Raw genomic sequence first — 71,568 nt, forward strand, 5'->3', positions numbered from 1 at the left:
ATATTGAGTGTACACATAAAATTCTATTGAATTTTATATGTGTGTTTATCTGTATATATGTGTACATACATGTGTATATTTATTTTCACACACACACACATATATACATATATGAAAATTATCTAGAAGTCTACCTAATAGGGATTTCAAAGTGGTGGTTCCTGAAACTTAAGTCTGTATTTAAGATATTTATAAGGGGCTGAGTATGGTGGTGCATGCCTTTAATCCCAGCACTTGGGAGGCAGAAGCAAGTGGATCTCTGTGAGTTTCTGGGCCAGCTTGGTCTACATAACACATTCATGCCAGCTTATATTCATAAGACTCTGTCTTAAAAGAAAAATCTTTTTAACTTGTCAGGTGAAGGTGGCACACACCTTCAATTCTAACACTCAGGAAGCAGAGGCAGAGGCAAGAGGATCTCTCTGAGTTCAAGGCCAGCCTGTTCTACATAGCAAGTTCCCAGCTAGCTGGGGCTGCACTATTTCAAAACAAAACAAAACACATCTTTGATTTGTGCCTGCCATTACACTACCTACATAATCTGGATTACATGCTGCACTAGTAACTTGCACTAGACAATGGAGGGACTCATGATGATAACAGCACATTAGCCTGAAGCTATATATCTGTCAACAGCCCTGGTTAGAGCAAACATATATGATATTTCCAATGTCACAGCTCACTTATTTACAATAATTTTCCCATGAACTGATTAACCCTCTGCACATATGCGTGTTAATATGTGTGAAAACACGTGTGGGTGCCTGTTCAGGTGAATGCACATAATATGTGAGTAGGTGTGCATGTATGTGCTGTGAAGGCTAAGGGGACAGTTCTATTCTTCGGTGCCCTCTACCTTGTGTTTTGAGGCAGACTCTCTCACTGGCCTGGAGATCACCAATTTGGCTAGGCTGACAGGCAGTGAGCCCAGGGATATGCCCTGCCTCTGCTCTCCAGTGCTGGGATCACAAGTATGTTGACACCATGCCCAGGTTTTTCGTATGGGTTCCAGGGCTTGAACTCAGTCTCTCATGCCTGCATGAAAGCACTGTACTGACTGAGCCACTTCCCCAGTCCCTGCTATTAAGTTTAACACCCATTTTACATTCACATTAACAGTCTGGCCCCATGGGCATTTAGTTCATGACTCCCGGACGTATGTGGGTGTTAACAGCTCTCTGTGGGTCATGGGTCATTTTAAATTTTTCTTTTTCCTGGTCTGTCTTTTCTAATTTTGATAAAATAAACAGACATGACTTTTGTAATAGGGGGGAAAAGACGCCGTTTTAATTAAAAAGTAATAACCATGTGGCCTGTGACCTCGTGGGCTGTTTGGACCATGCTCCCACAGCCCCCACTGAGCCTGGCTCTTCTGGGCCTCTGCTCTTCCTGCCTCAAATGTGCAGCCAAGTGAGTAGCAGGGTCCCTGCCCTGCCTCATCCTGTCCTATGAGTGGAGCCAGGGATAGACACTTCTGAGGAACAGGGCCCTCCTGGAAGGGTTCTGAAGCCCAGCTGGGGTCTGAAGATTTTCAAATGTCAAGATCAAATGTGGGGACTCTCTGCCTGCCAATGCCAATGGCTGTTCTCTGTCCAGAGCTGTTGATAGATATATGGCTTCACACTAATGTGCTGTTATCACAAGGATTCCACCCTTGGCTACTGCAACTCACCAGAACATCTGGCTTGAATTTTTCCTTATTATGACCAAAAAATAAATAAATAAAAAAATAAGAACTGAAATCCCAGTCACCCCTTTAACACCCTGTCTCCCTTTCTCCTTTCTTCTTCTCCCTTTCCTTCTTTTTTTCTCCTCTGCCCTAACCCTCTTGCCTTTTTTCTAGCACTTCAGAAACTTCAAGCAACTTTGAGGGAGGACTTTAGACATTATCTATCCAAACTCTTCTTGTTCCCACTTTATAGATGGTGACACTGAGGTCCAGGAAGAGCCCTAGCTCGCATATCACCATTCTTACTAAGCTGCTAGGGTGACGTGTGGTAAGCAGCTCAGTCCCCTTAGGTTCCTGATCTACAGGACAGAATGGTGCTGCCATGCTCTGCCAGTCACTTTTCTAATGCTGTGATGAGCATTATGTGTGAGGCAACTTATTGAAGGGTTTGCTTGGGGATTACAGTTGTAGGGGGATAGGAGTCCATCTCCGTCATGGTGTGGAGGGGATGAGGACAGAGGACAGCAGCAGACAGACAAGCAAAAAGCTGAGCGGCAGCTGAGAGCTCACATCCCAGTCCACAAACAGGAATCAGAGTGTACACTGGGGATGGTGGCAGATTTTTGAAGCTTCAAAGTCTGTTCTATGCCATTCAACAGGCCACACCTGATACTTTCCAAACAGTTCCTTCAACTGGGAACCAAGCAGTCAAATATGCGAGCTTCTGGAGGCATTCTCATCCAAACCACACCATGTGTGCCTTGGATTAGTATCCTCCTAAAAGTCCCTGTGTGGAAGGCATGGTCCCCAGAATGGTACTGGTGCTGCCACTGGAGGTAGGCTAGTTGGGGTCTTTAGATCGATGAGGGTGTACACTGCTCTCTTATTCTTTCTTCTGCTTCCTGGCTCCAAGCATATGCAGTTTGCTTTGACAATACTGCCCCCATGATGTCCACAAAGCTAGACTGCAATCCCCCAAAGCATGAGCAGAAGCATACCTTCATTTTTATAAGTTCATTAGCCTAGACACTTCATTTTAGTGGTAGAAACTGACTAACCCAGGCTCCTTACAACCACACCACCTCCCTCGAGATGGCTAGGAAAAACAGTGGTCAGGAGAGGTACCAGACAGACAGACATTAGGACTTGACATTATTGCACAAGGATTCTTAGTTCGCTGGTAGATCTGTTAAATCTTCCCAGAACTCAAGTCCTCTTACTTCTAATCATAGTTTATTATGCATTTGGGAGGAATATCTGGGGGCACAATAGTGGCTTCTAACATCCTTTGTGCTGCATCAAGTGCTCTTTGAATACTTCGTGAGGCTCTCCTGGGGGTGGGGGACGAACCCTGTTATGCAATCCTAATTAGTCTTTATAATAAAAATCTGGAGTCAGATATTAGGGGGTAAAAGCCGAGAGATCAGAGAAGCAGAGCATCCAGCCACTAGAGAGACCTTTTACCTCTACTGAATCTTCAGACCGAAGGGGCAATCCTGTCTCTATAAATCCCCAGACCAAATGGGCGATTCTGTCTCTAGGAATCCTCAGACTGAACACTCTGAGCTCCTGCCTCCTCCTGCCTTATATTCCTCTCTCTGCCCAGCCATATCACTCCTGTCTCTGCCTCCCTACTGCAGGGAATGAAGGTGTGTGCCACCACTGCCTGACCTCTGTGGCTAACTAGTGTGGCTAGCTCTGCATTCTGATCTCCAGGCAAACTTTATTAAATCATAAACAAAGTATCACCACAACATCCCAGGGCTCTGGCCTCTCCAACATCTTGGGTCTCCTCTACAACTGAAGGCCTCGCCTTCCCAGCTTCCTATAATTCTCTCTCAAGGCCTCCTTTTGGGGATTCCAACCTTGACACAAATTGCCTGACACACATTGCCTAGCCACATAGTGACTCTCTGAAGCTATGGAGGGAGACACAATGACCCTCTGAATCTTGCATCTCTCATGCCCGTGAAAACATTACCATTGTCAGCATGTGAAGAACCTGGCCACCCTTGCACCACAGTTGCAGCAACCTCTGTGTGCTGACCCTAGGGGAAACACTCTCCAAGAAGTTGCTCTCTGGAACAGTGGACCCCTTGGGAATTCTGAGGTTCTCTCCTTTCAGATCAGTTTGAATTTTCACATGTTGGAGACTTTGATGGGCAGGGTCTTGCCCTTGGCTGCTTTCTTACTGTCCCAGTGCAGAACACTCTAACAATTATATCCTTTCTTATTGTGTGCCTTGGCTGTAAAGTTAAACTTGGTTGAGTTCTTTGTATGGGCAAACTGTACTTTTAAAATATGTTTCTGACATACTTTTTGCTCTTCTTCATTGTAGGCTGGGATAAATGCAGCAATAGTAGCCGTGTCTCAGCCTGAACCTTCTGTTATCTTGAAATTGCCTCCATCTATGAGATTATCTTGTTGTTTCTTAATTCAGGCCCACTTAAGCTCCCAAGACAAGGGTTGAATGCAGCCAGGCTCGTTGTCAGCATATAATTTGAATAGCCTCAAGTCCTGTTTGTGATAGAGTCCACTTCCCCTCTGAAACCTAGTGAACTGAGCCACCCACTAGTTTCCCAAACTCCCACCAGAATGGCCTCTTAAGCTCTGCTTACAGCATTTAAAGGTGTTTTTTTTTTTTTTCCCTAGCCAAGAGTTCCAAATTCTTCCACATTCCTCTTGAAAATCAGACCTAAAGGTCACATGGTCAGGGTTGCCATAGCAATTGCCTCACTTAGTACCAATTCTCTGTATTAATTACTTTTCCTATTGTAATAAAAACACCTGAACAAAAGCAACTTAAGGGTGAAAGGGTTTATTCTGGCCTGTTCTATCATTGTGGGGAAGACATTTGTCAGTTTTTGTTGTTGCTGTTGTTTTTTGAGACAGGGTTTTTCTGTGTAACAGCCCTGGCTGTCCTGGAACTCGCTTTGTAGACTAGGTTGGCCTCAAACTCACTGAGATCCAGCTGTCTCTGCCTCCCAAGTACTGGGATTAAAGGTGTGACCACCACTGTCTAGTGACATTTGTCATTCTTCACTTTTTAATATATCCATCCTAGTGTGTGTGAAGTGACACCTGATTGTGGTTCTGATTAATATTACCCTAATTATTAATGATGTTAAGCATTTTTCAAGTGTATATTACACATTTCTGTATTTTCTTTGGAAAATATCTATGAAAATTCTGTTCCCATTTTGAATTGGTTTACTAAATTTTTTGTTGAGTTGTAAAAGTCCTGTATATATTCTATACATTATACCTTTATCAAAAATGCAATGGTAAAATATTTTCTCTGTGTGTGCTGTCTGTTCATTTCTTGGTGGCATCCTTTGAATATAAAATGTTTAAAGTTGTTTTTTCTTGGTTGCATGTGTTTGGTATCTGTTGCATAGTTATGAGCTGTACTCAACAGCATAATACTGAGAGTTTTATTGTGTTAGCTCTTAAATCAAAGATTTGGCTCCTGTGTGTGCATTTGTGTGTGTGTGTGTGTGTGTGTGTGTGTGTGTGTGTGTGTGTGTGTGTATTGAGCTAGAGAGAGACCCACCCTCAAACTTTTTTTTCTGGTTTTTCCAGCACTCTTTATTGAAAAGACTATTCTTTCTCTACTGAATTATGTTTATACCTTTATCAAAACTCAACTGCTCATAAAAGTACAAACTCTCAGCTATATTCCAATTATCTCTATGTCTACCCTTAAACCAGTACCATGTAGTCCTCTGAAAGCTTTGTAGTAGATTTTAAAATAATTAAGAATCTTCCAGTGCTATCTCTTAAAGATTATTTTAGCCATTCTAAGTCTTTTACATTTTCATATGAATTTTATGACTGCTTGGCCATGCTACCCCTGTTATTTTCATATGAATTTTAGTATGTAATTTTTTATCAGTATGCAATTTTTCAGCTGGAATTTTGACAGAAATTATATTGAATCTCTAGCCCAAGTATACAAATGCATGTACTCAGATCTTAATTCCTTTAGATGATATTTTGTGCTTTTCAGTGTATGTGTCTTATTTCCTTGAGTTTATTTATTCTAATTGTGTTCTTTTTAATTTGGATTGCTCATTGTTGATACAAAGAAATATAATTGATTTTCATATTGATCTTGTATCTTACACCTTGCTGAACTCTTAATTCTTTAATTTTTAAAAAGATTGATTTTTTCATATATATAAGTGTCTGCTTGCATCTGTATGTGCACCATGTACATCCTGGTGCCTGTGGGAGCCAGAAGAGGGGTTCAGATCCCCTAGAAGTGGGATTACAGGTCACTGGAAGCCACCTTGGTGATTCTGGGAACTGAACCCAAGTCCTCTGCAAGAGCAACAAGTGCTTTTAACCCCTGAGCCAACTCTCCAGTCTCTAAACTCTTAAAACCATCTCTCTCTCTCTCTCTCTCTCTCTCTCTCTCTCTCTCTCTCTCTCTCCCTCTCTCCTTTCTCCCTTCTCTCTTTCTCTCTTCTGTGTGTCCCTTTCCATCTCTCTGTCTGTCTCTCTGTGTGTATCTCTCCTGTGGTGTCTGTGTGTGTGTGTGTGTGTGTGTGTGATCCTTGGAATTTTCTACAAGACCATGCTATCTACAAATAGAAATGCTTTTATTTATTTATTTCCAATCTGGGTGCCTTTTATTTCTTTTATGCAGTTATTGGTGTACAAATTATATACAATTGTGTACAACAGTCTTTACAGATTGTATGCGGCCAGCCCAGACTTACAATCAGTTCTTTATATAATAATCTTGGTTATATGTATTTATACCGTGTACCTTTAGTGAAACCTTTATCTTTTGATATGGAGTTGAGTTAGTCTTGTGTCCTTTCATTTAATCAAAGAATTCTCTTTGGAATATTTGCTTGGTTTTTGTCTGCTTGTTTGTTTTGGCACTAGGGAATGAATCTCATAGTCTTCCGCAGGCTACACAAGTTCTCTACCACAGAACCACATTGCAGCCCTGATTGGTTTGGTTTGGTTTGGTTTGGTTTGTGACATGGTCTCACCATGTAGCTCAGGCTGGCCTTGAACTTGTGATCCTCCTGCCTCAGCACCTCAAGTGTTGGGACTGTAGCCACAAACTAACACACCACACACTGACATAGGTGTTAGTTGTTTGTTTTGGTGCTTGGCTTTGAATCAGGGCTATGGACTAAACCTGGGCAAGCATTCTACTACTAAGGTGTCTCCAACTCTCTGTTGCTAACCACATATTCTCTCCAGGCTTTTGTTTATTTAGAAGTGTCTTCATTTTTTATTTTCTAAAAATACCATGTTTTTTTTACATTGTATTTATTTATTTTGTGTCCATGTTTATGAGGCAGTATGTACATACCATGGCACATGTATTGAGGTCAGAGGACAGATAGTGACAGTTGTTTCTTTTTTTCCTTCATGTGAGTCCCAGAGATGGAACTCAGGTCATCAGCCTTGGTGGCAAGTGCTTTTACCTGATGAGCTGTGTTTCTTGCCCTGGATACAGACTTATTGATTGGCACTCTTTGTCAATGGTTTGGGGATGTCATCGGCTGCCTTCAAGCCTTCATGATTTCAGGAGGGAACTTGGTTGTTGAGCTTGTTAGACTCCTAATAGCAAATAAACCACATCTTTCTTTTTATTTTCAAGATGTATGCCCTGCTTTAACTTTCACCAATTTGACTGTGATGTGTCCAGATAGGGATCGCTGAATTTGTGCTATTTACAATTGTTTATTTTTATTTTTTGCATAGATTTTTTTCTTCAAATATTCTTTCTCTCCTAGGAAGGGCATGTTTGATTATGTCCTGCAGATCTTTGCAGTTCTGTTCAGTTTTCATTGTTGTTTTCTCTCTGGTGCTCAGACATGGAATCTCATTTGGCCTAAGTTCCCTAATTTTCCTTTTTGCCTACTCCAGTTTGCTGTTGCCTCTTTCTAGAGAACCTTTTATTTTAATTATACTTTTCAACTCCTAAAATTCCACCTCCGTCTGTTTAAAGTAACTTGCAACCCTTTATTATTATTGCCTCTTAATGAGTCCTCATTCCACTTTCCCTTGGTCTTTGTAAGTGGTTTCCTTAGTTCTCTGACTATATTTTAAATATATTACTTTAACTCTTTGTCTGGGTAAGTCCAGCATCAAGGCTCCCCCATAGACACTCTCTATTGAGTGCTCCCACCCCCACCCCTTTGTGTTTCCTGTGGTTTATTGTTTCTTTGCATGGCTCATCATTTTTTTTTTGTTGTTGAAATCTGAAATTTCTATGTAACATAATGTAGATACCCTAGGTGTTGGCTGCTTTCCCCTCCCCTGGACGTGTTGTTTGTCTTGGTGACTTCTCAGGACCTATTCTGGAAGATCTACATCCTTCTGTGTGTATGGTACTGAAATTTCTACTCACTTACTTCAATGGTTGGTCAATGACTGGGCAGAGATTTCCTTAATACTCAGAACTTGTAAATGGTCCTGTTTGTGCAGAGGGGTTCTTTGTGTATGTAGAGACTTGCTCTAGAAACTCAGCCAGGCAATTGTTACCTGCTGGGCTGTCATCCAAAGCTTATTCAGAGAGGCCTTGCAGAGCTCTTCCGGAGCCTGTGCATGAGCGTGGGCACCACACAGCCCTGCAAGCCTGTAGTCTTGTAGACTCTCAGTAACTGGTCAGAGCTTTCCAAAGTCACTATGAATTGTCTCCTTCTCTAGTTATTCAATTTAAGTTTTTTGGTTAGCCTATTGTTTCCCCCAAATTTTATCTGCCACCAAAGTCATCCCAAAATTGCACAATTGGCTTGTAAATGCATGACAAATATTCCCCATTCCCCAGAGAAAAGACATGACAAGGCCTTCTGTGCTGGGTAAGTTGGGAGTCAGGTAAAAATAAAAACAGCCTTGCGAAGCGGGGTCTTCCAGAGACTCACCAGAAAGATGCCTAACTACAATTCCTAGGCCTTGAAGGAACTTTCATCTCATCTGCCCCTTCTGGTGGCTTTCAGGATGGGTTTTTCCTCTTGGAGGTGGTCTGTTGGTTCCCAAAGCTACTGTAACATTGGAAATGGGTCAACAACCCCACAAAGGCCACTGCTTCAACTCACACTTAGCCTTCATTCTTTGTGTATGAGTGTGTGTGTGTGTGTGTGTGTGTGTGTGTGTGTGTGTGTGTGTGTTGGCGCGTGTACCTGCGCATGCATGTGGAGGCCAGTGATCAACATTAGGTATTGTTTTCCATCACTCTTATTTTTTGAGACAGGGTATCTAGATGAACCTGGAGCTCACAGATTGTCTATAGACTGACTAGCCACAAAGGCCAAAGGATCTTCCTGTCTCTGCCTTCCAAGCTCTGGGATTAGAGGTATATGCACTGTGCCCAGCTTTTCACATGGGGGCTAGAGATCCAAACTCAGGTCTTCATGTTTTCAGAACGGGCATTTTTTAAAATCAAATGAGCTATTTCCCTAGCCCCTTAATCTTCTTTCTTGAATAAATAATCCCTCAATTGCTGCAAGCCTTGGATTAACCACAAAAGTTCTGAAAAAAAGTTGGTTCTGACCTTGCTTGCTTTCCAGTTTTCTTGTTGGTTTTCTAGGGGAGAGATGCTTAGTCTTTGCCCATGTTTCCATCCTCTGAATACTGACTTAATGTCATTGTCACCATAGCCTTCTGCCAGCTCCCAGCACTGTCGGGTAAGGGCCAATCCTCACCATAGCCTCCTCTCCAGATCCTGCACCAACAGGTAAGGAGTCCCTGAATCTTTAGTCCAGCAGCCCAAACATTTACAGTTCCCTTAGCTCCTGGTATTGACATGTAAACAGTTACTAGACTCTCGGCTTCCTGATCATCATTCCACTCAACCAATTCTGGATACACAAGTCTCGACACAGAAACAAAACCTGAAAACCCAAGACCACCCTCTCCCTAGCTGACGCAACAGCCATATAGGAAGGTGATCTATCCTTCACTAAATCCGTTTGCAGATGAAGAAAGTGAGAGCCAGAGATGTGATTAGCATTGCCAAAGCGCCCATCCAACAGGTGGGAGGGTTGGGATGCAAAGCAGAACCTGGCTCTGGGGCTTGCAGAGTGTAGCAATCTCTTCCCAGATTTAAAAAAAAAAAAAAAAAGAAAAAAAGAAAAAGAAAATCCTCACTGCTCCTTAACAACAACAACAAAATAGCTTCAAGCTCCCTGAAACTGACCAGATTCACTAGGTCCCTCCCTGCCAGAGGGAGCAGAGCCCAGCTGCCAAGAAGACTGTCAGACCAGCTGAGCTGCAAAGATTCTGAGGAAATGGGCTGCAAGAGGACTCTCAGATAAGAAGAAGGGCTGCCTGGAAGAGGGTTAGACCAACCGAGGCACCTTGGAAGGACACTCTCCAAGCTGTAGAGCTGCCTGCAGGCTGTGTGGTGTTTTTTCCCCACTTTCGTGAGCTGCCACCCATGCTGGGTGGGCCTTGGTGATGCAGCTGTCCTTGAGTCATTTCTGCTCCTGTGAGTAACCCCTCACCCATATTCCTGCACGTGACACCAATAAAACTCATTGGTTCACCACGTTGGACTTTGGTGGTATCTGTACTTTGATCTGTTGTGGGTTCCCTGTCCCGGGTGTCTGGATGAGTGTGTTTCCTCTTCCCAGGAGAAGTTTTGTCACACAATGTGTTGTCTCCTCAGAACTGAGCAAGGGACACAGGCTTTGGAGAATCAGGAAGTAAGTCCCAGCTGGGCTTCTGTCAAGTTAAGTCTTCTCTGGGCCTTAGTGCCCCACTTCCTGTCAGTCTGCCTCAGTTTCCTGATCCGGAAAATAAAGCCATTGGCTGAGTTTTCCTATGCTTCCTTCAGATTTTGGGTTTCCAGGGAGCTTGTAGTGTCTATCATACACTCTCTCCCATGAAACTGCGATCCTTAGCTGGAGACAAGCTTGAGCACTGCTGCCACAGGGAAGCCCTGTCACCCAGAGGATGGTGGATGGTGGCAGACAGCAACATGCTCTGGCATAGTCCGCTCACCTGGGGGCTTTAGGTGACCCAAAGCAGTCTCTAACAGCAAGGTCCCTGATGAGCCTTGCTATGTAACCAGGTGCCAGTCCTCTCTCTGGCTCCCAATGTGGACATCCTGAAACTGAGGGTCAAGCTGGTTACCAGTGGTGGTTCATGTTTTGGAGTCTCTACACTCTCCACTTCTGTTCCTTTTTCAATCCCTGCATCAGCAAAGCCTACAGGAATCTAATGGTTTTCAGGACATGAAATAAAAGATTTTCCTAAAACATTTTTCCATTCTTTTCCTTAACCCTATAAGACTCATATAATATGTGTCACCTCTGACTTCAGGTCTCATCCCTTGCCTCCCTCTACTTGGCCACACATGTCAGGCATTCCTTGGAGCCTTTGCACCTGTTAGCTCCTCCTCTGCCTACGTCATCATCTGACTCCATTCATCACAGGGCCATAACTCAGACATCCTTTGTCAGGATGGCCTTCTCAGCTAAAACATGCCTACTCATCCCTGACCCCTCGTCTTTCTCTGCTTTACCATCTCCTTGGGATAATTTGTTATATAAGGCATAAGTCCATTTTTTTAAAACAAACCAGTTTGAGTTGTTGTTCATTTTAAAATAAGTTCTCTATGAAGACAAGAACTCTTTCTGTCCTGTCAATGGATGGCATGGATCTGGGTCACTAGCAGGAGGACTTACCTTGCTGTAGTGTTGGAACAGGGGTGTCCTGGGCTGGTGGCTCTAACTAGATGACAGTGAGGTCACCCACAAGGCATGGAACACCATTGCACAGGAGGCCAGCCCTTGTCCACCCTGCTTACCCTTGCCACCCACTTAGGTTTGATCCAATGGGTGAGATATGTCTTTTTCTCTCCTCTTGTGAGAGTCCAGACAGGCTGGCCCTGTCTGCTAGGCCATGTGAGCAAGGTGGAAACTATGGCGATACTGGATGCTCTCAAGTTCACATGCCAGAGGCTAGAAGCCACTCCTGCCAGTTGCCATGACTCACCACAGCCATGCCACCTGCCAGGCCCTTCCCAGGCTGTTCTGGTCTGGAAGCTTGGCAGCCATGCAGTGCCCTGCAGAGTGAAGGAAGTGGAGAAGGCAGCAATCAGGAGATGAGTTCTGCAGCTCTCCTGGGAAGATGGGCAGGGGAAGAGGTCCTGTTAGGGAATGAGACCTGTGTGGACCACACAGACATTCAACAGAATCAACCATCCTTCCCTTGACCTACAGACCCTGATAATATTCGGCTTCCCCGTTATTACTCTCTGACCTCATGGCCCATTCCCTATCTCCTCCTCCTGCAATCCGGATATACCCATGCCAGGCTTACCCTAACCTCAAGTGGCACTTGCAGTTCCAAACTGTGCCTGGGGCAACACTTGATTCTATAACCTTCTTTAGGTCTCTGAATTTGTGACGGTTTTCAGAGCATCCACAAAGTGTCACCACCACTTTTGTGAGTTTGGTCTGCTACTTAGAGTCTCGCACATCATGGGCTGTGCAAAGGATGGAACAAGGCAATCCAAAACAAGGAGCCTGATGCAGGCATGGAGGATCCTGGTAAGAATATTAAGGGCTCTAAAAGGGAGCTCAAAGTTTGCTCAGGCATCATGAGCCCCGTTTTAAGCAGCTAGTGGCTCATTCCACCTTCTCAGCAACCATGGAGGGAAATCAGTTGGTTAGGCCCACTTTACAGAGGAGGAAACCAAGACCAGATAAGCTGAGAAGAGCTGCAATTACCCAGGATAAGAAGCTGGACTCTCCAAGCCTGTAAGTCTGTCCCTTACATTTGATGCACGGCCCCCATCCCTGTAAATTACAGATAACTATAGCTGTGCAAACTGTGTCTTGTCTGGTATAATCTTTTTATTTCCCTGTGTGGAAAAACAGACTTGGCCTTTATAATTCAATTCCTCTAACCAGTTATAAAAATCTGTGTGGGTCTCCCGCGGTTTAACAAGTGAAGCAAAATCTTACAATGTGGTTGTTTTCATAGCTCTGTAAGAGTTATGATCTTAGTTCTTTTCCCTGACAACTAACTGTCTTTTAACAGGGCCGTAGAAACCAATGGCTGATTCTTACTAAAGCAACCAAGGAAAGCGTCACCTCTAGCTGCCTGTTCCCCTTTAGTGATGGAACACAGGGAAGGATGTACATTCCAGGAACAGGGCATCGGGAGCCCCTGAGGACTGCCTCTCCCGATTGTGTGCAAAGTTGTGCAAAGCTGAATGTCGCGGTGTGGACACAACCTTCTGGGGTCTTCCAACAAGGGCTCCGTGGAAAATCCCTGGAAGAACAAGGTAGTATAATGATGTATGCCCCGCCCCCTTCTAGCCATTTGGATGGATACGGTGCCCTCTAGTGGCTTCCTTCACCTCTGCATGGTCCTTCCAAAGTTCCTGCAGTTGGAGGGACTTTACATGCTTTTACAATTTCTCTGTCCCTGGCTTAGACTCTTTCCTATTCCTAGCCGTTCCTGCCCCCAACTGACGCCTTAAAAATAACACACAGCTATGGCTTTCTCACTTTTTCCTGAGTTGACCTCAGAATTCAGGGATGGTTTCCTGCAGGGTGGGAGAAACACTGTTAGAAGGACTTCCGTGTAGTGTGTATTAGTTATTAATGCTACTCTTTGCCATGAGATATTAACCCAAAAGGAAGCCATTTGATGGAGGGGGGTTATTTTGCCCCACTGGTTCCCTGGGAAGGCATGGCGGTGGGATTGGTTTCTGTCTGTGGTCACAGGAGCTCGTAGCACAACTAACTCACAACATGGTGGATAAGGAGGCAGAGAAACTGGGCTAGCACCGAGATGGGCCTCCCAGAGCCTTCTCCTCCCCAAAGCGCCACAAGCTTGGGACCAATTTAAACAGATGAGCCTCGGGGTGAGGTGGGAGAGGGGAGAATTTATACCTAAACCATAATAGCACACTTTAAAAAAAGATTTCTTATTATTTTAATTATGTATATAGGGAGGGGATATGTGTGTGTAGGTGCTGAAGACCAGAGTGTAGATACCCTTGGGACTGGAGTTACAGGTGGCTGTGAGCCACCTGATGTGGGTCTTGGGAATTGAACTCAGGTCTTCTGGAAGAGCAATTTGTTATCCTACCACTGATCTATCTCTCCAGCCTAAAAATAGCATTCTTAAATGTTTATATTCTCTTAAATAAACTAAGGTATTGGAGGCTGTTAATTTGACTTCATAGTTGATAGCTGTTTGTGCTGTTGTTTTAACTGTCAAAGCAACACCCTCTAAAATCACCTGGAAGAGAGCCTTAATGAAGGATTAACCAGGTAAGTTAGCCTGTGGGTGTGTCCATGAGGACTTGTCTTGATTGTTGGTTGATATAGGAAGACCCAGACCATGCTCACCAGCAACATCCTCTGGTTTGGAACCCTGGTCTATATAAGAGTAGAGAAAGCTAACTGAGTACAAAGCTAGCAAAAGTCCCCATGTTTATTCTCTGTCTACTCTTAGCTGTGGACATGAGGCCTTAGGTAACCCACCTTGACTTCCCCACAATAATGAACTATAACCTGGAACTGTAAACCAAATAAGCCCTTTCTTCCCTAAATTACTCTTTGTCAGGATATTTTATCAGAGTAGAGGAAGTGAGATTGGAACACTGTTAAACTCCTTGCTGGTGCTGGGCTGTCTTAAGTCTTAAAGCGAGGCCAAGCGGCCCCTCCTTGGCAACCAGATGCTTTGAACCTTCTTTGGACACCTTGAGGAAGCTACACAACAACCGCAGCTGCTTGTTGCAAAAGCACTACTGCAGTTCCAAAGGTCAGAACATCCCAGCTTGTCCAGAGGCCTCACCAACCACAAGCCTTGGCAATCCTGGCAGCCATTTCTATCTGGGGTCAGGGTACTTTCCCTTGGTGGCCCAGCAGAAGGATTTTGGCACAAACATAGCCCTCCATCTGCAGTAAAGACTGTGACACGATTGGTGCAAATGCCTTTGCTATCCAACTCTCCTGGTTTCAGCTATATTTACTCACTTTTCCAACCTGCCAGCGTTGCAACATTAGGCCCACTTAAAGAATCCTCTTGAATACTTTTTTTTTTTAAAGACAGGATGTCTTAGTTACTTTTCTATTGCTGTAAAGAAACGCAAGTAACTTAATGACCAAAGCAACTTAAAAAAAGAAAGTATTTAATTGAGGGCTTGCTTACAGTTTCAGAGGGTGAGTCCATGACCAACCTGGTGGGAACCATGGCAGCAGGGAAGCAGGCATGGCACTGGAGCAATAATTAAGAGTCCACCAACTGTGGATCAAGCATTCAAATATATGAGCCTATGGTGGCCATTCTCATTCAAACCACCACACAGGGTCTCACTCAGACTGGACTCAAAGTCATGGAGATCCCCCATGCCCCTGCTTCCTGTGTGATTGAAGACGTGCCACCACACTCCTGCATACTTCTGATTTTTAGCATTAATAGAGCAGGCTGAACTGACAACATGAAGGGGAGAGTTCAGATGCAGTAATGTAAGGGGTGGCCTGGAGAGCTCCAGAGAGTGGGCAGTGCTGGGGAACAAGGAAGAGATGAAGACCATGAAATGCTACCATGGAACTCTGTCCCCCATGGCATGGCTATCAAATCTCAAAATCGGAGGAGCTCTGATTACCCACATGACTCTCCCTGAGGCAAGATAGGAACTGTGGGAATGGGAAGGGACAAGAGCCTGTCATGCCAGACTCTGATGAAAGTCTCTAACCAGCTGAGAAGCCAGAATTCCAGCACAATGAACACTTGTTATAAGGCTGCCACGGGGAAATCATATTCCTTTCATATGTAGATTAAAGTAACAATGAACCAGGCTTATAGCCAAAATGCATATGACCCTCAGCTGGGACTCATTCCTTTCCCCAGACTGCTAACTTTGTTTGCAATCAAGGTTTCCTGTCTTCCTGCATCCTGGAAATCTCATCAAGGGTAATACTGTCAGGTGTCCTTCAGGAACCACCCTTTAAAGAGTGTCATGCATAGGATTTTCTATTGCTGTGATGAAACACCATAGCCAAAAGCATCTCATTAGGGAAAGGTTTTATTTCCATTATGCTTCCATATCACAGTCCATCATGAAAGGAAGTCAAGGCAGGAACCTGGAGTCAAGAGCTGATGCAGAGGCCATGAAACAGTGCTGCTTACTGGCTTTCTCCTCGTGGCTTGCTCAGCCTACTTTCTTATAACACCCAGGACCACCAGCCCAGGGGCAGCACTGCCCACAGCAAGCTGGGCCCTCCCACAGGCCAATCTGGTGGGAACATTTTCTCAATTGAGGTTTCCTCTTCCTAAATGATTCCACCAGAATTCAATATATGACTTTTGGAGGGAGGAGGGAGGGAGGGAGGGAGGGAGGGAGAGAGGGAGGGAGAGAGAGAGATTGATTCAACTCTTCTTGGAGAAGGAGAAGCCTACATCCATGTTCTTGGGTGTGCTTTACTTTCTTCTGAGACTCTTAACTCTGAGGCTTAAGCTTATGTTAAAATATCTTTATTAAATCCTAACCCTGATTTGTAAACTGTCTAGTCCTGAAATTCTTTTCTGTTTAGGCCCATGATGAGATCCTTAACACATCTAGAGGAAGTGCTCAGGCTGCTGAGGCTGACAATGGAAGGTGTGATCCTGTGACCACACCCCATACTGAAGGGACCAGCTCCCCATTTTGGCAGTCATGACAGGCTTGCCTTGGTCACCAGAGGGTCAGATGCCCACCTCGTGGCAAGGAAGCCATCAGAAGTTAGCTAGCGGGGCCATGCTTTATGGCTCTAAGTGTGCTTTGTGGACAAGTGCACAGCAGTGACGCACAGAGCATAGCAACCGCTCTGGGAGGGCCTATGGGCCATAACAGCCAGTTGACCAATCAACACAGAGCAGGTCCTCCAAGCCTGGAGGCACACCAATCCTGAGACTGTACATACCTCTAGACACTCCCCTTACACTGCCCTGTAAGATCTCTGTCTGGTGGTTTCTCGGGGGTCTTTCCCCAGCCATCCGCCATGATGGATGAATGAAAGGCCTGAGCTAATGGGGTTAGCTCGTTAAACAACTACAATAAAAGACTCATTGCTTTTGCATTGAAATGGGCCTCTTGGTGATTTGGGGGTTCAGAATTTGGGCACAACAATGCCTCTGACATTTCAAGATAGGGCACACTGGCATTCTGAACTGGAAGAGGGTTATTTATTAATCTTGAGGTTCCAGCACTCCCCCAAACATACCTCCTCTTTCTCTCTCATACACATACACACTCTCCATTCACACACCCAAACCCCATGCACACTTAGTCCTATTCCAGCTGGACATGGTCTCAGAAGGCGTTCTAGTATGCAGGAGGTGGAAGGCTAACTGAAGAGAGACTTCATCTATGCAGCTTTTAGGAAGCCATCACCCATGCTGGGGTGGGACTTTTCAGTAAAACAGCTGGTTCTGCTGCTGTTTGTAACCTCAATAGACTCACTGACTCCCCCAACATGGACTTGGGTGGAATCATGTCTTTGGTATGCTGTTGGTACTCTACCAGGGATGAATAGAAAGAGATTCCTGGGGAAGCGTTACACTATCCAGCTGTTTTGTAAGCACATTCCATATTAAATCCCTTCCTGCTGGATGTGGAGCAACTAGGACTCTCATTCAGTGCTGGGGGTGAGAGGATGGAGTGGCATAACCATTTCCTAAGTCCATTTGGCAGTGTCTGGTAAACATGGGCTAGTATAACACCAAGCAATCCCACTCCAAGGAATTTACCCAACACTAATGGAAGCATATGTCCACACCCAGATGTACATGAATGCTCACAGCAGTGTGATCCATTTGGCCCATGGAAACAGCCCAGATGTCTATCAGTAACAAAATTGACAAATTGGGCTATATCCATACAACAATGTTATTCATCAGAAATAAAAACAGAGACAAGATTAACACCTCCTTCAACATGGACAAATCTCAGACATGCTGATGAAGACAGACACAAAAGAATTATGTTATTTCATGGCAGCCATAGAAGGGGGACTTCAAGCAAGACATTGCCAAGCAACAACAAGTACCGTCTGCTAACAACCTCCAGCTGTGGTTCCCCTGGGCTCACAGAGCAGCCCCTCTTTTCAGAAGCAGCCTGCTGAGCATGGACATCATGAAAACTTAAAATGTTTGTAAAAAGATGCTATCAACAGGTACTGGGGGGATAGCTAGGTTGGTAAAGTGCCTGCTGAACAAACATAAGGACCCAGGTTTGATCCTCAGCATCTGCATAAAAAAAATCAGGCATGGAAGTGTATAGTTGGAATCACAGCATAAGGATAACAGAGACAGGCAGATGCCTGGGTGTCACTGGCCAGCAAGACCCCACTCCCATTGAGAGACCTTGTCTCAAAAAACAAGGTGGACAGCTCTTAAAGAATAACACTAGAAGCTATCCTCTGGCCTCTAACACACACACACACAGAGAGAGAGAGAGAGAGAGAGAGAGAGAGAGAGAGAGAGAGAGAGAGAGAGACAGACAGACAGACAGACAGACAGACAGACAGAGACAGAGAGAAGATACTATCAGAGTAAAAGCAACCTATAGAAGGGGAAGGACTATTTGTAAATCACACAGCTGATAAGGAAATAACACTCAAAATATATGAAAAAAATCCTAAAAAGAATTTCGGAAACAAGCCAGGGCCTTTCTCCAAACAATAGCTCCACCAGAGGGTGTTCAGCATCATAAATCATGAGGGAACGCAAATCAAAACCACAGTGAATGCCGTAATGAAACCTAACACTGCGTCCTAAGAAAAAAATATCATTCCCATTAGGGTGGCTCCTGTCAAAAATGTTGGCCCTAAGAGGGACATATGGATAGCCCCAAGAGGGGGAAATAGATGAGATCTCCTGGGTAAACTGGGGGCTGGGTAAAGAGGAGGGAATGGGGAATGAGAACATGAGGGGTGGGGGTTGGGAGTTGGTCCTGTCTCAACTGAATGTGCCAGGCTTTGTTGACTCCCCATGGGAGGCCTTACTCTTTCTGAGTTGGGGAAATGTGGCAGAGGGAGAGGAGGGAAGGAAGGGGCAATAAATACAATATAATATATAAAAAATGTGGGCTAGATGTGGCCAGAGTGAAACTTTTATGATCTGCATTTGGGGATAAAAAGTAGCATAGACCCTGGATGAACAGTACATGGGGTCCTCAAAAACTTAAAAATAGGGCATGGGGATATAGCTGACTTGATAGAATGTTTGTCTAACATGCAGCAAGCCCTAGACTCTGGCTACAACATCACATAACTGGGTGCGTTGGCACACACCTGTAATTCTAGCACTCAGGAGGTGAAGGCAGGAGGATCAGAAATTCAAGGTCATCTATAATGAGCTTAGCGCCAGCCTGGGATACATGAAACCTTGTCTCAAAGTAATTGAAAGTAGAAATGCTATATGATTCAGCAATTCCATCTCTAGGTTTAAACCTCTGCAGGATTTAAAGCAGTCTTGAAGTCATGTGTGTACACTCAAGTTCATAGCTGTGTTGTCCACAAGAGTCAAATTCATGGAGATAGAAAGTAGCACAGTGGTTGCCACCCACTGAAAGAAAGGGGATGTGGGAAATAATATTGTTTAATGAGCACAGGGTTTCAGTCTGGCAAAATGAAAAGCCTGGAGCTGAAGAGTGGTAATGCTTACACAATCCAAATGCCCTTAGTGTCAGTAAATTGTGTGATTACAAATGATTAAGATGGCAAATAAACTCTGTTCTGTGTGTTTGGCCACAATAAGAGGATCTTTGAAAGACTAATAGTATTATATTAAAATTACAGTTCAAAAGAAAGTTGTTTGCTCTTTGTGTCAGTCATGTTGTACTGCTAGTGACAAGGGGGATGGGAAGTCTTGGCTTCTAGTCAGTCATTTGGTGGACATAAGACAGTATCTATTATATAGATCTCTCTGGAGAAGGACTCCTCATTCCTCCCATTGCCTGCCCTATAGCACATCTCTTAACAGTTTCCAAGGGAGCACAGAGCTTGGAATGTGCACATTGCTATCACTTGGCAACCAGAAATGAGTGGCTGCGACCACCAACCAGTCCTTCCTGTCACCCTGTGCCCTTATCTGGCATGGGCCCTTTTCACCCAGATAGACAGGGCCTATCCGGTGGGGAGGCATCTCCCACCTGCTCCCCCCATCTCACAGGCAGACTGGGGCCCTTGCTGATGTAGGTAAGTTCCCAGGAAGATCTGGATGGACCAGAGAGGCATAGAGAACTTCTAGTCCACAGAATCTTCTCACTTGTTCCCATGGGTGGAAGATGATGGGGACAGGGTGAGTAGAACACAGCCAGGCCTTTGTAGGCTGGGGCGGGGAAACAGAGCTAAGCTCTGTTTTTTTGATATGCTAATGCCTCTTCCAAATTAACTGCATTCTAAGGCACGGATCACCTTTAGTTGGGGATAGGATGACCACAGCAGATGCCATGCCCTGACCATCTCACCTGTGAGCATCAAAGCCACTTCCTCTGAATTCTGTAACTATCTACCTGAGAGTTTTCTATAATTCTAGAAGTAGCTCTTACTTGAGTGAAACACTCCCGGTTCCCCCAGTCTTGAGTTGGGACATCTCTGAGATCTTTCATACTCTCCCCTGACTGTCCCCCAGCAAGTGTGAGCCCCAACTGCCCACAGAGGTTTGTTTAGGCGGGCTTTGGCCACCCCTCCAGCTAGGTGCTGGAATCAGCTCCCAAATAAGCCACTCAGAACTTTTTTCCCCAACAGGATCTCTTGTAGCTCAGGATGGCCTTGAGCTCACCTTGTATCTGAGATTTGCCTTGAGCTCCTTATCCTCTGCCTCTTCCTCCCAAATGCTGGGATTACAGACACATGCCACCATGCCTTCAGCACTGGCTTTTGGAGAAGCCATGCTAAGATAGCCAATGGTGTATAAAAGAAAAGGGAGGTGTGTAGGCTGCAAGCCATAATCAATGATATGCAAAACAGTGTGGAAACAAGGGATAGTAGTAAGAGAACAGGCTGCTCATGAAGAGGCTGCATTACAAAAAGGGGGGCACGTAAAAGCATTAATAAAGCTGACCAAAAGGCCTTTTATTATCATCACGAACCAACAATTCTAACATACTTCAGTGATAAAATTCTCCTCCCTACTGGTGCTGATAGCTTTCTCTGCTGCATGCCTGCCCCCACTCCCCAGCATGCCGCCGACTCTGAAAGCACAGTGTGGAGGGTAGTTAAAGGTGAGCCCGAGATGAGAGAGACAGTGTTGATTCTCCAGCCACACAGGGAGAGCTGAATTTCACACCTAGGTGCCTTTGCACATCCTGTTCCCTTTCACAGGAACGTTTTTCTTTATTCTTCCACCAGATTTCTATACTGTCATCCATCTCTTTCTTCAAGAAACCCTTCCTGACCCTCACCTGAATCACAGGATTCCTGTGGGCTTGCACAGGCCTCTGAGCACTTCCAAAATGGCAGGTTTCACCCTGGACTAATTTTTGTCTGTTCTTTTTTAACCACTAAACAGCTCCATCAGGGTAAGACTATGGCTTGTTCACCTAGACATGAGAGCTGAAGGAAGTCAAAGTTATTACAGTCAGGAGAACAGGAGATGAAGGGACACTTGGAAGAGACATTAGAAAGGCATAGGGCCTGTGGCAGACCCAGAGTGGACTTCTCTTCTCCTTTGTGGAGGGAGCCCTGGGTGGTTTGGACCTAAGGAACATGGTCCTCCTTGTGTTTCAGCAGAATCCCTCTGGTTGCAGGGTGAAATCGTGTAGCAGAAAAGGTATCCAGGTGAAAAAAGACAATGGCTTGGGTCATGGTATCAACCAAAATGGGGAAAGTGAATTTATTTGACTACAAAAAAAGTACTGGACTTCAAAAAACTTGGGAGACATAATAGGTGGTAAAAAAAAAAAATCTTGAGGTAGGTAGGAGAACAACTGATAATATTTGGCTATTCGCTCATGGGCGCCAACAACTCTCTGGTCTGTTTTGTCACTTGCAAAGTTAGGAGAGGTAATAGAATAGACCCATGAATTTGTCGCGAGGAGACGTAAAGGCTTTAGCACAGGATTTAGTGTGAAATCTATATGTTCAAATGCTATCCTAGAAGCCAAGTTGCTAGCCCCTGGGCGCATCTCTATCACTTACTGGCTGACAGTGACACAGTTTCCAAATCTACAAAGTGGAACAGTACTTTCATTAATACCAACCGCATAAAATTTAATCTGGGAGAGTTCAATAAATGCATTCAAGCTCAGCACGTAGAATAAGGTGCTATCAGGCAGGCACTGCAGGCATGCTAATAAATTACTATGAAAACATCTACACCAGACTGCTTAAGTACTTCCCACCCTAGTGCACTCCACTTTGCAGATGAGAAGCCTACTGTAGTTGGCAGCAAGGTGGCCTCTCTCCAAGAATAAACTGCCTGCCTTCGAGTGGTCGGTGTGCTGTAGACGGAAGCAGAATCGGGCTGTGAGAAGTCGCGGCCCCGCTCGTGTGCTCCCTAACGGAACCTTCCAGCGCGGCGCCGGCGGTTCCAGCCCGGAGCGCCTACAAAGCTAAGAGCTATTTCCGGCACAGGTTTCTGCGTTTCCGCGCAGGTGCGGACAGAGCCCAAAGCGAAAGGAACACCCCTGGTGTTGCCGCTTTCGCCGTCCCGCTCCTCTGAGGCGGCGCGGCTTGCTCTTTGCCAGCTCCTTTCCTTCCTTCCCCACAGAAGCCGCGAGCGTCCATGGCGGGCCTGGAGGTTCTCTTCGCGTCGGCCGCGCCTGCCATCAGCTGCCCGCAGGACGCGCTCGTCTGCTTCCTGCACTGGGAAGTGGTGACAAACGGCTACTATGTCTTGGGCACAGGCGACCAGGTACGCTGCGGAGCAGGCCTGGGTGGAGGGGAGCCCGCAACCAGAGGCCCAGAGGGCTCGCCTGACCCTGCCGAGCCAGGGCCCGAGGTGACGCCGCACTTTGGCGCGCCTGGAGCTGGTGCCAGCAGCTGGCACAGCGTGTGTGTAACCGAAAGGCGTCCCGGCGCTTTCACTCAGGCCGAGTCGTGTGGATCTGACGCCGAGACAGACTAGTAGCTTCCTTAAAGTCCTCATCCACCCGACTTCCCCAAAGCATCTTTATCACACACAGTCATGGCGTGGACTACTCAATGCTACACACCCCATTCAAGTCACACACACACACACACACACACACACACACACACACACACCACACACACAATCACACACACCATTCAAGTCACACGCACACCAAGCACAGCTGTGGTGGTGAGCTTTGACCTCCTCAGCCATATTCTAGAACCCCACACACACACACACACATCACACACACAATCACACACACCATTCAAGTCACACGCACACCAAGCACAGCTGTGGTGGTGAGCTTTGATCTACTCAGCCATATTCTAGAACCCCCTCCCCCCCACACACATACACACACTTAGCACGATGGACCAGCCAGAGCCCACTCACTACTCATCTACAGCACACACACGCCTTCTTTGTGAGTGTTCTTCCCTTAGCTGTCTCCACCAGAATCCAATCTATTCTCCTATCTCCAGATTCTGCCTCTTAACTGATGGGGCCTTGTTGACATCCCCATAGAGGTCCAGTATGCATCACTGATTCTCTGCCCTAGCCTTCTCCTTTTCTCTGCCCCTTCCTTATGACCCTCATGTCTACCTGTGTAGCAGGTTTTTGGGTAAACTGGCCCTGGTCCCCTTACTGCCTTTCATTTCCTATCTGCTCCACCAAAGGAACTCCCAGCCACAATCCCACATACACGTACTTGGAGACTCAAGGACTCCAGGCTTGCCCCTCTATGTTGCTGTCTTGGCACTCAAAATTCAGACCAGTCCTGGAAAGAAGGTCCCCTCACCCCCTGGAACTTACAGAGAGATTTTAAATCTTCCTCTCATTTCTAACTACGGTTCCCAAAACCCTACAATCTTTAGCTTCTTAGATACATTAGAGTCTTGGTATGTTTTCTCTCCTCACACAACTTTATGGACTCCTCCTTTGACACACTTTCAACATTCTGAGCACTTAACCAGGCATAGCCCTGCTGGAGTTCCATTCCTGTCTGTCCTATAAAACTAGGAACTCAGACCACTCTACCCTGTTTACACTTTACCCTCATTAGAAGGAAGCAATACACAAAATTTTTGTTGATTTCTTTCCCCGTTTCCTCCCAAACCTCAAGTAGCTCCCCAGCACTAAAAGATGCAGGATCCAGACATCTTCTGGAAGGACAAGGAGCCTGGGAGATGGGGTTTTGGAAAGTATTGCCTGCTGACCCTGTCTGCCTCCGTACTAAATCATGCATGCCCTTCGAGGGGACAGTGTTTGGGTTCGGACTAGAGTGCTGCCATTTGTTTCTTGTAGCCCCATCTCTTAAAGTCCTCTCAGGGCTCAGGTTGCCCTTGGCCACTCACTGCCAACGAGTGTTCTCTCATTCAGAATAGAAGCCAAAAGAATTTGAGAGGCATCTTTCCTGTTAGTTTATCTAGTAGAGAATTTTTATTTTCCAGTTTAGAGCCAGCAAATCAATAATGCTTGCCAGACATAGAGTGTATTTATTTGTATTGCCTGTCTAGCCGCCTCCTGCCATCCACCCTTCCAGGGGGTGATAACAGGGAAACAAGTATTTAAAGTATGTACTGGACTGTGTAATACCGACTCAGCAGTTAAACAGAATGCTATATTGTCCACTTTCTCTTTGGTTTTGTGTCTGCCACTGTAGAGCAGTGTGTGTAATATTTGATTTGAAGACCAACAGATCCCTTGACTTAAACAAAAATCTGACATTGGTTTGGTCTCTCTATTGGTCAGGGCTACTCTCCATAAGAGCTCCGTAGCTATGTCAGATGGCTTAAGTGGCACGGCATGGAGATGGCCATAGAGACAGAATTGGGCTTTCTGTTATGGGAGTCTGAAGATTATGAAGAAAGGGAAAAGGACCTGTTTGTGTGTGTGGTGTGTTGGTTGGTTGGTTACATTCTAGCCCATTGGCCCTGGGGTGAGCTCAGTAACCATTAAAGGATATTTCTAGCCTCAGAATTTCACCTAGGATGGCAGCTACCCTTACCTTCTTAGGACTGTCTGGAGAAAATCTCCAGCCTGCCCTGCACTGCCCTTCAATAGGTCTCAGCTCCTCTCAGGTCTTAGAGTTATCAACTGAGGGAGTTAAATTATACAAGCATGCTTTGGTCACTTGCCAACCATGGCCTTCTGGGACACTTGATATTATTTTATATCAAGGTGCAGAGGGCGGCCACTTGATGTCTTGGGCCACTTCTGTTTTCTGGGGAACACCGGTCTCACCATGGTGAGATGTCAGCTTTACATGACCCCAGCGATTCTGTCTTGCTCTGGAATGAAAGTGTTGAGGTGGAGAGCAGAACAAGTTGTCTGTATGCCAAGAGAGCATACTAGTGGGACGAATGCTGTACAAGTGGAGGTAAGGGAAAGTCAGAGGTCTTGACAGAATATAGATAAGGCATGTCACCCCATCTTCAAAAGTTACTCCTTAAAACCCACAACACTATAGGAGTTGCCCAGTCTAGGCAAAGGAGTAGTTTCTCGGCAGTGGTTAGTTTCACTTCTGTTTTCTCACTACTCTCATTTCTCTGCTTGAGAATTTCCTGTAGTTTGTCACCTAGCCAAGTCTGATTGGGACTCCTCTGCCAATGGATTTCCAAGCACCAGGGGTGGCCTTCCCTTCATGTCTGGGCCTTTGTCTTTGTCAGTGTTGTCTATCTCTAGCCTAATTCTCCCCCACCGTGTTCTCATGAACACAGCTTCTAGTCAAGCTGTTCTATGTTGACAGTGTAAATTTGTGCTTTTAAAGTTTTTTTTTCATAAATGATATTGAACCATAAGCTATTTTCCAGTTGCCCACTCCCCATGTAAATCCCCACTTCAGCTGTCCCCCAACCCCCCCCCACACACTTTTGTAACCCACAGAGTCCAGTTAGTGCTTCCTGCTGGGATATTGCTTATTTTGTTGACGTGTTCTTATGTAGGTAACTATATCTGCTGTGAGTTCATGAGTGCAATTGCCATGATGTGTCCCAGAGGACAGTGTTTCATGGAATTCCTCCTCATCCTTTGGCTCTTACATTGTTTTTGCATAAACACATATATGTTTTAATGCTATAATTAGATCTAGTGTGTTCTTTCTAATTGCTGTGTTATATACTGCTGTCATTGTATTTTTGCATTTTACCTCTGCTTTGACTGCTCAAGCCCAGGCTGAGATGAAGATCCCCATTGCATATCAGGTCTCCCATGTGTCTGCACAGGTTTCTTCTAGGAGGACATTTGAGTCTTGGCTCATGGGCTAACCTGAGCTAGATGGTATCCCAAAGGGCCTGTGCAAGTTTAATTCCCACATGTAGTGTCTGAAAGTCCACTCATGCCCAGTCAAACTCAGAGCTGTAGGCTGATGGATGGATGTGACCTAGACCTCATTATTTCAGCTGTGCTTCTCTGATAGCTAGTAAATTTGAATAAAAGAAACTTTTATATTGTTAGCTGCTCTTTTTACTGTTTATTTTCCAAGTGCCCCTTATATGCTAGTTATTAATAATTGTCGTTTATGGTTTCTTTTGGCTGCAGTATCTGGCTGAACAGAAACTTTGTTGTCTCACAAGTGGCATTATGTTTCTTATAGGTATCCAGCTTAAGAACTTTCTTCCCCACCTGGAAATCACTGTTTTTGTTTGTTTGTTTGTTTTTTGTTTTTGTTTTTTCCTATAACTTGAGAATTAGTCTCATACATTAATGTATGAAAGGGAATGTACTAGTTGGCTGGGTTTTTGTTTTTGTTTCATCAACTTAACACATGGTAGAGTTATATGGGAAGAGGAATATCAATTGAGAAAATACCTTCATAAAATAGGTAATCCTGCCAGGAGGGTGGTGGCAGCGCACGCCTTTAATCCCAGCACTCGGGAGGCAGAGGCAGGTGGATCTCTGTGAGTTCGAGACCAGCCTGGTCTACAAGAGATAGTTCCAGGACAGCCTCCCAAGCCACAGGGAAACCCTGTCTCGAAAAACCAAAAAAAAAAAAAAAAAGATAGGTAATCCTTTAGGCAGGCCATTTTCTTAACTAATAATTGATGTAGGAGAGAGGGCCCAGCTCACTGCTTAGGTGGTTCTGGGGTATATAAGAAAGCAACCTTAGCAAGCCAGTAGGCAGTGTTCCTCCATAGCTTCTGCTTCAGTTCCTGCCCTGACTTCCCTCTATGATAGATTTTGATGTAGAAAAATAAATAATAAAGTAAATAAAAAATACCCCCCTCCCTTTTGGTCATGGTGCTTTATTATAGCAATAGAAGTCATAACTAATACAGGGAAATCTTAGAATTATTAAATAGGGAAAGAGCAGAGACTATTACAATGAATACACAGATACATTTTTGCAATCCACCAGATTGGCAAAAACAAACAAGTAGATCATAGCAATGCTGCAAGCTGCATGTAGCACCAGAAACTGGCTTATTGCAAGTTGAGTGTGTCCATCGCTATTAGTATACAGTTTGCTTTTATCTTGTAAAAGTTCATCCTCTAGGTATATACACCACATGTGCACCAGTGTACAGCAGTGTATTCATAGCAGCATTGTTTATAATGGAAAAAGAAATCAACTAGAAGCACTTCTAATGTCCATTAGGCAGTGAATTTGTGAATCACAGCATATTCATTTAATGGAACATTGTATAGTTGTGTATGTAGATCAGCTACAGAGTGCGTCTACATGGATCTCCTTCTCAAAACAACATTGAATAAGATGGCAAATGCTGGGTCAAGAAGATGGCTCAGTCAGTGATGTACCTGCCTTGCAAGCATGAGTTCGTGAGTTCTCCTTCCTAGTACCCATATAAAAGCCAGGCACAGAGCTTAGCAAAGGAAGAGGCATGTCCCTGGAGCTCATTGGCCAGTCTTAGTGAACCGTTGGGTTCCAAGTTCAATGAGAGACTATGTCTCAGAAAATAAGGTGGAAAACAATTGAATTTAAAAGCTTTTGAACACCCCCACACACACACACACACAGTTTAGTTTATTTAAATGTATGGGTGTTTGGTCTGCATGTATGTCTGCGCACCTCGTGCATATCTAGTACCCACTAAGGCCAGAAAAGGGCACCAGATTCCTTGGGTCTAGAGTTAGAGGTGGTTGAAAGCCTCCATCTGGATGTTGGGAGTCAAACCAGTTCTTCTGGAAGAACAACCAGGCTGAACTACATACATCTCCAGCCCCCAAAGCAGTATATTTTTATAACTGCACATATAGTGATGCAATGTAAAAGGAAAAGTCATAGTAATCATAAAAATATGGAGTACCAGTTACTCTTGAGGACAGAAACATCCCCTGGGGTACACAGGCTTTCATGATAATGCTTAGTGGCTGATGACACTGAATTTCCTATGCTGGTAGTGATTGCATAGGTGTGTATTTTACGACTTTTAAACCTTGTTTGTGTGCTACATTTGGAGTATATATTCATGCTTTTTTTTTTTTTTTCCAGACCACTAGAGTTGGTTGGATAGTCTCTGTTAGGAACTTGCATTCAGGCATTTTGTGATCCTATTACAGATATCCCTAGGCTGAACTGTGGGAAATACTGCTTTGAATTTCACACTGGTTTTATTCTTGTCAGAATGATAGAGAGATGGTTATTAAGCCAAGGCTGTAGTTATTTTAATATAATTTTTGGTGGTTTTGGGAATTAACACATGGTCCTCATACATGCTAGGCAAGCATTCTGCTACTTAGCTATATTCCTAGCCCAAGAGTGTGGATTGTTGACAGTTCCTCCTGTGCTGTGTTATCCAGGCAACCAGATAGCTGAGTGAGAGCGCTGGCTCCCCGGCCTCTTACTTGCTGTGTACCCTGGACACATATCTGTGATGTGAGGGATGGGATTAGATTATGGGTAATATGGTCCTTTATAGTTCTGTGTATTGAAGCCAGGATCTTTGTTTTCTCACCCCTGGTGTCTTCTCAGCCAGATTCCAGTGATAAGAAGTCAGAACTCCTGCCCCCTAAGTGGAGCAGCAATAAAGAACTGTATGTCCTCCGGTATGAGTCTAAAGATGGGACCAAAAAACTCCTTCTGAAAGCTGTGTCTGTGGAGAGTGCCATGATCATCAATGTGCTGGTGAGTCTGAGCCTGTCTCTGCTAACAGTGTGGGATTGAAATGACTGTCCAGAAACTCATTTCCACAGTGGAGTCAGAAATGCCCCCGAGTTTTTATCTAGTAATTCCACTTTGGGCATTTTCTCCTGAGGTGGGAAACCACAGCAGATGTAGAAAAGCTTTGTGCATAGAGGTGTTTATTGCCCATATTATACAAAAAGCACTCTCCTATCCACAGCAATACTTTCTCAGTGACAGCACAGGAGATACAGCTCTCTTAGTTTCTTAAGTAAGAGGTTTTATTGTCTTGGGCCCTATACATTTCATGTTTCTTGCTCTGGAGACTATCCCCCACATCACATCATAAACATATATTCCCTCCACCATTCCATCATTCCTGTAGTGCCTCTCTCTCCCTCTCCCTTTCTCTCTGTCTGTCTCTGTGCCTTTGTGTGTGTCTGTGTGTCTGTGTATGTTCGTGTTCATCTGTTAAAAAAGTTCACTCCTATCCACCCCCACCTGCCTGACAACTCTAAATGATAGCTCTCAAGTCTGTTTATTTTCCATTTGGTACACATAACATCTTGTATTATGTACTTATTTGTGCTCTGCTTTAATGCTGATATTTTGCCCCCCCCCCAACTATGAGCACCTTGAGGCAGATGACTTTTTCTGTTTAGTTTTGTGTTGGTGGTCTGTATGTGTCATGAAAGTATCTGACTGTATTATTTGTACTTGGCTCTTTCCACTCAGAATGTTTTGGAGGTCTTTACATAACACAGATAGCTAGCCATCATTCTCTTTCATTACTATATATTAGTCCACTGTCCTTTCCCTTATTGATGACAATTTAGTTTTTATCTAAGAACTGTTGTTAGTTGCAAACAATGAATTCCTTCAGGTTAATTTAAGTGGATTGAAAGAACTGAGACAGCTCATTGAAGTAGGTTCCAAGCTAGTCTTCAAAAAAACAGTACCCTAACCTCTATAAACCACTGTTGTTTGCCCCCTTCCAGGCTTGGGTACTGATCAGTATTGTCAGGGTAGAGTGCCCCATGCTGTGACTCTTGCAGCCTGACTGCTCCCCTCATGAGCAAGATGCCTGCCCTTAGCTGGGGCTGCTTTTCTATGCTGCTCCAGGTTATGGTTATGTATCTGTTGGGTACCTCAGTTCCTTGCCCACCCTCCCCTGTATACCAATAACCTGAGAACTATACCCCCGTCTCTCATTTTCTGTTTTCACTTTTCTAGGAACATGGCACACAGCAGGTGGCAGACTTGACTCTGAACTTAGATGATTATATTGATGCAGAAGACCTGAGTGATTTCCACAGGTACTTCTAAAGGATGTCTTTTCCATGAGAAAAGGCAGAGGGACTTAGTAGCAAGAAGTAATGAATGGTATGGAAGTGCCCAGAGAAACAAGTATGGTTGACTGAAGAACTTGCCTCCTAGGCACAGTCACTTCTCCGTTCTCTTCTTTTTTATTATTTGTTTGAAGACAAGATTCACATAGAAAATGCCCCATGAAGTAAAATGATGCATTCAGTAGTCCACAGATGCTACAGTGGCTACAGACTTGGGTCGAGGCTGACTGCTTCAGTCAAGAATAAGATCCTCAGGGTCCAGCAAATGCCTCCATGGACAGAGACACTTTCTGGTAGAGGTGCTTGTGCACAGGCATGACAGCCTGAGTTCTGTCCCCGAGTCCCACAGGTGGCAGGAGAGATCCATGAGAGTTGTTTTCTGATCTCCACACATGAGCCGTGGCACATACACACCACACCACACCACACACAAATACATTCTAAAAAGAGTAGGTTCCTTAATCAAGTCTTCACTCCACTCCCAGCTTTTTTAAATTTTATTTATTATTTATTTACTTATTTATTTTAATATTTTAGAGCCCAAAGTAAGTTCCCACCTGCGCACTGTTGCCATCATCATCTGGTACCAGAGTTGACCTGTTACAAGCCCTATACCTACACTAACATCTTCTCCGTGTTGGGGTTCACTCTCAGTGTTGTACATTATGTGAGTTTGAGCATATATACAGTGGCATATTCAGTGGTTTAGTGTCATACGGCACCATTTCACACTGTAAGCAATCCTTTGTGTTCTACTTGTTCATTCCCCCTCCTCCACTGTCCCCAAGAAATGTTGATTCTGTTACTGTCTCCATAGTTTCGCTTCCAGAATGTTGTAGTTGGAAATGGAGTCCATACAAACTGTCTTCTGACTGCTTTGTCACTGCTGAAAGTGACTAAAGAGAGTTTCCACTGTTCCACACCCTTGTCAGCATTTGGCAGTGCAACAGTGGTGTCTCATTGTTTCAAGGGTAGCTCTTTGGAGATAGGGTGTATCGTCTTTCTATGGCTTACTTCTCTGTGTAGTTCTTCTTTTAATGAGGCTGCTCAAATCCTTTGTTCAGCTTTGACTTAGGTTGTTCATTCTCTTACTGAGTTTTAGGAATTTGTTGTATAATTTAGGTGACAATCCTTTATCTGGTAAATGTTCTCCACATATTTTCTCCCAGCTTATGGTTTCTCATTCTGCTGACATCCTAAACTTCTAACTTTAATTTGTAACCTACAGAAGAGAGACGGTTTGCAAAAACACACGATGAATATTCATTAACCATTACCCAGATTAACAAGTTTTTAGCATTTTGCTGCTTTTGCTCAATACGAAATTGTTATTTTTTATTCTTGAACCATCTGAGGATTCTTTATAGGCTTTATGTAATTTGATCCTGTAGCATGGAACAACTGTGTGTGTGTGTGTGTGTGTGTGTGTGTGTGTGTGTGTGTCTTGCTATAAGTAGGCCATGATGCCTCAGCCTCCCTGTTTCTAGAATTTTTGTCATTGCAATGGAATTGATATGTAATCTTGAGTTTGGCTTTTTCACTCAGCATAATAAATACTCTTGTGATCCATCTAAACTAGTGCACCTTAACTGTTTGTTCCTCTTGTTTACTGAGTATGTTTTATGTTGAATGTTAACAATTGATTTAAGTACTCACTGGCTAAAGGACAAGTTAAATGATTAGACTGTGTCCAGTTGGGGCAGTTATGGATAAGGATGCCATAGCATTTGAGTACAGACTAGTGTGCAGTTGTGATTTTCATTTCTTTGTGGAAAATACCCCAGAGTGCAGTGGTGAGTTCATATTTGGTTTAGTTTGGATGTGTCTACCATTTTACACCCACTTTACATCATTATGCGTGACCCCACTTCTGTTTATCTGGGCTAACATTTGATTTTATATTATTTGTTGAATGTACAGTGAGCACTTACTGGGATCATTCATTTTCATTTCTCTAATAGCGAATGAAGTTTTGAGGTGTTTCTTTTCATTGGGGCAGGATTTCCTTGGAAATCTGTCATAAGCAAATAATTTCATTCCTCACTTTTTAATCTTTATAATTTTCTTCTTTTCCCTTATTATAGTGTCCATCGCTCCCAGTGTTATGTTACATAAGGGTTGCTAGAGAGTGCTTCCTTGCCTTATTCCCACAGTTAGGGGATAAAGGATTTTGGTTCAACCGTTGATTGTATAGGTGTATAGCAATTGTTTTTTATTAAGCAGAGGATGGTTTCCTATATTCTTAGTTCCATTAGTGCTGAGTTTTTTATCATGAGTAGATTTCTCGTATTGTTTTGTGAAATGGTTTTACTTTATCAGTTGGTATGATTATCTGATGTTTTTTATTTGTTAGAATAGTGGGCTACATTGATTTGTGGATATTAAACCAGCCTTGCTTACTTAAAATAAATCCTATTTGATCGTATTGTATGATTTTATATATTTTTAAGGTCAGTGTTAATATTTGTTGAGAGTTTTTGTGTTGAGTTGGAAAAGAAATGCTAGTCTGTAATTGTTTAGTTTGTGCTTTGTCTAGTTTTGATGTCAGACTAGTACTGACTCCCTGAAATAATCAGGAAGTATTCTACTTGTGTTTCTGAAAGTGACTGTAAAGTTTTGTAACTAGACTTTACTGTACTGTGTCTGGAGATGTCTCTGGAGGAGGGTTATGTTTTAGTTGTTTTTCTGTTGCTGTGATAAAACACAATGACCAAGGCAACCTATAGAAGGGTTGATTTGGGCTTATGACTCCAGAGGGATAGGTGTCCGTCATGGAGATGAAGCATGGCAGCAAGCAGCAGGTTGGAACAGGGTGTTGAAGGCTTACATCTTGAACCGCAAGCAGGAATCCGAGTAAATGGAGAATGGTGCATGGGTTTGAAACCCACCCACATGACACACTTCCTCCTAAACTTCCCCACACAGTGCCACCAACTGGTACCAAGTCCTCAAATGCCTGAGACTGTGGGGACATAGCACTAAACCACAGTATGGGTTCAGTTTTTTCTCTTTGATCCCTATATTATTTGGAAATGCTTGAGTTCTATGAATTCAGAGACTTCTGAGTTCTAAAGTGGTTGCATATGACCAGGGAATACACGCTGTAGGATTTCAGGTGTGGAGTTTGCTTTATGGACCAGGATGTGGTTCATTTTTAGAATGCCAGTTTTTAACGAGCTCTAGGGTCCTGCCCACTTGCTGCTGCCTTATCTGGCCACCACACCTCAGCCATAGCTCATTTCTCACAGGCAAAAAGGGACACCTGGTAGGGTTAGTCTTCCAGGATCTGGCTGAGCTGAGCCCCAGAACCTTGCCTCCACCCCTAGGACCAGGAACCTGGTTCATCCTTCCATGACCCTTCCCATGACAAGTTATGAACACATAATGAAGCTGAGGGAGGGGTGGCATGGGGATAAGGATCAACCAGTCCAGACCCAGTGCCCCCACCTTCACTTATTTCTAATGGGGTGGTAAATGAGGAGGGGCAACTCAGATGCCTAAGAAACTTAGGCCCAAATCTCGGAGACAGCGCCAGGCTGTTGCCCCCCTCACCCAGGTCCGCCGGACGGCCCGTTCCCACCATAGTAAACAGGCCAAGCGCAAGGCCAAAAGTTCTCAGGGTCGCCGCCCCCGCCATCAGAGTACTGTAGACCAGATTCCCAGCCCACTGCAGGAACCTGACTCCTCGTCTCCTTCCTGCAGGACCTATAAGAACGGTGAAGAGCTTCGGTCTCGGATCAGATCTGGAATTATCACACCTATCCATGAACAGTGGGAGAAGGCTCGTGTAAGCAGTCCCCATCGGGAGTTCCCACCTGCCACTGCCAGAGAGGTGGACCCACTCCGGATTCCCTCACACCACCCTCACCCTAGCCGGCAGCCTCCTTGGTGAGTATGGAGCGCCTAGTGGCTAGCCCATGAGTCTATGGTAGAATCTCACTATCCCTCCCATCCTGCATGACCCCTCCCTGGCCTCCAAGTGTCTTCAGCAGAATTGTTGAAAGTCTTGGTGTGTGGAGGTAGAAAATAGAAACGTGACTAGATCAGTGTGCTGCTGCTGCTGCTGCTGCTGCTGCTGCTGCTGCTGCTGCTGCTGCTGCTGCTAGTTTCTCTTGACTATACAGCATCTAAGCTGCCTGCCTAATTTCTAAAGACCACACAGCCCCTCCATCTGCAAGGGCCAGGGGCTGCTGCCCAGGTGAATCACATTTACTCTTTGGGGCTGAGTGAGACTTGGGGAGAATGCACAGGGGCAGACGTGGCATCCAGGGGCACAGGCAGCCCCAGTGTCTTCTCCATTTCACTGTATCTTGTTGTATACCTTCACCACTGACAGCTTCACAAGATGGCCAAAGTAGCTGCTATATGAATGAATCATGTCCAAGATCTTTGCAGATTAGTTTAGCAGCAATAGTCCTACAGACTTCTACTCTGATTTAAGGGACAAAGACCAGGGGACTATAGTCCATCTGAGACCACATGTGGTAGTCTGGAGCCTACAATACAGTTAAGGCTGGGTTGGCATGGTCATGGGGAAGCATTCACTATGGCAGATAATAAGCACTCAATGTCAACTACTGTTGGCTAGGAGTTACATACTTTTGGTTAGTTGACATAGCTAATCAGTTAAAACCTTATAATTAATAATTGGCAAGTCAGTTTGGTGAACTCTTCTAAAATACTGGCTCCTGTACAGAGAATGGAGAACAATAAAAAGTACTTGAAAAGTCTAGGAACTGCTTATGCTGTAACCTACTTATAGACGGGGATTGGCAAGATGGCCTGCCTAAGGTCACCAGCCACTAATAAAGAGGCAGAGTAAAGGCTGGGGTCCAAGTGTCTTCACTCCCACCAACTGCTCTAGCTGTGGTCTCAGTAAGTATGTGTGCAAGATTTTAGACTATGTACTGGCGGTTTTCAAATGGGTGTTTTTTAGACCTGAAGCAGTGATGTCCAGCACATAGCAGTGATGTCCAGCCACTGCCTTTCACAAATGACACAGACCTGTGCTTCACTTCTCACTTTCTACATCTGCTTTTTACCTATCCCACACCTGGAAACCACCACTCTGCCCTCACAGGTGGATTTAGTTTCTTAGGTGTGGAGTGGCCTGTGTGGCACTTGTCAGGGGTATTGGATCTATTCAGCTAAGAGTATAGCTGGAGAGGCCACGTCATTGTAGTGGAGAATGCCAGGTGGCTAGGGCTTTGCTCTCCTGAACTCTCTGAATTACTAAAAACTGATAAAAGGAAAGCTGTACTATATTATTTTTAATCTAAGCCTAACCTTTTATTGTTGGTCTTACCAATCTAACCCACTTATGTTGGCTCCATCTGTCTGCAGATAGGAAATTGTCTGCCTCAGATCATGTCCTTTGTTTTGAAAGCAAATTTTTCCTATGCTTATCCAGTGTCACTAAAAGTAAATCTTTAGTATAAAGCCCTTATTTAGGTCATTCTAAATATATTTTAATCCTTATCAGTTTGTCTTTACATGTGATTTTTAACAGTTTGTGTTTCTGCATCTTCTTACTATTCTGTTGATTAAAATGTTAAATGTCTTTTTTAGTGTCTGATAACTTTATTTTACTGGTGTTCTATGATTTGTCTTAGTTCTTGGAGTATTTCAAACATTTCAGGCTTTCATTGAAAGTAACCATGAACACCCCTATCTAATTCTATATCTATATGTACACACACACACATACACACACACACACACACAAAGAAATTAAATACATTTTTAAAAAATATAACTAAATTCCATTCACCTCCTTCTCTCTCTTAGTATTTGGTTCCCCATCCCACTTTTCTTTTCCTTTTTCTGGTGCTAGAAATGGAACCCAAGGTTATAAATAATAAGTTAATAAATAAATAAATACTACTGAGCTACATTCTGGCTAGATTCTTACCTCTGCTTCTGCTTTCAGTGATGCGGGTTTTGTTGAAGGGTCACACAGATTTTTGGAGTCAAGAGTGATAGAGAGTTACTGCTCTAATTGGCAGCATTAACCTGGGAGAGAGGGGCCTAAAAATGAGGTAGACTTTTAAGTCTCATGCAATAGCCAATTTTATTCAGAGAATCAGCCAATTTATACTCTTAGGCTTAAGAAGAATCACACAAGTAAGGTGTTGAGTCACAAGGACTGGACGAATGTGACAAAGCATGTTTTTCCATAGAGGCACATGAACTCAACAGCTGAAGTAAGCTCACTCCTATCCGGTACACCTGGGAAGTATACAAAAGCACATTGCAAGAACAATTCTGTGTTTTGACAAAACTGAGGTCACATGACTCCATTCTTGGATTGTGTTCCAACAATAGAGCAGTTACCTTTCCAAATACTTTTTGTGGTTATGCTTTACTGTTAGCTAAGCACTGACTGACAAGTAGTAATTCTTTACAAGTTAGTTGTGGTATGGAGACACAGACTTTCTGTGTGTCTGTTGCATTAAAATCTGCTCATCTGTCAAGCCCTTTGAATGGCTCTTTTCATCCATTATATTGGAAGATCATTTATTTGAACATTTGGGAAATACTAATTTTGAGATACATAAATCTGCTAAAAATATCAAAAATAACATTCAAAGCTATTACTAGCATCAGAAAAGTACTTAGATTTTTTGTCATGCAAATGGTGAATACAGGTTTTCAATTTGCTAATTTTTACTTAAAAATTTCATTTCTATTTGGTTACATATCCTGCCCATTGTTTTCCCTACAGTGACAGGTCTCTTCTTTTGGAGAAAGTGTCAAATATGTAATCAAGTCTGAATAACCACAGTTTTTCTGTTGTTTTTTTCAAGTTAAAAAAATAGTTTTCATTAACAGATGTCTATTCCATTTATAACTTAAAACAATAGTACAAATTCTTTCTAGAAGTGCTTTGCTGCATGTGATCTTCCCCATCGTGTCACACAGAATATAAAAAGACATGCTCAAAGACAGACATTAGAAGATACCCTGGAGTGAGGGTAATATACCCAGTAAGACCACTGGAGAAACCAAACTTTTCCTTTACAAGAGGATGTCAGTTGGAGAGAGCCTCTGGTTTAGGGATGGGGAATTGTGTCTGCTTCCCCCCTGTTCTAACTTGAAGGTTGTGCAAGTCCTCTGAGTGTTGCCACAGTCTCTGTAAGTTCATATGTACATTAGACCTATTGTGTCAAGAAGACATTGTTTCCTTGGTGTCATCCATCCTCTCTGACTCTTAAAATCTTTCTGCTTCCTTTTCCAAATAACTCCTGAACTCTGAAGGGAGCTATTTGATGAAGATACCCACTTAGGGCTAAGTGTTCCAGGGTCTCTTACTCTCTGCACATTGTTCAGTTGTGTACTTCTGTGTTAGCTCCCATCGACTGCAAGAGGTTTCTAGGATGATAGCAGAGCAAGGCACTAGTCTACAGGTATAGCTAAATATCCTTAGGAGTCATTTTATTATTGTATTCCTTTAGCAAAACAATAATTTTATTTGATTTCCTCCTACACCCATGGTCTATCTAGTCTCAGGATCCTGGCCACCTGAGCAGCACCAGGCATGGGTTCCATCTTGCAGAGTAGGTCTTAAATCCAATCAGGTCACTCCCACAGGGTTTGTGCCACTATTGCACCAGTGGCACAGTTAACTAATTTTTGTTTTTTTTAGAACCAGAGTATCGTAAATGCTTTGATTTAAAAAAAAAAAAAAACAGATAGCAAATTTAGTTAAATAATATTCTTATAGCTGCCATTGTCTTGTTCTCTGTGTTTCAGACAACATACTCAGTGTGTTCAGCCTCTCAGATCTGTCATTTTACAGATAAGGAAATAGGTTCATATGTAAATACCCAACTTCTTGTGTTATAATAATAATAATAGAATATTGAATACTGCCTATTTAACTCTATTATGTAACAGGTATTATGCTTTAGTAAACACTATCTTTTTTGTATTTTTTATTAGTTCAAATTAGGAACAAGCTTGTTTCACATGTCAGTCTCTTCTCCCTCTCCCTCCCCCCTTCCCCCTCCCCCCCCCCACCTACCTCCCACCCCATCTACCCCCTTCTCCCCAGGCAGGGTAGGGTCCTCGATGGGGGCTCCCCAAAGTCCACCACATCATCCTGGGCTAGGCCTAGGCCCTTCCCCATGTGTCCAGGCCGAGAGTGCCTCCCTTCACATGGGATGGGCTCTCAAAGTCCCTTCTTACACCAGGGAAAAATACTGATCCACTACCAGGGGCCCCTTAGAGTACAGAGGCCTCCTCATTGACATCCATGTTCAGGGGTCTGATTCAGTCCTGTGGTGGCCTCCCAGAAGTTTGGGGTCCATGTGCTCCCCCTTGTACAGGCCAGCTGTTTCTGTGGGTTTCACCAGCCTGGTACTGACCCCTTTGATCTTCATTCCTCCCTCTCTGCAACTAGGTTCCAGAGTTCAGTTCAGTGTGTATCTGTGGAGGTCTGCTTCTGCTTTCATCAGCCACTGGATGAGGGCTCTAGGACGGCATAAAAGTAGCCATCAGTCTCATTATAGGGGGAGGGCATTTAGGTTATCCTCTCCACCATTGCCTAGATTGTCAGTTCGTGTCATCCTTGTAGATCTCTGGAAATCTCCCTATTGCCAGATCTCTCCTCGGACCTATAATGGCTCCCTCTGATATGGTATCTCTCATCCTGTTCTCCTCTGTTCTTCCCCCAACTCAACATTTCTGGTCTTCCATTTCCTCCTCTCCCCTCCTCTTCTCCTCCTCTCATTCCGGCAGCTCCCTCTCCCCTACCCTCACGCTCCCAATTAGCTCATGAGATCCTGCCCCTTCCCATTCTCTGGGGTCCATGCATTTTTCTCTTAGAATCCTTCTTGTTTCCTAGTTTCTTTGGTGAAGAGGATTGTAGGCTGGTAATACTTTGCTCTACGTTTAAAATTCATATATGAGTGAGTACATATCATGTTTGTCTTTTTGTGACTGGGTTACCTCACTCAGGATGGTTTCTTCTAGTTCCTTCCATTTGCCTGCGAATTTCAAGATTCCGTTGCTTTTTTCTGCTGAGTAGTACTCTATTGTATAAATGTACCACATTTTCTCTATCCTTTCTTCAGTTGAGGGGCATCTAGGTTGCTTCCAGGTTCTGGCTATTACAAACAATGCTGCTATGAACATGGTTGAACATATGTCCTTGTTGTATGAACGTGCCTTATTTGGGTATATGCCCAAGAAAGGAATTGCTGGATCTTGAGGTAGACTGATTCCCATTTTTCTGAGCAACCTCCATACTGATTTCCAAAGTGGTCTTACAAGTTTGCACTCCCACCAGCAATGGAGGAGTGTTCCTTTTTCTCCACATCCTCTCCAGCATAGATTGTCATTGGTGTTTTTTATTTTAGCCATTCTGGCAGGTGTAAGATGGTATCCCAGAGTTGTTTTTAAGTTGCATTTCTCTGATGGCCAAAGATTTTGAGTACTTCTTAAGTGTTTTTCAGCCATTTCAGATTCCTCTGTTGAGAATTCTCTATTTAGTTCTGCACCCCACTTTTTAATTTCATTGTTTGGTGTTTTGGTGGCTGACTTCTTAAGTAGCACAGACATTAAGATCTGCAATTAATAAATGGGACCTCCTGAAACTGAGAAGCTTCTGTAAGGCAAAGGACACAGTAAGTAAGACAAAACGACAGCCCTCAGAATGGGAAAAGATCTTCACCAACCCCACTGACAGAGGGCTGATTTCCAAAATATACAATGAACTCAAGAAACACTATCTTTTAATCTGTATGGCAACCCTCAGAAATAGATACTCTTGTCTGTATTTTGTGGAAGAAAAGCCTGGATCTTGTAGATTTCCTGGCTTGTCCTAGGTCATAGAGCTGTTAAATGGTAAAACTACAGTTTGAACTTGAAATGCACTAAAAGCCTTTGCTTTTTTCTTGTCCTTATGTTACTCTCTACTCATCATGTGTCAGGCACTGTATTCGGGCTCTGACAATGTTTGATGAGATATGATCCAATCTCTAAGCAGCATCCAGTTGATGAGGATGGATTGCACCTTTCGGGCTTATCGTATGTCTTCAAAACAATGACAGAAGTATGTCTGAGGTATGCTGACGCAAAGAGAACAGTGTTAACTGAAGTACTAAGGAGAGCAAGATACAAGGAAAGGCTTTGTTCACAAAGGTGACACTTAAGCCTTAATTGAAAAGTATATGGAACTGAAGAAAGGACTCAGTAGTTAAGAGCACTTGTTGCTTTTGCACAGGACCTGAATTCAATTCCCAGCACTCAATATGGTGGCTCACAGCCATCCATAACTTTAGTTCCAGGGATCCAATGTCCTCTTCTGACTTCCATGGGTACTAGGCATACATATGATGTGTATGAGCGCACACGCACACACACACACACACGCACACACACACACACACACACACACACACACACACACAAGCAAAACATTCATACATATAAAATTAAACCTATGTATTTAAAAAAACAGAACAAACTTAAGGCTATTAGAAGTGATTGGTTTTGGTTTTTATGGTCAAAGAAACAGTAGGATTATGAAAGTAAAGTCTATAGTGCTAGCTCGTAAAGGAAGTGAGGGTACATGTGAAGTATATAACAGTGGTGTGTGCCTCAGAGCTGGGTCTGACCTTGAGATCATGGGAGCCATCTAAAGGTTTAGAAAGCAGTCCGGTTATGAGCCCTTTAACTATTGATTTTCTTTCACCACCACCCCCCAGAAAGAATCTCAGTGAGAATCTGACAGCTACTAACATGCTTAATATTTATTGTATCCTTACTGTGTCTGGAGTAATCATATTAAATGTAAATATTATATCAGTTATAAACTCTTTAATTGCCAAATGAGAGGAGGTAGGCACTGTCATTTCCTGTATAGAAAAGTGAGGCACAAAATGTCACCCAGAGTAAGTAACACAGCTCATGTATGTTGGGCCATGATTCAGCCCTTTTGTGTTTCCTCTTTTCGACACGTGTATCAGCAATTGTTTCAGAAGTGGTGATCATGGCTTGGATTGTTCCAAGAACAAAGAGACAGTCCACATGGCTAGAGTACAGTACAAAGGTGGGGTCAAAAGATAGAAGAGAGGAGGAGGAGGAGGAGGATTTTCTTTGGGTCCCCATAAGATTGCCAGCACCACCAGTCAGCGGGAATAGCCTAGAAAACTATGCCCACAGTCCCGAAAAATGGATTATGGATGTTTGTCTTTGTTTGGCCTGTTGGTTACAAGTTGTTATGAATAATGGTCAGGAAAACAGCTAAACAAAGGAGATTAGATTCAGGATTCTTGTTTTGAAAAGAAAGAGGGGGAAATGCTATGGGATAATGCTCTGTATACTGTAAAGATTTGTCACTCCTAGTGGTTTAATTAAAATGCTGATTGGCCAGTAGCCAGGCAGGAAGTTTAGGCAGGGCAGCCAGACTAGGAGAACTCTGGGAAGAGGAAAGGCAGAGACAGTCGCCAGCCAGACTCAGAGGAAACAAGATGAGAATGCATTACTGAGAAAAGGTATCAAGCCATATGACTAAACATAGATAAGAATTATGGGTGAATTAAGTCATAAGAGCTAGTTAGTAATAAGCCTGAGCAATTAGGCCAAACAGTTTATAATTTTAAAGCAAAAATGGAAGAGATGGAAGATGATACCATAGTTTAGCACAGATCACTGGATATTGAGCCCTAGGGCTAAGATTAGAGGCAGTGAGAAGCCACTAGGTTAAATTAAGGAGGGAGGGACTTCATGATGTCCACATGTTAAAAGGAATCCCCTGGCTCCTATGTAGAGTATTATAGATTCTATAATATAGAAGGGCAAGAGCAGGTTAGTGTTACATGAACTTTTCCTGAGGAGATGTAAGCAAATATCTATTCAACCCAGGTGAAACATGGATGAGAGTCTAAAGAAACAATTCCACCCAAGTCCTGCTTGGTTACTTACAGGAGCCCAAGCAGTGTACAGCCACTGCACTGAAGAAAACATCTGCCTGTCTCCTGCCTCAGTAACTGTTAACTTATATAGTTTCAGTGAAGGGATGCATTACCTATTCAAAATTAAGTTTAAAATTAATCTTTTAAAAGCTAAAGAACTAAGTTAGCACACATCTGACACAGAGTATGTTTTTGGTAAGTGGTGGTCACTGTTGGTCCAGACTTTGAAGCCTTTCCTGTCAGCAAGTCTATTCTTCTGCAGTATGGTTACCATTATTGTGCCTTCTTGGGGATACAAAGACTTTGTGACAGGTCCCTGCCCATCTGGTATAAAATCTCTTACTCAAAAAAAAAAAAAAAAAAATTTCTTACTCCAAGCCCAGAATACACAACCCTGACAGTACTGAGGACTCCCCAGGTTGCCAGCCCACCTCAGCTCTTTAGAGGGGAGTCATCTGCATTTCTGTGCCCAGTAGTTCAGGACTATGTACAAAGTGTTTCTTTTTTTAATCTCTAGAGTACATCAGGACTGACTCTCAGTCATAGGAGCAGTGGGCAGCATGATGGCCTCTGTGTTGTGTATTTTCAGTGGGTTCCCAAGTCATGCAGAATGAGGTCTTGGAATGTGTTTGCCTTGTGGCAAGGCTGTGGAATACCTACAGGATAGCCATGAAAAGTTTGAGTACATAAGTCACTGGGGTGGGCCTTGCAGCTCTCCTCCTTCATTCTGTTTCTTTTCTCCTCACACTGGTCCAGAAAGGTTTTTAGGAACCTTTATTTATGCTCTTTACTCATTCTCATTTTTACTCCAGAGCTTTCTCAGAGAAAGAAGGACTTGGTCCTTTGGAGAAAAGGGAGAAAATATTAGCGATTGCAGAGGCTTATGGCCAGTGGCCATCAAGCGTGCTTCAGTGCAAAGATTCACAGTAGACAGTGGGACTAGAAGTATGCAAGGGCTATGATGAGCAGGCCAGAGAGCGCTACATCACACTCAGGCTCTCACCTCACTCCATCTGAGAATCTTTTACATTTTAGCTTCCAGGTTTTGGTTTTGAAGTAATATTTCATGTATAAAAGTTCTTGAATCTTATGTAAAAATATCAGAACAAAGTATGAATAAAATAGAATGTGTCTGGGGTTATTTAATATTTTTCCTTTTTCAGACTCCACCCTTCATTATTTTAACTTTTTAAAGATTAATTTTTTATGTGTATGTGCCTGTGTAAATTTATGTATAGTTCATGCATGCAGGTGGCCATAAAGCCAGAAGAGGGTGTCAGATCCCCTGAACAGGAGTCACAGGTGGTTGTGGACCTGATGAAGGTGCTGGGAGCCAAACATAGGTCTTCCCTTATTTTATTGTTATGGATGTTTGGGCTGCATGTTTGTATGTCATACGTATGCCTTGTGCCCACTGAAACTGGAGTTACAGATGGTTGTGAGCCATCATGTAGTGCTGGGAATTGAACTCAGGACCTCTGAAAAAGCAGCCAGTGCTCTTAACTACTGAGCCATCTCTCCAGCCCTCCCATCCACCCAGTTTTTACTTTCATACAGCTCTTTTTTACTGCAAGCCTTTATCATTTATTATAGAAGTAGCAATTAATATTCTAGGTATCAACTCCAGAATGTTTGTTGCTAAATTTGACTGTATATAGAATACATACTGGGTGCTTTGTATTCTCAAATAGGCCCCAGAGAAAGGAAATTCCTTCTCACCAGGGCATCAGTAATAAGAGCTGCAGCCTTTGGATCTCACACTACATAGCCTTACTTTTCCCCTTTGATATAGCACTGAGAAGTCCCCTTTAATCAGTTAACAGCACATTTCACAAGTCATGTTCCCCTTGAACATTTTGCAAGTCACATCCAGGGGGAGACTTGAGGCACCTGCTTTTCTCAAAACTACCTGCCTTCCTGGCTCCGAGAGTTACACAGGCCATATTGTCAGAGTTGTTAAATGTGCTGTGATATAAAAGCTAGAAGCCTTATGGGATCTGAGAGAACTTTAGAAGAAGGAACTTTAGGAGACATTTTGGAAGGGACCTTGAGGGAATTTTTAGGAGGAACTTCTTGGACTTTTAGAGAATTTTTAGAAAGAACTCTGGGAGAATTTTTAAGAACTTTTGAAAGAGATCTTTAAGAGAGAGCTTACAGAAGAAAAATCATCAGAATATTTAAGGAGAAATCTTAGAGCTTTTAGAGAAAGAACTTTTGAGGAGAGAGCTTTTAGAAAGAAGTCTTCAAGAGAGCTTTTGAGAGAGAACTTTTTGGGAAGAACATTTCTTGAATAGAGAGCCATGAGAGGAACACTGAGTGTGAGCCGGTTTATCTCCCTCCCGGCCTCAGACTCCTTTTAGAGAAACCCTATGCGCCTGCTGTCTACCCCGAAACCTGGACCCCAAGAGAGCATCGAGGCTGGAACTTGAATGCTTTCATTACTTTTTCACATAATTTCCGTTTTCATATGATCAGTGTTAATTTCTGCTAAGGACCACTTTGAAGTATTCCTTGTGCTGTGATCTTACGAAAGTTTCTGCCTTGTCTGGTGTTCATTGTGCCCCCACTGGCATCAGCTTTACGCCTCTGGGAGCCTAGGTGTTTGGCTGCTCTGGGAATTCTGGTAATCGTCCTTGTTTGTTTCAGGCGTGATCCCCTGAGCCCATTTGCTGTCGGGGGAGAAGACCTAGACCCCTTTGGGTGAGTATTTCTGGGGAGTGGCAGCAGTGTAACTTGCTCAATGACTTGCAGCCCAGCTCATCTAATTTTAGAGTTTTCGTCAGCCTCCCTTTGGAGTGGAGTTGTTGAGTGGCTGAGAAATCATTGCTTCCTTCTGTTCTCTGCCATACCTAGAGCCGTGCAGAGAGAGAACTGGGAGGGCCATTTCCCTCCCCTCTACATAGGAGGACCACAGCTCTTCCTAGATAAGAGTCATGAGCATTTATCCGATGTAGAATGAAGACCACACAGTGGGCAATAGGCTGTAGAGCAACAGCTCAGGACTATTTGGTGGTTAGCTCACTCCACAAAGGGAGTCTCTAAGCCCCACGTATCCTCTGCTTCTCATTCTGCATCCAGCAAATTCATTCTGCAGCCTCAGCTATGCACTCTGTTCTCTGAGTGAGTCAGATGAGGTTTAATTCCTGCTGAAGAGTGACCCCACTTTCATCATCTCATTTTTAGATAGTAGGACTCACTCAACTCTGCAGAGCTGCTCACACAGTGACCTCAGCATGTGAGGAACATTAGCCTATTCATCCCAGTTGGAGTGCATGGAGTCAGGTCCATGGCACTCAGTGAGGGACAGAGACCGTCAGGAGCCAGACAGGTAACCCACAGGCTGTCAGAAACTATACTGAGGCCTTTAAGGAAATTGCAAAACCACATCATGAGTCGCCACAATGTTGTCACTCTTAGATTTAGAGTCTGACAGTTCTGTATTGATCCTGGCCGAAATTCTAACTCCAGTTCTTGACCAGTTGACCCCATTGGATGTAAGACATGGCAGAGATCTCAACCTTGTGGGCTCAGGAAACCCTACAGAACTTCCTGTACTGCTATAGGCCCTTTCGGCATCAGCAGTACACACTTGGTATTCACTTTGTGTTCTTGCTCAATTCTTGCTTGATCTCGTGTCTGCCTAGACCATCGAGAGTAGCCATCTGATCAATTTTACTTCACTGTATGCCTGTCTCCCTTCAAGGGCAGTGAGTCCCTGTTGCAGCTGCTTACCCAGCTTCCTTCCTGTCTCAGGTGTCAAAGAGGTGGCATGATTGTGGATCCCCTGAGATCTGGCTTCCCAAGAGCACTTATTGACCCATCCTCAGGCCTCCCGAACCGGCTTCCCCCTGGTGCTGTGCCCCCAGGAGCTCGCTTTGACCCCTTTGGACCCATTGGGACCAGCCCATCTGGGTAGGTATTCAGGTAATCTGAAAGGTGAGATTTGATGGCAGTTCATCCTAGCTTAGTTTGGCATTGCAGCCCAGGTATCAGTAACCACTGCTGCCTCCCTGGAGCCTTCCAGGAATTCTCTCTTCACCTCATTCCCTTGGTGTCTTAGAGTTATCATTGCTGTGATGGATCACTATGAACAAAAGCAACTTGGGGTGTAAAAAGGGTTTATTCTGCTTACACTTCCACATCAGTGTTCATCGAAGTGAGTCAAGAGAGGAACTCAGAGAGCAGGAACCTGGAGGCAGGAGCTGATTTAGAGGCGATGGGGGAGAGCTGCTTACTGACTTGTTCACCTTGGCTTGTTCAGCCTGCTTTCTTACAGAACCGGCCCAGGGATGTTACCACCCACAATGGGCTAGGCTGTCTCCTATCAATCACTAATTAAGAAAATGCTGTACAGGCTTGCCGACACTCCGATCTTGTGGAGGCATTTTCTCTCAATCAAGGCTTCCTTCTCTCAGATGATTATAGCTTGTATGAAGTTGACATAAACTAGCCAGCACACTAGGACTCAGAGGAAGAGATGCTTGTTCCCATAGTCCTTTTACAAATGAGAAGGGCAAGGCCTGGAGACTGGGTATTTTAGCCAAAGTAAGATTAGACCCAGGCCATTTGGCCCTAGAGTTCATTATCTTAAACTCCATGTCACTCTGTGGGCCTCCTCTATACAGGGCATGTTTCCTGTGTACTCAGCCCTATCCCTCCAACTCACTAGACCCTTTTTTCCATTGCAGACCTAATCCAGACCATCTCCCCCCACCGGGCTACGATGACATGTACCTGTGAAGGCCTCAAGAATGTAACATCTCAGCCTCCCTTGCACTCTCCTGGAGCTGCCATCACTGGCCCCATCAGTGTTCCTGTTCTTGTGGGCTCAGGGCAGAGGATTCTGCCCATGTGTTTGCAGGCTTGCTGGGGTTATATCCCCAGCCCTTGTCAGAACCGAGGCGCCTGCTGCAGCACCCCACCCAGCTGCATATAGGTCCCAAGGAGAAATCAGTGTGTGTCTATCATCACCAGCTCCTCCCCACTTCCAAGGGAGACTCCGGCAACATAAACCCTCCACCCGATGCAGTCCCGGTCACAGCGCTATAAGAACAGAACGCATTTTGGATGTTATTATTAAGAACCAAATGTCAATACAGAATTCATGTTGCCGGTCTTCCACTTTGCTTTTTATGTTAATGCACAAAAACGCTTAAAAGACTGAATGACTCCTAGAAGGGCCCATTCTTCTCAAGCCCCCTCCCCCCCTTTCATAAGTTAACTCTTGCTCCTGACATCACTAAGACGAGCTCCACTCAGGCTTTGTGTGTAGAAGTGTGACTGGTACCCTATGAACTACAAAGATGATTTCACCAAAGCAGGCACCCTAGAAAAACTGTCGTGTCCTTCCAAGGGCATCCTCTTCCAGTTGCTCCTGTTTGTGCAGCCTATTGGCTGTTTTCCCTGGGCTGCTGTGGTCAGTAAGTAGAGGAATAAACAGAGCAGACCTGTAGGCTAATCTCATTTCCTCCCCATGTTGACCCTAAAGAAGTCCTCTCTCTTAGAGCCTAGTGGCCACCTGTGAAATCAGAGGCTCCCTCATTGAAGCTTTGTAATATGCCTTTCTGTGAATTTGCGTAGCCCTAAGGACTGGAGAAGTGGGAAGGAGGAGAGATGTCTGTAACTGCTGCTTACCCTCTTGGGGCTGACAAGAAAGAGCATAGGTACATGGGTCCAGCCAAGTGTGCTGTTAAACTTCAGGAGTGACGGGGAGCCCCAGGCTCTGGAAGCCTGTGTCCAAGCCCACCCAATCTGTGGAATTCTCTGGATCCCTTGAAGCCTCAGCTGACAGGCATTGGCAATGCTCAGCCCTGTGCTGTAGAGATGGAAAGAGCACAATAGAGGACCAAGCCAAGAGACACCAAATCAAGACACTAAGTACTTCATTCCACAGCTAGCATTCAACCATGTGGCTCCTTTCATGTCTCAGCTCCTTGCAGTCCTTCCTCCAGATTAGGACTTACCATTTTACCTATAAGCAGCAACAAGCTACTGCAGTTTTTCCGGGGTACATTCTAGGAGGGTGTCCTGTGTGCCCAGCCCAGGAATGGGTAGGTAAACTGAACTGACAGGACCGGGGCCAGTCTCAGGTGGAGGCTGGGCCTCAGGGCCAAGCTAGCACAAGCAGGTTCCCTGGCTGCGTAAGGGGGTCACATGGGTCAGGTGCTGACCACCTTGAGGCTCTAGAGCATCCTGTGATCTGTGGGGCAAAGTGACCATTCATTGTGCATCACCATCATACTTGAGGGCCGCTAAGTAGAATGTTTTGGTTTGGTTTTGGAATTGGATCATACCTGCGAAAGAGCTTAGGGCATTTTGCTCATTAAAGCATCCCTTTTTATGCAGGGAAGCATTTAAAGGAACAGATGGCTGGAATTCTTAAGATAGGTTGGGGAAAGTAGATAACCAGGGCCCTGATTTGAGGGAAGGTAAAATGGAAACATTCTCCAGTTGGGCCTTTTAATAGTAAAGGTAAAAAAGATAGTTATGTACGTTAGTTCTATTTTCTGCAAACAAAAGTTACAGTGGTCCTGTAGAATGTGCCATTTTTGTTGTTGCTGTTATTTTCCTGTGAGTCACCTTACATAATATTCTTGAGAAACACAGTATCATAGATGTGGGTAGCCTCGAATGGGGCCACCAGGAACTTCTGGTCAAGCTGTTAGTGCCTGCTTGGATCTCTGTCACCTCTCCTTCCAGCTGTGATTAGCTATCAGCAAGAGGAAATGTTTCAGGCTTATGTCCTATAGAACCCCCAAATTGGAGCCTTCACAATAAACAAAAAGCACTTAATAATGTTTTTTTTTTTATTAGCAACTTTATTAAGAGAATTTACACACCCAGGGAGTTCACCCTCACTTTAAAGTACACAACTCAGTGGGTTGTAGGTATTCACAGTGCCGTGTGTACATCCGCCCCCAGATATAATTCCTCCCCCAAAAAAACTATCCGTATTGGCAATCACCCATTTCTCCTTCCCCAGCCCCGGCAGCCCCCAGTCAGTTGTCTACAGATTTGCCTATTCTGGACAGTTCTAAGTAAAATCACTCAATATGTGCCTTTGTGTCCAGCATCTTCCACACCTTGTTTCCACTGTTCATGTGATTGTAGCAACAACACTTTATTCTGTGGCTGTATAGTCATGGAATGGCTGCATCACATTTTATTCATTTATCAGGTGATGGGCACTTGGATTGTTTCTCCCTCTTGCTTGTTATGTTGAATGCTGTTAACGTTCATGTACAAGTTTTTTGTGTGGGCAGATGTTTTCAAGTCATCGAATTCATCGGGGATGGATTTGCAGGCTCCCATGTTAACACTTCAACTTTTTGAGGAACTGCCAATGTTTTCCAAAACAGCCACACTCTTCATACTGCCAGTAATGCTCCATTTTCTCCACAGCCTCACCAAACACTTGCTTGAGGCCAAACTAGTGGTGTTATTTGCATTCTTGTCCTGTATTTTGTATTTTTTTAATGGAAAAATTTGAGCAAGAGTATGCAGGGCAGAGAGAGACCAGAGCAGCTTGCCTTTGAGGAAGAGGACTTGTGGCTTTGGTAATAGCCACCGTGGGGTAGTGATGACCAGTCATGGAGATAGGTTGAACTTTGGGGATGTTGTGGGCTAGATATGATACATGATGGTCTTTTCTCTGGGGGAAATTCCTGAAACCTTTGGACATCTAATAAGATTCAGAGCATCACTTTCACTTGGTTTGAAATTTCATAGCTCATGCAGTGGCTTACAAATAGAATCAAGGTCTACTTGTAAATCATTGTCTTTTGGTGCTAAACAGACCACTCTTACTATTTCTAGGATGCCCCGGCCCACATCCCACCTTCTCTTCTTGGCTTGCTGTCTTTTCTATTCTTAGAGCTGGCTGAGTTTTGCGTTGCATTTATCTCCTTAGTCATGAGCTTCAGCCAACCTCAGTCCAATCTAAGTCAGAGTCTCCTAAGACCTTGCCCCCAGGAATGTTTCAAGTATTAAATGGGGCTACATTCCTCTGGTAGAGTTAGTACCTGTTAACACATAGCTGGAGAACAAGTCTGTACAGCCTCCCTCTGGAACCCAGCTTCCTCATGAGTTGTCATTGATGACACTTTGTTATTGATCCATGGCTGTCTTCACAGAAGGAAAACAATCCACAGATCACTTCATATTCTCTTGTCACCTGATCTTGTACCCTTTGGTGCAGTTCCAGTAAAGACAGGTCCCACCACCAGTGACAATCCCCAGGCATATTTCCAGCTTTACAGGTCAGTAATACTTGTTTGCTCGTTGACCACTGTTCATCTTTAGAGCAGATGCTCACAGCAGGCATCCTAGGCGCTGGGCCTAGGCATTGTTTGCCCTTGGGGTGCTACACTGAATCACTTCACCCGGGCTTGACACAGAATCTATCTGCTCCTGAGAACAGGTCAAAAGGCAGGCATGGCTGAGAGTAAAGGTATGGGCAGTGAGGACCAGCAAGGCCCTGATCACTGGACGGATCCTAGAACGAATCGGGAAGTCTTACTAAGGCAGTGCTTGTGGAAATGAGAGGCCTATCCCCTACTCACAGTAAAGTTCTCTAGGTAACCACTAAACAATGTCAGTGGTTATGAGCTACATAAAGTAAGTGCTGGGAAAGTCACAGTGTAATGGTTCAGGGGGACAAGTGAATAGGAGGGGCCAGTCTGGAAGTTCAATGCAGTAAATACTCAGTCAACCTAGGGGCCAGTTTACCGGGGTCTGAGAAGTAGGAACTGTAAGACAGCAGCTGCCCAGATCTGCATCAGAAAGTGAATGCCTTTCACTCTTATCACCTTGTGTCCGTCCACACAGCTTAATTCCAAGTTCAAGGCTCAATGGACTGACTACACCTGGTTGTGAGAACCTGTAATACCTCTCAGACACTAGCAGCCAGAAGTCCCAGAAATACCCTTATTCTCTTTCCCCATCTCTGCTGTTTTGAAGGTGCACTGGAACAGGTCTGCTGAGCCTCCTGTGATGATGTCATAGCCGTGATGGAGATGGGTACCACCCTCTTGCTTGCCACAGCCTACTAGCTCCTGAAATGCTTGTTGTATGTATCAGTACATCCTGGGCCCCATCACAGCTTTAAGGAAAGGCCTTCAAGTCCCTTGTTGACAAGTTCCCGTTGTAATTCACAGATCATGCAGGTTGGAGAACCGCAAAGGGGGGTCTTTCTACACAGCACCACCAACAGCAGTGTTGCCTGGAGTCTTGTTAGAAATGAATAATCTCAGGGCCCACCTCAGACTTAGACATTTGAATTTGAGTGGTTTTTATGTGTATGGGTGTTTTGCCTGCATGGATGTATGTATGTGTACTGGGTGCATGACTGGTGTGCACTCGGCCCAAAAGGGGCAGCAGAGCTCCTAGAATTAGAGTTAACTGATAGTTATGAGCTGTCATGCAGGTGCTGGGAATTGAACCCACATCCTCTGGAAGAACAGCACTGCTCTTAACCACTGAGCCTTCTCTCCAGCCCCAATGAACTTGCCTTTTGACAAGTTCACATTCTGTGTGCACACTGAGTTTGATGTTCAAAGGTACAGATAGCTCTTTACCTTCACCTGGATATCAGGAACAAAGAACTAAATCAGCCAGTGTCAGTTGATGGCATACACGATTAATGCATTCATGTTTACATTTTCCCTGGTTGGACCTAATATCCCCTCCATTCCCTTAACCCTACGGCTCATTCAAGCATATTTCATAAAGGACTTTAAATATACGAGTGCCCCGTGAGATAATCCTCATCATTAATCATTCAGCCTCATTTCTAAACCAGAGGGTTAGAAAGGCCTGGTCGTTTGACAGAAACCAAGTGTAGAAATGACTCCAGCACACTAGTGGTGCAGTCGTGAAGTAACTGTTACCCCTGCCTGCAAGATTTCTGGAGAGTACCACTATATGTGTCTTACTAAAGGTAGTGGGGGCCCAGTGGGTGTCAGCTGCTATCATTATCAAAGTCATGTGGGTAAGTGAGCATCGAGCTCAGACACAAAGGAGAGGAACTCTGAGCCAAACCAGTGCAGGAGACAAGTGTTTATCCGGTGCCCATAGTGTGTGCAGCTTCTTATCCCAGACTGCTTCCTACAGCCCAAGGTGAAGATGGGGGCATTAGTCAAGTCCTGGACACACCCCTGAGGGGTAGCAGACCTAAATCAGCCTGGCTCTAAAATCTTTAGTTCTTTTCAGTAGAACTGTACCGAGACCTCACATGACCAAGATCCACAGGCAAACCCCACCCCAGAATCTGGAAAAGAGACACTGTGAGAAAGGAGAAATTCTGCATAATCCCAGGGATGGCATAATTTCTGAAACTGAGCCTGTTTGGCTGGGTGTTCATGTCCCTGAGCACTTAATAGCTACTGCACTAGCAGCACCCAGGTTAGAAGGGGCCTCTGATACCGTGTGGCACAACCTCCACTCTGCGGGAGACAGGCCCAGTAAGCCCTCTGAGGGTGAGATAAGGGGCTCCTCTGGGCCCCAAGGCTGGGCTTGGGCTCTATGCTGGGCCTTGCCACGTGGCCCCAGCTGCTGCTCACCTTGGCCCTCTGGGGTTAGTAGGATGGAAGCTACTCCGCACTAAACAAATGAAAAAGCAAGTCCACAGTAGATGCATGAGAAAGATTTCGGCAGGGCCGCACAGACCACAGAAATTGTCTTCATATCCAAAGCTTCCCTGCTCAGTGTGGATCAAAACAGTCACCGGGGCCCTTAGTAATAAGAGCACACCAGCTTCCTTCCTCCTCACTTGGCTAGCCTGTTAGGACGTGCCACATCGATTCAGCACCCTGGTCAGCACCCAGCCTCTGTGGTGCTGAGGAGACCTCTAGCAAGGTACATTAAGCTTGACAGCTCTCCAAGCCAGGTCAGCCCATTTCTGGAGGTAGGGGGACATCTCTGGAAGGTGAGGACCTGCCTTTCTTCCTGATCCCTGACACCACCATCCTTTCAAGCCAGCACAGGAGCCTCTGCCAGTACTCTTGGGTTTTCATTTCTTCAATGCTAAAACTAAAATTGGACATAGCAGCTACTCAGATCTCTGCTGAAAGGAATAAGGATGCTTGGGTGGCACCACCAAGTGGTCCCTGGCCTGCAGTTCAGCAGTGCCCACGGTTTTGAAGGCACCTATCTCTATGAATGCCTCAGGGAAAGAAGTTGTGCACTCCTGGCCCCAGAAGATGACATTGATACTCCCTTGGCCTCAGCCACAGTTCTCACCTTCCCACATCCTCATACCCACCAAGTCCAACTGTCCAGCTGCAGTTGAAAAACTTGGGATTCTGGTGACTGCAAAGCCACAGCTGGCCAGGGCCAGAGCAGATACTTCCTTTAATCCTGCTACTACTGCCACGGCCAACTACTGTTGTTCATTGATATTCCCTGCAAAACTCTGCAGATGTATGCATTTGGGCTCCTGCTTCTCCTGCTTTAATCTCTGATGGAAAAAATAGGGACTATAGGGAGAGTGTAGCAGCAGTGACACAGATCACCCATGAGTAGCTTCAATGAAAGAAGATGTGGACACACAAAGGAATTGAGTGAGGGAGGCTGGGAGAAGGAAAAAAAGAGGTTTTGCTGAATGTCATTGGCCCTGGAGTCAGTACTGACCTAGATGCCACACCTCCCAGGAAGAGGTTGGCATGGCAGCTGCCTTCTTTCCCTGTCCTCCTTGTTCCCCTGGGCCAGAACTGATTAGTGAGTCTCTTTTCACTTGCTACTTTTCCTTAAGCCCAGAAGACCAGCAGCCGCCACCCTGACCTTGGAGACTCAGAAGTCAAATAGGAAAAGGCTGCAAAGTTGAGGCATGGAGTCAGGGCCATGTCCCCTAGCTGTAGTAAAAGCCCTAAAGGAGAGCCATGGGTGCTACAGCATTGCCCCCACAGTGTATCTGACAGTCTTCCAGACAAGCCTGCAAAAATAGAGAGGACGGACCCTCTCACCACATTGCCACACTCATGCCTTACAGCCTTCTTATAGTAACCTGCCCATCATGCCCTTCTCCAGATGATGAAGCCCAAGTACCCACCAGGAGTCTGACTGCACACTCCTCAGTCACCTGTGTACCACCTGCCCACCTCATCTCACTCACCAGCTGCTGAGGCCCCAGAGCCCTTCCACCAATTCTCCACATCTTCCTAGTTGTTTAAGGTTCTCCTTAAGTACCCCCTTTCCAAAAGAACCTTCCTGCCCCCAAACTCACATACTCCTCCTCTGAATATCTCCCCCACCCCGACCCTCTCTCATATTCTGTACCCCACAGCACTGCACAGCCACACCATCCTGCACAAGACAGCCTGGGTGAAGCCCAGCCAGGACTGTGTTTATCTGTTGAACCATGGAAGAATACCTTGGGTGAACAAGAGAACATGAATGTTTACTGAACAATTAGGAAATGCAGGGCACTGTGCCAAGTGCTTTAAAGACATATTAACCCCTCACTGCAGTCTTATAGGGAAGGCATTAGGACTAGCACTGCTGCTTTCCAGAAGAAGAAATGGGCCAGGAGGCACTGAGCCATTGCCAAGCACCTGAGCTACCATTCCTTATACTGTCTGATGAATCAGCCTCCATGGACCCTTGGGGTTCTTCCTCTTGTCCCTCTGAGACTTGTGTACAGGCAATGCTCCAACACTGTGTGCCACTCTCTGCAACATGCAGGTGTCCTATGCTGTCTGTCTGCTCAGGACAAACCAATCCAGGAAGGGGATGGTGTGGGTAGGGGGATTCCCAGGGGCTCAAGAACAGAAGCTAAAGCAGAACAAAAAGCCAGGCTCTGGCCCTAAAGACTTTGGCTCACCTCATATTAACAATTTGGAAGCTTGGGGGAGCCTCAGCTAAATCCAACTAACTCCTCTATGCTCCATCTCTGAAGATACTTGACTCCTGGCAAGTAAATGTTAACATCCCTCCACTGATGGGCACTCCCTACTACTCCAGTTCAACCAAGACCCTGGAAAGTTTCTCTTCCAGATGAATCTAACCCTGGGTAATTTAGGGAGAAAACCAACAAACTGGATGGGAGACATCTTCCCATCGATATCCATACCACTGACAACCCACTCCCCCTAACAGAACCTCACCTCTGTCTTCTAGAAACCTCCCACCTTCTTGTCCTGCCCTCTGCTTGCTGTCACCCACAGGGAAGTGGTAACCAACAATGACCTGGCTCTCCCAGTTCCCAGCTCAGTCCCCTCCCCAAGTACTAGGGTCCTGGAATCCTCCATAACTCTGCTCCTCCCTCAAGAAAGGAAACAGGAGGGGAACTATGGAGGGGACACTGGGCTGTTGCTGGAAGGGTTGGAAGCTTAAAACCACAGGGTCTGTGGCAGACAGAGAAAGAAACCATTGTCAGCTGCCAGAGGATGCCCTGGCTTAGCACTCTGCAGCCAGAGGCTGAGTCCTTGGCTCCTGAGCAAGGTCAAATGGGAAAGCTGCAGAGATGTAGACAGGGGGTACCGTGTGTGTGTGTGTGTGTGTGTGTGTGTGTGTGTGTGTGTGTGTGTGTGTGTAGGGAGGACATTTGAAAGAGAATCCCTAGGAAGGTGAGGCTATTTCCAAGAAAAAGAGCAATGATGGTGGAATCACCCAGCAACCCCTGTTGACTGGGAGACCCAGAAGGTACCTTCGGGGAAGTGGAGGTGATGACAGGCATGGGCCTAAACACCTGGGCCTAGATACCCCAGGGCCTCAAATGAGCAAGAGGAGTCAGGTCACAGATTCCTCTCTCCCAGTAAATGTCTCTTGGGTCCAGTTATCACTGGGTTATGTCACGCCGGGGCTGGAATGAGAACCTTTCTCCATCAGGGAAACTCCTGAAACAAAGCTAAACCAAGGCCCAGAGAGGATGTTCCAGCTGCAGAGCCCACTGACAAACCACATCCACGCTTCTAGTCATGGGATCTTCTGTGTCACTAATTCTGACCCTAAGACACTACTCTAGCAAGAGCTCTGGGGAGCTGGGCAGGGACTGTAGGGCGCCAGGACTTTGCTCTGACAGGAATATAATTTTTTGTTTTATCCTTTCATTCAAACATGAATACCTACTATGTATGCCAACCATAATTCTCACCTAAGGAATGCAATATGACCCAGTTAACCCACTTAGAGAGGTGGAGTAACTTGCCCAAGGTCACACAGCCAGTAAGTGGCAGAACTCATATTCAAACCCAGATCTTACCAGTTCTGAAATCACTGTTCAGATACAATGAAGAAAGCACGGTTTGAGGGGTCTAGTGGTCTGTGGGATGGCAGAGGCAGTTCTTAGAAACGGGGCGGGCATGTTCCACCAACAGCAGGGACAACTCTACATCTAATCCCAAAGAAACCCACGGGAAGTTCTCAGCACTCCTCATTCTCCCCCCCCCCCCCCGACTTCTTCCTAAACCTCCATCCACCTGCTGGGAGATCTCAGCTGCATCTTGGGGAAATGCTTTTGGCCTCTTCAAATCTTCTTAATTCACTGACAAGGTAATGACTGCCTTGATCCATTCACATGTGCTTTCTAAAGGAGTTTCCCTATCGGAATGCAAAGCAGGTTCCTCTGGCTTGGAAAAAAAAAATGCCATTCCTTTATTTTCTAGCAGATTTAGCCCTTAAGTACATTTTATTGTGTTTAAGCTGATCTGAAGGGACAGTTCCAGGCTCCTCTCAGTAGGCACTGTAGCCTAACATGTCCCCTCTACTGCTATAGGTATCTACATCTCTTGGATTGATACATTTATTATCATCATCATGGACTAGGAAGTTGGGACCCATCACTGGTAATGCCCCATCTTGCTGTAATTTACCTAGCATACTTCCTGCCACTTTGTCTAGTATTTTCCTGCTCCAGCAGGGAAAAAGTGATTATATATATAGATATATATATATATATATATATATATATATCCTGGGCTTGGGACCTTTTGCTCTCTTGAGTTTTATCCTTTTTTAAGCCACGCCCTCTCAGTACCACAGCAGAACCTCCGAAACCAAGCTGCACAATTTTGTCCCCCTCAACCATCCCCCAGCCCTCTGCTCCAGGCAAGAACTGCCAGCATGAGCAGACATTTGATCTGTCTCAGAAGCTGTGATATTATATGCCCAGATGTTCAAGCTGCCTGGGCTAAAGGTTCATGTTCCACATAGTCAGGGCTTCTCCAGCCTACAGACCCTGTGTCACCCCATGTTCTGACCCCCACCGAGAACTAGGATCTCAGCTTATACAGGCAGCTAAGATGGAGGATGAGGAGCCTGCCTGGAGCAAGGGCTCATGGAAATGATCCTTTTAGAGTCTTCCCAGAGCCTACACAGTATTTGCTCTGGAAGTCCTCCGGGGCCTTTTGGACTAGACAGTGCTCCCCCAATGCCTGACACTAACATCACATCCCCTTACCCATGCCTATTCCCATTGTCAGAAGTTTAGAGTTTGGAGGGGCCCTGGATATTTCACTGAAGAAAGGATGCAAACAGCAATCCATGTGGCTGGAGTATCCAGGCCACTTAAGTGTACCCTATTTCTCCCCAGATGATTGGCAACTGAACTTCACTGAGAAGGACAGGCAGACATTACAAATCCAGCATTAAAGAAAATTGTTTTCTGCTACCAGGATGAAATCAGGCCCAAGTAACAGCCCACTGAGGGGGGAGGTGATAAGCCCCCAACATGCCCACAGAAATACAACCAAGTCCTCACACCTAAGTGCCCAGGAGAAACTGTGCTTTGTAAATATGCCACGAAGATAATTAGCCACCACAGGAAGTCAAATTCCAAGACCAATTCACACCATGTCAAATTTTGGATTGAACCAAACCCACTCACCCGGGCTCTGTAGCAGGGCCATGAGAACCACTGGCTCCTGGCAGTAGTAGTCACCAATGCTGGGCCAGAAGATGGCCCTGACAATGGTCAGTCCCTGCCAAATGCCCTCATCCCTCCTTGAAGGTTGTCCAGAGGCAGACTGGCTTCCTATTCCCAGGGCAGATGTGGCCCATGGCGGGGCACCCAGTCCTACTCCTCACTTTAGGGACTGGGCAACTGGGGTCTGGAGAGGGGAGGGTTATGGTTCAGTCAGTAGGGTGCTGCAGGGGGCTCACCTCAGAACCGACTTCTCCCATCATCATGAAGCCACAGTCTACCCTAGATGGTCACCCAACACTCTTACTTGGCTAATGAAGATAGTGGAGGTCTCAGAATTCCCCAAGGCATGAAGAATGGAGGCAACCTTTCACATGACTCCCAACCCTGAGAAATGCCAAGCAACCTCATCTTCTAAGAGCAGTGGTTTCCAGAAATGTATTTTTTAGCAGCAGAAGCCATCCTCCAAACAAAGCCTTATGCAAAAACTTCAAGCTGCAAAACACATCAGCAGTGCTTGCCTGGGTAGGGCCTAAGCTAGACCCCAGGCGCCCCAACCCAGCACCAAAACTCCCTCCACAGGGCCATCTGTGGATCTCACTTTGAAGCCCCAGGCTTTGGGGCACCTCCAAGCTCTGCAGCTAAAGCAGCAAGATAGTGTAGACTCTTCCTTAAGAGCCCTGGGTGGTATAGCTGGTCTCTGAGACTTGGACAACCTCATTCTCCACTAGGACCTGGCCCCCATCCCCAGCGAGCTGCCTCATACGCAGGTTGATGGAGCCATAGGTCTTCCTGGATCCCCTGCCAGGGACAAAGGTCCGCCTTCGGTACAGCTCCCCCTTGCACAGAGAGACCATAAGCAGCACAGACAGGAGCATGCCACCCACTGTGAGCAGCCCCAGGCCTGCGATGATGCACTTGTCCAGATGGGAGCCCAACCGGGCATAGTACATCTCTAGGCGCTCCATCTCCCTTGCTGTCACTGTGTCAGGGTTGACTCGGGCCTCTCGAGGGATGGCATATGCTGTTACCACCAGGAGGATTCCGCTCACCAAGAAAACCAGAGCAGAAACAAAGCCGTAGTCCACTGGGCGGCTCACAGGTTCCAGGCCTGGCCCCTCCTCTGAATGCAGAGAAAGATCATCCCGCTGGGACCGGGGCAGTGAGGGGACACCTCCAGGGGGACTGGGGGAGCTACCCAGTCTGGCATCCCCAGGGTTCTGGAAATGAGTCTCATGCTCCTCGGAGAAGAAGCAGGCATTCTCCACACCCATCCTGTGTGGCGCCACTGGGCCCAGTGGGGCTGGTCTCCTTGGAACCTGGGGACCATTGCTCAATGTCTTCAGTTCCAGACCAGGGGGAGATGCCATTGGGAAGAATGACCCCAGCTCATCCCTTGGCCCCTTGGCAGCTAGAAGAGAAAACAGAATGTCAGTTGAAGCTCAACATCCACACTTGTCCCTGGCACAGTTGTGGGGAGCTATGGACAGTAGAGCAATGTGGCCTGTGCTAGGGCACCCACTCCACAGTGGTGGTGCAATTATCCTTTCTGGGCCTCGGTTTCCCCACTGAAAAAATTCCCCGGTAACAATACTAATACTACTCCCTACTGCACAGTGCTAATGGAAAGGCTGAGGTAACCCATGTGTAAGGTGCACAGTAGAGCACCCAGGAAGTATCAATGATGGGATGTCACCATGATGGGAGAATTTAGAGTGGACATGAGGTCCATATCCCAGTCTCCTTGCTTGTGCTTAAGCTCGTGATTGAGCTCCTCTGCAAAAACAGTGTTCTCATCTGTAAAATGGGAAGCCTCCCTCCTGGGTGTGGTAAGGGTAGCGCTCATCAGGCTGTGGCCAGTTCAGCTAATAGGCAATGTTGTATGAGCTTGTGTGAGATGAGGTGATGGTGAGGTGTGGCAGACACAGTAGTATAGGAACTAGTGGACGAAAGTTTGTGGAATCTTGGGGTGGGGTGATGACATCTAAAAACTGCCAAAAACAGAGTGGGTTTTTCCCACTTTGCCTTCTTAGCAGGCAGAGGATGGGGTGTTCTAGAAAGGGAAGGGGGATCCCAAAGATCATCTGGGCCAGTTCACAGAAGACTGAAAGCCTGGCAGAGAAGCAGTGGGCAGTCAAGTTGTTGGAGCAGGAAAGGCTGAGATTTGTGTGGATTTTAGAAGGCAGAAGATCAGATGCATGGAGCACTGGGTCCAGGGAGGAAGCCCAGGGCATGTGGCCTGGCAGAAAGGAAGGTGAAGAATGGAAAGCTCAAAGCTTAACTGAGCTCAAAGTCAATACCTTTGTGTAAGCAGGCAGGGATTGGGAGTGGGGACAAAGAAGATACTACCAAATTCCTGGACACATACAACACAGACTCACTGCACATGTGCCCTCGTGCCAAAAGGTCACCAACCTGTAGCCATGGGCCAGACAGTTCACTGGAGTTCTGCCTATTTTATTTCCAATTCTATTCATTGAGTTTTGGTCCTTTACACACACACACACACACACACACACACACACACACACACACACACACACGGTTTCACCTTTTAAGCTTTGCATTCTTGTAGGGAGCAAGCAAAGTCCTCAGTGAATGTGTATTGTTGACATGGGCATGGCCACCTCAAGGACTGGTCCCACAGGAGTGGTGAAGCCTTCCTGGGAGGGGTGGCAAAGCCTTCCTCAGATCCAAATGCAAATGGAGACAGTGTGCAGAAAATGTCCACTTTAGCTTCCCCTCCCATACAGGTTCATGGCCTGATGACTTCCCCTACAGAGGCTGCTCCCACCAAGTTAGCTACACCTGCCTCCTTGTTCATCTGTAATATCCCTGCCTCTTCATTAAGCCATATACAACAACCCTGCCTCCCGGTTCAACTGCTGTGGCTTCTCCACTGGAGAGCCCAGACCACCTGATCCCAGCTTTTCAGCATATCCATGGATCTGTCTTTTCCTCATTCCCTTTCTGCCCCAGTCAGGCCAAATCCTAGAGCCATACAGACTCGGTAGGTTCCCTTTCCAACTTCTCTTGCAAATCTGACTGCCATATGCCACCATCCCCACACAACATACACCTGGCATTGGTAATTGGCCCTTTCCCTTATGTGGGTCTGAACTCTTCTCAACAGGCACACCCCCCCCCCATGCGCACCTGACCCCACAGCAGGTGCACAATGTCCAATACATACTCTGATGTCCTGCAGGTACAGCACTGACACACAAATGCCCAGGTAGCCGAGACCCTAACATGGAGTGACTCTCATGCTCTGATGTGTTTACACACCTGAAAGCTGATTCTCTGTATTCTCAGGTCATTCTGCAGTGCTCTGTGGGTGCCCGTGTTTCTGTGCAAATGTGAGCAAATAAATGAAGCAATGGTAAATGAGAGAATAAATGAATGAAACTCCCAGGGGTTGGATGTGAGAAGTCTTTCTGACCTTCCCATGTGGACTTGTTCTCTTAGCAAACACATGGCCTTTCATCTCAGTTTCAAAGGCTGTTCCTGCTTACAACTCCTTTCTATCACTGGGTCCCTCCTCTGTCGTGCCGTTTAACACATGCCTGCTGAGCATCGACTGTCTGTTAGACTCTCTCACCTTAACACTAACTCGGGAATAGCTCAGCTCTATCACTATCTTAGAAAACATGACCGAGATCCCATGGTATGTATGGGGACTAGGGACTAATAGTTGAACATGGGTACCCCAAGAATCTCTATTCCCTTCACGCTTGCAAACCCACACACTCCACCTTCCTTCCCTGGCTCTTTGAGCTCTCACTTGAGACGTCAAGCATGGGCGTCCTGAGGGCAGAGCATCCCTCTGAATCCCACCCCCACCCCTGCGCCGTCTCCTCTCAGTTCCCAGAGAACAGATAGGAAGGAGAGCAGTGCTAGTTGGCTTCTTGTTCTTGACACTAAAAGCTACTCAGAGCCTGAAAGTAGGTGCCACTTGTGGCCCCCACCCATCAAGCCCTCAGTAAGCCTGCAGAACTCGGGAGTGTCCCATAACCCCTTTTCTAGGCTGGTACATTAGTGTCTCCACTTCCCAGAAGATAACTGGGGCTCCCAAATTCTTAGAGCAAGACTCTTTTACCCAAAACTTTTTCCTTAGGATGCCTGAGTGAAAGAGCAGACACAAGGAGGTCCTCTCTCTAATAGCTTTAGAATGTGTTTCTCTCATAAGACACTCAGCAAGTTACTCAAGGGCATGCCCATCAATTACCCAGACACAAGCAGAGCCACACAGATGTTGGTGCCCACGGATCACATCCCAAACCCGAAACCGCACAGGCTATTGTGTCGGCAGTCCTATAGTTCCTGAAAGGCAAGCGCCCACCCCCACCCCGCTTCCACACTCACTGCCCCTAGGACTGTTTCCACAGCAATATCCACAGACCCGGGAAATAACTGTGCTTCACAGATCCACCGGTCACTCTGGTGGTACCCATAAGAGGGTAAAATTGGAAGAAATAGGGCGGGATGAGAGAGGGAGGGAGACAGGGAAAAAGGAGATAGAGACTACCTCTAGCACTGCTGAGATCTAAGCCGGATCCACCCAGACCTGCCCGAGTCCAGCACCCCCACCCATGGCGCACGCTGACACCCACCCTGGAGCGCGACACACTGCGTGGCTGGGGTGAAGCTTCGCAAACCCAATCGACAGACACACGCACTCGTAGTACACAAAGCCTCGGGCGTGCAGATGCACATACGCAGGTCCACGCTGTTATACCCAAAGTTCCGCGCGGAAAGCCCCAGAGCCCCGGCCTCCCACCTCCCCCGCGCCCGCCGGTCCGCAGTTCACACCCCCTGCTCCTGCCCTTGACCGCCAACGCCACGGGCCAGAGCAGGCCGGACCCGGCCGGTCAGCAATCGCAGCGGGGCGGCCGGGGGAGGCTGGGCTCGGCTGGGCCGGAGTGCGCTAGGGTTCCCGGGTCGCGTGTCCTTCGGCCGGCCGCGAGGTCAGGAGAGCTGTCCTTCGCCGCCACTCCCCGCCTCGGGCCCTGCGCCGGCGGCTCGCGGTTGGCGTGCGGAGCCGTGCCGGGCCTCCCCCGTCTCCCACGCGGGAGCACTGGGATCCCGGCGGCCGAGGGTGTGCGCCGATCCCGGCCCGGCCACAGCCTCACCCCCCGGCTCCCGCCCCTTCCCGGCCCGCCCGCAGCGGGCTGCCCGGGCGCACGTACCTGCTCGCGGCGGGCCGGGCTGCACCGCGTCGGCCGCTGGGGGCTCCGAGGAGGAGGGGACAGGGCAGGGCGGGAGCGGGGGATCCTGGAGCGCCGCCGATCGAGCTCCGCCCGCGGCGGGCGAGGGCGCCCGGAGAGTTAGCGTGGGGAGGGAGAGGGAGGCGGCTGCGGGTGCCCGGCCCCCGCCGTCCCTAGGGCCACCTCTGTCTCGCCCGCGCGCGCTGGCCAGGGAAACCCGAGGCCAGGAGCCCGCGGCGCTGGGCGCAGGGGCGGGGCGGGGCGAGGCGATGGAGGGGCGGGGGAGAAGACCCCTCCCCCGCCTCTCGGGAGACCTCGCTGCACCCAGGGATGTCTTTCCCACCCCAGGTAGGACCCAGGATCCCTTTCAAGTCTGCAGGTCCAGAGTCTCATCACTCAGTGAGACTCGATGGCTCACGGGCGCCACGTGAAGGCTGAAACGAAGCCTCTGCCCACTTCTGTTTCTGATGGATATCCTCCTGGGGTATTGTCCGTAGCCACGCACACCCTTACCCTCCAAGGCCACCTGCAAGTCCCCTTCTGCAGGCAGCCTGTCTGGTTTCCTCACACACAGACCCTCACCCGGAGGAGTTCCTCCAGCATGGCACTCCCTTGACCTGGATCGCAGCTCTGAGCACACAGGTTTCTGTTTTAAGGGGAACTTCTTCCTCTTGGAGCCCAGAGAGAGGACTGGTAAGGAAGGTAAGGTTATGGTCTCTGGGAAGACTTGATGGCTAGCTCACGTAGGTCTTCTCTCCCTGAACATCAGTGTCCACCTTTGTCCAGAGGACTCATGGCTATAGACTCGGGATTCCACCAGTGTGATCAGAGGCCATCCAGAAGATAGAGGTGAGAAAGCCCTGCCCTGGCTCCTTAGTTCTCTCACTGGCAAAGGTTCATGGATCCTCCTCCAAAGGCATTTAGTCCTCACTCACCAGGAACACAAAGGTTGTCTTGGAAGTCTTGTGGGCCAGGCCTTGTGCTGAGCCACGGGAACTGAACAGGTCTGTTTTTCCCTATCCTTCCAGAGGCCTGGCCTGTTAGGATCTCCACGGGGAAGCTGTGGAGAAGCACCAAATCCTGTGTAGTCCCATCTCCACCCCTCACAGGAATATGACATTGTGCCAATTTCCCTCTTGAAGCTCGAGTTTTTCCCTCCAGTGAACAGACTCAGGATTTACGGGATGCCATGAAATCTCAACCATTAGAATGGCCATAGTTCCTCCCCTGCCCTGTGCAAGTCCTGCCTCACAGCACATCCCCAGAGGTCACTGTGTTCCTTCACTTTGCTCAAGTATTTGCCCACATGTCACTTTCTCAGAGACACCTGCCCAGGTCATCATCTGCAAAGAGTAGAGGTGACACACTCCAGTACTCAGGAGGCAGAGGCAAGTGGAGCTCTGAGATTGAGGCCATCCTGGTCTACAGAGCAAGTTCCAGACCAACCAGGGCTACACAGAGGAACCCTGTCTCCAAAAAACCCAAACAAACAAAAGCAATAGTAGATGCTTTGGCTGTTTCTCTCCTTGGTGTATCCCCAGAGACTTAAAAAGGAGCCAGCCCCTGGGGTTCTTAATAAATACTCTTTGGATAAAGAACTGAGATGTGCAAGAGTATTTTTGGAGCTCCTGTTGTACACTAGCAAGTAGGTAGAGCCCATCTCTATCTTCAAGAAATCCCTGTGACATTCCAGGAGAAAGGGTTACCCATAGGTAATGCTGCAGCTGAAGTAAGTAAGGCTGCCATACAGGTACAGTGGGCTGTGCGAGTCTCAGACAGGGTGCTGGCCCAGTCTAGGGATGGGGTGGTTGTATACAAGCTGGGCAGGCTGTACAAAGAAGAACAAGGTAGAGAAATTGGGCAGAGGACTAGTATGGGCAGATGCCTTGGGGTGAAAGAGAGGGCTACGAGCATGGAGATGAGTGGGTAGGGTCACAGCAGAAGACCCAGGTAGGTAACTGGTAGGGGATAGGGCTATGCTGGACTGGAGCCAGCTCTCTGCAAATCCTTGAAGGCCAAGAAGTTTGTTCTTTGTTCTCAGAACAGTGGGGAGCCTCATGGAAGAGACTGGGCAGAAAGTTAGCCACCCCTCCCCCTTTTCCTTTTACATATGAATTTGACTTTTGGTTACTTGTCAAGTTCAGACTTTTTCGTTTGTGTTTTGTTTTGTTTTTACTTTTTTTTTTTTACTTTTTTTGTTTTTTGTTTGTTTGTTGTGTTGTTGTTTGGGGAAGCAGAGAAATTACTGAGCAATACTGCTTAGATAAATATGACTCCTGGGGAGGAAGCTAGAATGGATGAGAATTGGAGACATCAATATGAACTCATGTTCAGCTTAATATATATGTGAGTGATTACACATACAAATATGTATGCACTTCTGGAGCCCCAGGTTACCATGCAGACATGGCAAACAACCAAGAACCACATCACATACAACCAATTCCAAAAATGGCGCAGAAATGGCATCAAGAAACCCCAGTCACAAAGATACAAATCTGTTACAGGGGTCAATCCCAAGTTCCCGGGGAACATGTGCTTTGCCAAGAAGCACAAGAAAGGTCTGGAGAAGATGCAAGGCAATGAGTTCACATGCAGACACCATCTTATGAAGCCTACGACAGTTATGTCCAAGATGCCAAAGCCCCAACTCCAAACTCAGCTGCCTTGTTTTCATCACTCACTCCAAGTGTAGGAAGCAGATTCCAGGCTACATGGCCAAGGGCTACAGGCCATGTCAACCATAGCCCAAATCAAAAGAAGGTCGAGGCTGCAGCTCCAGCTCAGACCCAGGCTTCAGCTCCAGTTCAGTCTCTGAAAGGTTCGAAGGCCTATAGAAAAGGCTTGTATCTGCTCATGTGAAGACACATGGACTGATGTGACATATCTACACTCTCTTTGCAAGTGGTCAGTGCCCAGTGCTGTTTTTACAAATAAAATGGTGAGATCTATTTAAACGTATTTACAGAAATACACATATACATAGATTCCCACACGAGGTCATTGTACTCCATAGCAAAGAGCACACCAGTGTAGAGATCTTGGTTCTCTCTCTCTCTCTCTCTCTCTCCCCGTGTGTGTGTGTGTGTGTGTGTGTGTGTGTGTGTGTGTGTGTGTGTGTGTGTGTGTGTGGTTACAGGAGTCAGTTCTCTTCTTCCACCTGGAATCAAGTTCATGTTATCCAGTTTGGCAGCAAGCACTAATACCATTCTTCAATAAAAGGAACCAGGGCTCCTTGGATCAATGAGGCAGAAAATATACAAGATGAATCAGAAAAAGAAATACTATGCATAAAGCTGGAGATATGGCTCAGCAGTTAAGAGCACTGGTTGTTCTTCCAGAGGACCCAGTTTTCATTCCCAGTACCCACCTATGACTCTAGTTCGCCGTGATCCAGTACCCTCTTCTGGCTTCCGTAGGCACATGGCACATGGATATACATGCCAGTAAAACATCCACACACATAAAGGAAGATAAATAAATCATTTTAAAATGTTTAATTAAAGAGAAAGAAATACTGAATACTGGCCAGGTGTGATGGTGCATACCTATAATCCCAGCATTCAGAGAAGTAGGTGGATCTCTGAGTTTGAGGCCAGCCTGACGCCAGCCTCATCTACAGAGCAAGTGCCAAGATAGCCAGGCTACACTGGGAAACTTTGTCACAAAAAAGAAAAGAAAAAAAAAAACTGTGTGTGTGTGCGTGTGTGTGCGTGCGCGTGTGCGTGTGTGTGTGTGTGTGTGTGTGTGTGTGTGTGTGTGTGTGTCACACACACTGGTTTGATCATACCAAAAGACACAGGTCAACTTAAAATGTTCCCAGCCAATGCTGGGGTGGGGGGGAAACAATTAAGTAACAAAGTAAAATAGTAATGCTGGGTTGCAACTGAAAACATGATATACATATTCCTAACTCCATCCTGATATAAATAGCTCAATGAATCAATGAAAATATAAACCACCACCCGGTATTTCAGCTCTGCCCCCATGGTCCTCAAAGCATGGAACATAACGCCCATCCTGGGGTGTTAACTGCACCTGGTAATAGCCTTTCCAAGAGTGTGTATGGAGATGGGGGTTAACTAAGTACCTGAGAAACCCAATGCACTTACCAGATGATCCAGGTCCATACTGGTGGAATATTTGTTTACACTGTGTGAATATATGTCGCTATGATTGGCTTAATAAAGAAGCTGACTGGCCGAAAGCTAGACAGGATAAGGTTAGGTGGGAAAAACCAGACTAAGGACCCTGGGAAGAAGAAGGGCAGAGTCAGAGGAGTCATCAGCCAGACATGGAGATGGAATAGGAGGTTCAAGATGAAAGAGAAGTAATACCACATGGCAGAATATAGATTAATATAAATGGGTTAATTTAAAATGTAAGAGTTAGCTAGTAACAAGCCTGAGCTATTGGCCAAGCATTTATAATTAATATTAAGCTTCTTTGTGGTTATCAAGGAGTGGGCTTACAAGACAGAAAAGTCTTCTTTACATGCTAGTGGTCAGTTTACAGCACTAGTGTGCACCTTGTTATGAGGCAAAGCAAAAGATACCTTAGCTGGACATAGTGGTGCACACCTGTAGTCCTAGTACTAGGGAGCTGAGTCTGGAGGATTGTTGTGAGTTTAAGGCTTGCCTGAGATATTTTGCTAGACCCTGTTTCTTGAAAAGGGGGTGGGCTGTAGTAATGGTTAATGCTTAAGAACACTTTCTGCTCTAGAGGAGGACCCAGGTTGGGTTTCCAACACCCACACAGTGGCTCACAACTGATCATAATTCCAATTCCAGAGGGATCAGAAGTCTCCCTTCTGTTCTCCTCAGTCACCAAGCACTGCGTGTACACAGTACACATACATACATGCAGACAAAACACTCATACACACGGATACTAAAAAACATCCCCCTAACAATTAGCTATTTAATTGTCTTTTTACCTCTGTGGCCTCGAAACTCACAACCTCAATCTAATCATGAGATCACATGAATTCCAACCCCTAACTAAGGGACAGACTACAAAATACTTGAACAATTCCCCTCAAAACTGTGGAAGTTGCCTCAAACAAGGGCAATCTGAGAAACTTCCACAGCCCAGACTACCCCAAGACCACAATCAATAAGGAAGCCAAAGCTGGCCACATTGAGGGACTGTGTGGAAGAGAATGGAAACTACTTTTGGGTAGTATGCACGCGTCATGGAGCAGGGGAGGGTTATCATCAGAACTGTGAGGTTGGAAGGAAGTATGGACTTGATAATGCCAACATCTCATACTGGTTCTTAAACTGAAACACAAACACACCCACACCCTAGTTTAATGACACTTGGGGTGAGATGCATGAGAATTCTGTACTATCTACCTCCCCTTTTATAAATCTAAAAAAGTTAAAGTTGTTACTAGGTGTGGTAGCACACAGATATAATCCCAGCACTTGGGAGCCTTCAGCAGCAGGATAGAAAAGCCTATTCTAATAAGTGAGTTAGCTAATTAATTATTTTAACAGATGGTAAAAACTATAACTACCTAATGGGAAATTATACTTTGGGCTTCCTGAACATGGGAAGTTATATACCTGAGACCGGCCTTAAGGCACATGAAGCCATTAAACCAAGAGTGGGCTTGCACCGAACCTTGGGAATTGTGTATGGCACCCAAGAAGTGTTGCTCTGCCAGACATAGCAAGGATTTCTACTCACAGGAAGGCACAGCGATCCCTGTTCAATATCCTCCTGGGCAGGCTGATGCCAAGCGTGGCCTAGCAACATCCGTAGTGTCTGGGTACCTGTTGACCCTATTGAATTTCACAGTACCCCTCCTGGACATTACAGCAGGGGGTGAACCTGGGAATGATGTGGTCAGATTTACATTGTGAAAAACTTTCACTACTTCCATGTAAAAGTGACAAGATCAAGAAGACAGGCCACATGGGCAGTCTTCGTGGACATGTGGACATACGGCCCATTCTCAATAAAATAGCTATGGTTATGTGTGATGTGACTGGCAAAACAGAATGAGGACCTTCTGGAGAACTTTAGAACACCACTTGAAGGACCAGAATGGAAATGTGATATATGAGAATGCATAGGTGGCTGGTTTTCTCTTGCTGCATTAAAAACTACCTCAGAATCCACTAGCTCATGGTTATATGGCATGGCACAGCTCCATTATCTTCTGCATGGTGTCAGCCAGGTGGCACAGAGATCTGGGAGCCTGCTTGAACAGTCAGACTTCACTATGTATCAGTGGTTTGGTTCTCACTGTTATCCAGGGGTTTCCATTCTCTTCCACACAGTCCCTCAATGTGGCCAGCTTTGGCTTCCTTATCTGATGATGGTCTTGGGGTAGTCAGGAATCTTATCCAGCACTTAGCTTTCCCAAGAGTGCAAAATAAGATGCTTTGGGAAATTTTAGAGTTGAGGCCTGAAACTGTTCTGGCATTAGGTCTACTGCATTCTGTTGTTTACCACAGCTCAGAGTCAAGAAGAGGACTCTACATATAGGTGTGAACATGGTTCTCTGGATGCCACTGGAGTAACCTTTCCCATCATCCACACTATATCTATTCACATATATCTATCATGTCACACAGACAGACATGACGTGGAGACTTACTAGTTATGAAAGCTTGGCCTTGGCTTAGACTTGTCCCACTAGCTCTTATAACTTAAATTAACCCATTTATGTTAATGTACATTTTGCCTCATGACTTTTTACCTTTCTTTCACTTTGTATGTCCAGTTCCCTCCATGTCTCATTGTCTGGCAGTGCCTAGATTTATCACCTGCTTTCTTTATCTCTGCCAGGAAGTTCTGCCCATACCTCCTGCCTACCCATTGGTTGTTTAGCTTTTATTAAACCAATCAGAGTAATATATCTTCACATAGAGTACAAACATCCCACAACATGTTCCCCTTTTATCTAAATAAAAAGAAAAGGTTTTAACTTAACATAGTAATACTATATACAATAATAACAATTATCAGGTAAGAATGACATTTACAATGTCCAGTCTACCTGTATTTGGCAAATTCAGATAAAATATTCCATTATCTATCCTATCTTGGTGACTTAAAAGTTTTGTACCTAATTTACTTTCTATCTTAACTTGTATTATCAACCCCAAACTACATTTTTTAGACCTCAAAACATTTTCTTTTTTTTTAAAGATTTTATTTATTTATTATATATACAACATTCTGCTTCCATGTATATCTGCACACCAGAAGAGGGCACCAGATCTCATAATGGATGGTTGTGAGCCACCATGTGGTTGCTGGGAATTGAACTCAGGACCTCTGGAAGAGCAGTCAGTGCTCTTAACCTCTGAGGCATCTCTCCAGCCCCTCAAAACATTTTCTTAAATAAACAATTTAAGCTTTTGTGTCTCTTAACCTTATATACCTCATACCTCTTTTGGGAGTTTTTTTCTAAAGTTTGTAATAGGGAAAACTGTAATTGTAACTATCCAGTCTTCAACTCCATCAGAGACCCAAGAAGGATATAATATTTCCTGAGTGAACAGGAAGTGCAGAGCAAACAACTTCTAAAACTATAGAAATAACAGAAACAGCTGGCTGTCTGGACTGTCACCCAAGGTTCTTCTCTAAAATTGGGGCATTCACCTTTGGCCTACAGGCCTAGAATATCTGACAGACTTTTCTGTGAAACAGGAATTTTGAAGGACTGCCCAGCCTTGTCTTGGCCAAGTTTGGCAGTCATTTTCTTTTGTATCCTGCTTGTCCAATTTGGGCAGCATATTGTCAGTAGTCAAGGCAAGGGCAGTTTCTTGCTCAGTGGCTATATTTTGCCACAAAGAAAGCAAACTCCATATGAAGGTTCTTTGATGCCCATCGTCTTCTCTCAAGTAAATTGGTGCTTCAAGGAGAAAATGTGTCTCATTGTCATAAAAAGCCTAACGCTATTAAAACATCTTGAATTTCATATTCTGTAGATCTCTGAAGTGTTTGAAGACTACCTGTCTATCTAAAATACATCTGTTTGATCTTGAAAACATACCTGACTACAAGTTTGATTGTTACAGGAGATTAACTATTAACCTGCATTTCTTTATTATCCTAAACAATTTGTAATAATAACTTTCAAGGACTAGAAATTTACATTACATTGTTAAATGAACTGCATAGGTACAGTACCTTAAATAAGAGTAGAAATGTATGCACGGTGTGTTCTAAAAAAATTATCTTAAATTTGTATCAATATACAAAACTTCATACCAATATAAAATATTTAAGACTAGTAGTTACTTTTTTAGTTTAAAAGTAAATTCAATAATATACCCTTTTATTCTATCATTTCTATATCCCTCTTTTTCTTTTCAAAATGAGATCCCTGAGTCTAATTTCCTTTGTTGAGCTTTTTTCCTGACTATTACCAATAACAACTTGCAACCAACCCCCTACATGATGACA

The 71,568-nt window shown here is 45.4% G+C and overlaps 2 protein-coding genes across 5 annotated transcripts; one reads left to right on the top strand and one right to left on the bottom strand.

Moving 5' to 3' along the window:
- The first annotated feature begins 22,223 nt into the window (after positions 1-22,223).
- Positions 22,224-47,390, top strand: Psmf1 (proteasome inhibitor subunit 1). Of its 4 annotated transcripts, none has more exons than XM_027421535.2 (7): positions 22,224-22,504; positions 28,666-28,814; positions 30,045-30,127; positions 33,863-34,048; positions 44,725-44,778; positions 45,832-45,990; positions 46,767-47,390. In XM_027421535.2, exons 2-7 carry the CDS (start codon positions 28,797-28,799, stop codon positions 46,816-46,818), a joined length of 552 nt encoding a protein of 183 aa, XP_027277336.1. In that variant the 5' UTR covers positions 22,224-22,504; positions 28,666-28,796; the 3' UTR covers positions 46,819-47,390. The 4 variants fall into 4 exon arrangements, with proteins under 4 accessions (XP_027277336.1, XP_027277334.1, XP_027277333.1 ...); XM_027421532.2 differs by having other exon boundaries at positions 22,229-22,504; positions 28,662-28,814; XM_027421533.2 differs by lacking the exon at positions 44,725-44,778 and having other exon boundaries at positions 22,227-22,504; positions 28,662-28,814.
- An 11,215-nt stretch (positions 47,391-58,605) lies between these two features.
- Positions 58,606-59,340, bottom strand: Tmem74b (transmembrane protein 74B). The gene has a single exon (XM_035446066.1). The coding sequence runs from the start codon at positions 59,302-59,304 to the stop codon at positions 58,606-58,608; it is 699 nt and encodes a 232-aa protein (XP_035301957.1). The 5' UTR covers positions 59,305-59,340.
- Between the last annotated feature and the right edge of the window lie 12,228 nt (positions 59,341-71,568).

The sequence above is a fragment of the Cricetulus griseus genome, chromosome 6 (assembly GCF_003668045.3).
Source record: "Cricetulus griseus strain 17A/GY chromosome 6, alternate assembly CriGri-PICRH-1.0, whole genome shotgun sequence".
In the NCBI taxonomy this organism is placed as follows: Eukaryota; Metazoa; Chordata; class Mammalia; order Rodentia; family Cricetidae; genus Cricetulus; species Cricetulus griseus.

What these genes read in the sequence shown, in the direction of transcription:
- Psmf1 (XM_027421532.2), top strand. Translation starts at nt 22,376, where the DNA reads ATGGCGGGCCTGGAGGTTCTCTTCGCGTCGGCCGCGCCTGCCATCAGC. An exon ending in CCATGATCATCAATGTGCTG is followed by an intron (nt 28,815 to 30,044) that starts GTGAGTCTGAGC and finishes TCACTTTTCTAG; the next exon opens with GAACATGGCACACAGCAGGT. An exon ending in GAAGACCTAGACCCCTTTGG is followed by an intron (nt 44,779 to 45,831) that starts GTGAGTATTTCT and finishes TTCCTGTCTCAG; the next exon opens with GTGTCAAAGAGGTGGCATGA.
- Tmem74b (XM_035446066.1), bottom strand. Translation starts at nt 59,304, where the DNA reads ATGGCATCTCCCCCTGGTCTGGAACTGAAGACATTGAGCAATGGTCCC.